We start from the raw sequence: 72089 nt of genomic DNA on the forward strand, positions 1-72089 counted from the left end.
TACCTCGAGATCATAAAAGCCATATATGAACTACTCAACGCTAATATCATCCTCAATGGGGAAAAACTGACAGCTTTCCCCCTAAGGTCAGCAAAAGACAAGGATGTCCACTCTCGCCACTGTTATTCAACAAAGTATTGGAAATCTTAGCCTCTGCAATCAGACAACACAAAGAAATAAAAGGCATCCAAATCAGCCAGGAGGAGATCAAGCTTTCACTCTTCGCAGATGACATGATACTCTATATGGAAAACCCTAAAGATTCCACCAAAAAACTTCTAGGATTGATTCATGAATTCAGCAAAGTTGCAGGATATAAAATCAATGCACAGAAATCGGTTGCATTCCTATACACCAACAATGAAGCAGCAGAAAGAGAAATCAAGGAATCAATCCCATTTACAGTTGCACAAACAACCATAAAATACCTAGGAATAAATCTAAGCAAAGAGGTGAAAAAGCTATACACTGAAAACTATAGAAAGCTTATGAAAGAAATTGAAGACACAAAAAAATGGAAAAATATTACATGCTCCTGGATAGGAAGAACAAATACTGTTAAAATGTTGATACTACCCAAAGCAAGCTACATATTCAATGTAATCCCTATCAAAATAACACCAGCATTCTTCACAGAGCTAGAACACATAATCCTAAAATTTGTATGGAACCAGACAAGACCCCAAATAGCCAAAGCGATCTTGAAAAAGAAAACCAAAGCAGGAGGCATCACAATCCCAGACTTCAAGCTATACTATAAAGCTGTAATCATCAAGACAGTATGGTACTGGCACAACAACAGACACTCAGATCAATGGAACAGAATAGAGAACCCAGAAATGGACCCACAAACATATGGCCAACTAATCTTTGACAATGCAGGAAAGAATATCCAATGGAATAAAGACAGTCTCTTCAGCAAGTGGTGCTGGGAGAACTGGACAGCGACATGCAGAAGAATGAACCTAGACCACTTTCTTACACCATACACAAAAATAAAATGGATGAAAGAACTCAATGTAAGACAGGAAGCCATCAAATCCTCAAGGAGAAAGCAGGCAAAAACCTCTTTGATCTTGGCCGCAGCAACTTCTTACTCAACGTGTCTCCACAGGCAAGGGAAACAAAAGCAAAAATGAACTACTGGGACCTCATCAAAATAAAAAGCTTCTGCACAGCGAAGGAAACAATCAGAAAAACTAAAAGGCAACCAACAGAATGGGAGAAGATATTTGCAAATGACGTATCAGATAAAGGGTTAGTATCCAAAATCTACAAAGAACTTATCAAACTCAACACCCAAAAAACAAATAATCCAGTGAATAAATGGACAAAAGAGATGAATAGACACTTCTCCAAGGAAGACATCCAGATGGCCAACGGACACATGAAAAAATGCTCAACATCACTCATCATCAGGGAAATACAAATCAAAACCACAATGAGATACTACCTCACACCTGTCAGAATGGCTAACATGAACAACTCAGGCAACAACGGATGTTGGTGAGGATGTGGAGAAGGAGGGTCTCTTTTGCTTTGTTGGTGGGAATGCAAGCTGGTGCAGCCACTCTGGAAAACAGTATGAAGGTTCCTCAAAAAACTAAAAATAAAATTACCCTACGATCCAGCAATTGCACTACTAGGCATTCATCCACGGGATACAGGTGTGCTGTTTCAAAGGGACACATGCACCCCCATGTTTATAGCAGCACTATAGACAATAGCCAAAGTATGGAAAGAACCCAATTGTCCATTGACAGGTGAATGGATAAAGAAGATGTAGTGTGTATACATCTATGTATGCACACAATGTATGGTATATATACATAGTATATATGTATACTCAGTTACTCAGCAATCAAAAAGAATGAAATGCTGCCATTTGCAACTACGTGGATGGAACTAGAGGGTATTATGCTAAGTGAAATTAATGAATCAGAGAAAGACAAAAATCATATGACTTCACTCATATGAGGACTTTAAGAGACAAAACAGAGGAACATAAGGGAAGGGAAACAAAAATAATATAAAAACAGGGAGGGGGACAAAACAGAAGAGACTCATAAATATGGAGAACAAACTGAGGGTTACTGGAGGGGTTGTGGGAGGGGGGATGGGCTAAATGGGTACGGGGCACTAAGGAATCTACTCCTGAAATCATTGTTGAACTATATGCTAACTAATTTGGATGTAAATTTTTAAAAATAAAAAATAAAACTCAAAAAAGTATATATATGTTGACAAACTGACCTTATGTCGTAATTCGTAATTTACACCTATTGTTTCAGCATGACAAGTAAAAGCATTCACTTTTGCTCTCAAAGGTGTTTCAATTTGGGTATAAATTATATGGAGACCCCTTATCTATTGAACAGCTGCTATGTGCCAGTTGCACTAAGCAGTAATAAATTAACAAAAAAAAAAAAAAAACTAAAACAATAAAAAAAGGCAGGTTCCTTGCATCAAAGAAGTGAACAACCTCATTACAGAAGCAAGAACAGCATGTCTGAAGCAAAGTGTAAACAATAACAGGTTTTCTAGTTTAAGGTTAGTGTTTAGTACAGCAAAGATAGTACAAAAAAAAAAAAGCAGCAAGGAGAGAGGGTATAATGTACTCAAGGTGTTGACGAAGGTTGATGGACAGGCTGGTCCCTGGAACCCACACCTGAATCACTGTGCCCTAAGTGGAAAAAGGGTGCACACAGACATAACCCACTGACTCCACACAATGACCTTCAGGATGCCTTTCCTGCAGCAAGCAAACTAAGACTACATTCTCAAAGGAGGCTCAATTATTAAACCAGTTTCTTTGGATTAGGTCAGATACTGCTTCTACAGTAAATGCACCCCAACTATAAACAAGGACTTTCTCTTGTCTCCTTCAGACCATGAATATACCAAATTGGGAATTCTATTTATTTCCCCTAAGAACCTTTTAACTTCCAGAAAAGGGCACGTTTTTGATATCCGGAAACCAAACCGTAGGACTGTTTTGCTCTCAGAACCTTTTCCATGTCTGGGGAGCCTCTGGTTCTTGATCTCATCATTTTCCACTATGTCAGCAGTCCCTTGCTGAGTGTCAGCTCCTAAATTAGATCTGCCCCCCATGGCCTTGTGGGTTGAACCATGCCATTTTTCTAAAAAGTACATTTTCATTTTAACAGGTCTTATTTCTGAGTACAGCCACAGAAGAACACAGCCATAGCTCATAAAAAGCAGACTTATATATTCTATGAACTTGGGTGGTTTAGGAAGAAGACACCTGCTGAGCGTGGCACAGAAGTCCACGGTTTTCACAGGGAAAGAAGATGAATGAGGACATGTAATCATCCCCTCTGCGAGCAGCAGACCTGATGAAGAAAAGAGCCCTTTCATGTGGGTGCTTCCTAATGCTTTTTGCTGACTTCACACAGCAACTTCAAAGCCCTCCTCTGCCAAGAGTAATTCTCCAATTTGAAGAGCAACACACAGTCTTTTCACAGATCCACAGTCCCCTTCAGACCTCAGGCCATCTGGATGTGGATGCTGGATAGCACTTCATTTCTAGTAAAGGAAACAAGTTCCTGATTCAGCCAATGCAGGAGGAAGGGGAATATTTTCAATTAAAGATTTCCCAAAGAGTTATGTCCTTGGTGTTGGCCTGCTACTCACAGCGGTCCAAGAGCCCAAGTTAGTACAACTTGAAATTAAAAGAAAGTATTAATTCTTGGATCACTGAAACAGAATCCTAGTGTGTGGGGCAACTCTTATATGAGCAAATCAATCCTAATGCTATATAAGACACAATTAACTAATAAAATGAACAAAATGCTGACTTGTGCAACCTTAATTTAGTCCCTCAATAGTACTATTGTGTGAAAAACCACTTGATTCTTCAAACAATTACTGTCCGTGAAACGAAATATAATTCACATTTTCTTCAAAGGCAGTAAAAATTTCTTCAACATGTGATACTTTTTTACTAATTTTTTTTAATGTTTATTTATTTTTGAGGCGGGGGGGAGGGCAGAGAGAGAGGAAGACACAGAATCTGAAGCAGGCTTCAGGCTCCAACCTGTCATTACAGAGCCCCATACAGGGCTCGAACTCACGAACAGCAAGATCATGACCTGAGCAGAAGTCGGATGCTTAACTAACTGAGCCACCCAGGTGCCCCTCAACATGTGATATTTTTAAAGAACAAATGATAAAATATGAAAGGATTTTGGGATCCCAAATTGTTCTAATGTGCAATCTTTTGCATAGGGATTTTGATCATTTTAGTGCATCTTGCTAAAAGATATGAAAAGTGTGTGAAGGATGTTACCCATTGTGAATTAACTTTCCTAGGATCCCATGCTTTTTTTTTTTTTTTTTTTTAACATTTATTTATTTTTGAGAGAAAGCGAGCAAGTGGGAAGGGGCAGCGGGTCAGGGGAACAGAGTATCTGAAGTGGGCTCTGTGTCAACAGAAGAGAATCCAATACGAGGCTGGAACTCACAAACCATGAGATCGTGACCTGAGCCAAGGTTTGATGTTCAACCGACTGAGCCAACCAGGTATCCCAGATTTCATGTTTTTAATTATTCACTAGTGGTACCTTTACATCTAAATTCTAGAAATTATTGCTAAATTTCTACTAGCATTTCTTTTATGTGGAACTGATTTGAAACCAGCAAGAATCAGCTATGCACAGAACCTTTTCCCAATACATTGTTTTAATTAATTCTAATTTTTAATCAAAGTATTATATTTGAAGCATTTTTTTCTGGTATTGAAATGCCATAATGGTTAGCCTTGAAAAAAGTGTGTCATTATTTCTTGTGCTGGAAATTTAGTGGGCTTTTCCTATCTGGAGTCATAAGTCTTTCAATTCTGGGAAATTTTCTAGTATAGTATCTAATTGAAAATGTATTCATTTCTGTTTATTCTCTCTTGCTGGGACTTATCTCAGTAGGATGTTAAGCCTTCAGAAATAAGGTTATCTTTACTTTCTTATTTTCTTATCTTTTCCCTCCTATTATCTATCTCTTTGTCTTTTTTATTTTTCTAGGGATTTTCTTTTTTTATGTTTATTCGTTTTTGAGAGAAACAGAGAATGTGTGGGGAAGGGGCAGAGAGAGGGAGAGAGAGGGAGACACAGAATCCAAAGCAGGACCCAGGCTCCAAGCTGTCAGCACAGAGCCCAACACGGGGCACAGGGGCACGAACCCACCAACCGTGAGATCATGACCTGAGCCGAAATTAGACGCTTAACTAATTGAGCTACCCAGGTGTCCCTTAGGGATTTTCTTAGATTTATCCATTGATTCTCTTTTGAGTTTGTTTTTATTCAGCTTATCTTAATTTCCTGGAATCCTTCCATATTCTGATTGTACCTTTTTTATTGTATTCTGTTCTTGATTAATGGATGTCATACATTTATTATCTCTCTAAGGATAATGACTTTAGTTCCTTTGATGTTTCCTTCTGCTGTCTGCATCATCTCTGCTTCCTCCAATGATTCATTTTTTAGCTTGATTTATTTTGATGTCTAGTGCTCCTTAACTATCAGGGTCAGCCCTAGGGCTAAACGTATCCCACAGCATGTTTTTGTAAATACACTTGGTTTCACTTTCTCTAAAGACTAAGTCTCTAGTCTTCTGTAGGAATGAAGAGGGTTAGTAACCTAATTAGCCAGTAAGGGGGAGAAGACAGGATCAATCTAACTCCTTCTTTTACAAACTCTTAAATAATCCCCTATCTTGGGGCCCCTTTAATACCACTTATGCCTACATTATGAATTATATTTCCAATTTCTGACATTTCTCAGGGTTCTGCAGGGCAAATTAATTGGCTCATCCAAAGGGAAATTGCTATCCCTTCTGGAAGTAAGACATTCATTCAATACACAAGGTCATCTTCTTGGTCTTTGAAGAGCCTAAGGAAATGTCACCTATAAAACAGAGAGCTGGATTGTGTGCTAAAATTACTATATTGAGGAACCCAACTCAGGATCAATACATTCTGTGATGCAAAGATTTCCTAGAGGCATAATTGTTTACTGCAGACAGAACCCCATAAGGATGAATAGGGGTAAAGAAATAAAAATTGAAACATAACCAGAATGAAACCATCTGGTAGTGATGTTGCCAAATACAATCTAGAGTGTAATTGGACATCTGCTTAATGACCTTTGAGAGCTCCAGGGAATGTCTTTTAGCCACTGAGCCAAGGATGTCACTAACCACATTGCAAGCAGCCCAGAGTATGTCCAGAGGAATGATTTTCTAGTTAAGCAGAGACCTCTTGAGCTTTCACACTAAATTAGACTGACACTAGAGTGGGTATGGTAATGGAAATCTTTGAAAATAGATAGAATACTTAATCCAATTTTGCAAAGACTGATTTGTTCTTAACAAATCCCATGTTCTACTCTTAAAATACTCTTGAGCTCAGAAACGCTGGCTTCACAGCATGTAAAGCATTTTGTCCTAATTTTAATTCCAACTAGCCATGAAACAGAGGAAAGAAATTGAGAGAAGAGGGAGAGGCACAGAGGCAGAGACAGAGAAAAACAGAGTAAGAGAGACAGAATAATAAACTGTAATAAAAGATGACTCCCATGAATAAAACAATCATACACCTCCATTCAAAGATAATTTACATAATAGAAGAATAAGACAAACCCCTTGCTCACATGAAGACTAGATCCTAGTATAAAGACATAAGATGTATATATCAGAAATATGGGATCACAGAAGCTTTTTATCTTCATGAGGTCCCAATAGTTCATTTTTGCTTTTATTTCCCTTGCCTTCAGAGACATGTCAAGTAAGAAGTTGCTGTGGCCAAGGTCAAAGAGATTGTTGCCTGTTTTCTCTCTAGGGTTTTGATGGTTTCCTGTCTCACATTTAGGCCTTTCATCCATTTTGAGTTTATTTTTGTGTATGGTGTAAGAAAGCGGTCCAGTTTCATTCCTACATGTTGCTGTCCAATTCTCCCGACACCATTTGCTAAAGAGACTGTCTTTTTTCCATCAGATACTCTTTCCTGCTTTGTCAAAGATTAGTTGGCCATACATCTGTGGGTCCAATTGTGGGTTCTCTCTTCTATTCCACTGGTCTATGTGTCTGTTTTTGTGCCAATACCATACTGTCTTGATGATTACAGCTTTGGAGTAGAGGCTAAAGTTTGGGATTGTGATGCCTCCCACTTTGGTTTTCTTTTTCAACATTACTTTGCCTTTTCGGAGTCTTTTGTGGTTCCATACAAATTTTAGGATTATTTGTTCTAGTTTTGAGAAGAATGCTGGTGCAATTTTGATTGGGATTGCATTGAATGTGTAGACTGCTTTGGGTAGTATTGACATTTTAACAATATTTGTTCTTCTAATCCATGAGCATGGAATCTTTTTCCATTTCTTTGTGTCTTCTTCAATTTATTTCATAAGACTTCTATAGTTTTCAGCATGCAGATCTTTTACATCTTTGTTAGGTTTATTCCTAGGTATTTTATGGTTCTTGGTGCAATTGTAAATTGGATTTATAATTTTATAAGTTATTTGTTTGTTTGTCCCCTTGTATGTTTAAAATATTATCTCCTAAAATTAATTATCTGAGAAAACGACTAAAAGAAGGAAGAAGGAAAAAGAAAAAAGAAGGAAATTCCTAAAATAATCTCTCTTGACAAGTGTGGATATGCTTCTCTAGAAACAAATTTATTGACAATATAATCTTGCTGAATATGTTTGCTGCAAACTTCAGTGAAATACATCTCATCAGTGGGTTACTTTGTCTGAAGTTTAGGTACTTTTGGTTGGGGATTGCCCTCAACCCTCTATGAGCCAACGGTAGTTTGCTGTTTCTGACACTGTTAATAAAACTCTGGGCACCAGACCAGATGTTCTTGAAGATCTACCAAGGATTAGTAATACAGTAAGTCTTTTTGTAAACAAAGAACCAAGGAAACACATTATCAAAATACCCAGCAACTTTAAAAATATTACCAGTTTGAAAAAGTGAAAAGTCAGAAGAGAGGGGGATTTTGAAGTGTCTTTTGTAATAGCAAAGCAAAAATGTAGTCAAATTTGGTTATAACTGATTTGAGGCATAGAGAGACAAGATATATACTTCTCTCCTACAGATTTTTCCCTAAGATGAGGAGAAAAAATATCACCCAACATCGCCGCATACACAGGCTATGTGGAGATTCAGAAACAAGAGCATGGATTAGCGTGCAGGCAGGAAATGACCTCTGATCTTGGATCCACCATAATTGGCCATGTAACCACTTTCAAGCTCCTTCTCAATACCCTCGAGATAATAACAGTGCTCTTTCAACAATAAGTTCTTGTATATATGTCAGACACTGTGCTAAGCACTTTACAAGCATTCAATCAGTTATGGTTCAAAATAATCCAGAAAAGTAGGTGACATTATCACCCCTGTTTTAGAAATAAGGAAACAGAGAGGAGAATAAGTAATTTGCTGACAGTCCCATGAAAGGTAAAAACAGAATTCAAATTCAGGACATTTGGCTCCAGAGTCCATACTTGCAATCCCATTTTGTATTTGAAAAAAGTATGATGTATTCTAGAGACAGTATGTGATGTATAATATTGAAGTATATTTCGCAGTGTTGCAAAATACGTGGTATTAGAAGTTAAAATGTTAATCTTTTAAGTTAAAATTGTATTTCATAAAAATTATGTTAAAACAATACTTTGCACAATTTTCCCCTTCTCTACTTCTGATAATACGTTTTCTTGAAGACTGGTGAGTGGGGCAGTAGAGGGACATCTAAATATGAATTCAGGAAATATGGCCTCTGGTATCCAGGTGAAAGAATCAAGCTTATTGTTTCAGATTCGTTATCCCTCACCAAAATGGGGATGTTTTTCTAAATGACCTTGCTCCTACCTACCACCAGGTTAGATTCAGCTCAATACAGAGGGTAGGCCCTGGTTTTGTAGGTCTGAGGAGCAAGGAGAAATCAACTAAGAGTTGAGGAAGATTTTTTGTTTTTTGAGAGAGAGTTCAAGAAAGTGCATGAGCAGAGGAAGGGCAGAGGGAGAAAGGGGAGAGAGAATCTTAAGCAGGCTTTATGCCCAGCACAGAGCACTATGTGGGGCTCGATCTCAGGATCATAAGATCATGACCTAAGCCAAAATCAAGAGTTGGATGCTTAACTGACTGAGCCACCAGGCACCCTAGAGTTGAGGAAGACTTTAAGACTCAGTCAACCTTGAATCTGACCTGGAAGTAGGAAGGAAGCAGTGTTGGAGATCATTACCCCAATTTTGGTGAGGGATAACCAATATAAAAACATAATCCCCTTGATTCTGCAACCTGAAGTCCAGATGCCAGGCTAGAGAATACACATGCAGGTTGTAAACTTTTCCAGAATAACCTGAATATATAACACCTTGGATTATCCAAGGAGGATGGATGATCCAAGGATCATCCAAGGGTGAGCCCAATCTAATCATATGAGCTTTTAAAAGTGGAAAATCTTTCCCAGCTGGGTCTGAGAGATGAGCCGGAAAAAGAAGAGATTCAAAGCATGAGAGGCACTGAAACCACTTTTTCTGGCTTTGAAGATGGAGGGAAGGAAGCCCTGTGCCAAGGCATGTGGTGGCCTGTAGAAGCTGGGAACAACCTACAGATGACAGCCAGCAAGAAAACGGGGATCTTATTCCTACTATTACAAGAAGCTGAACAATGAAATGAATTCTCCCCTGGAGCCTCCAGAGAGGAACACAGCTTGGCTGATAATACCTTGATTTTAGTGCAGTGAGACCTGTCAGTCAGACTTCTAAACTTCCTAACTGTAAAACAATAAGTGAGTGTTATTTAAGCTGGTAATTTTGTGGTAATTTGCTATGGTAGTGATATAAAACTAACACAGAAGGGATCTTAGTGATGTTTTAGCTTAGTCCTTAATTTTCACCAGTGAGAAAACTGTGTCCTAGCTATGCTGTAGAATGTTCTTCCAATCCTGTTCATGTGGCTAATACCTACTCTGCTCTCAAGATTCAACTTGGACATCTTTCGTTCCAGGTGTTTTCCCTGGCTTCAGGACTTTGGTTAGACATTCCTGCTGTATGGTGTCATAACACTCCATGCATGATTTAGCACATCTACTTCCCAGAAGTCCCACTAAATTTGTAAGAACTAGGACTTTGTCTTACTTAACGTGGTATCTCCTAAACATATTTCTAGCAGTTATAGCTCAAAAACACTGAATGAAAAAAAGACATTTTGTCTCCTGATTACCAATCCCAGACTCTTTCTCCCATGCTGCCAGAGTATTCTACTAAAAAGGATGAAAGCATGGCAAACAAATTGCTAATCTTGAAGTAGCAATGTGGCTTGTTTGTTAAGAGCATGGCCTTTAGGAATCATACAAACCAGGTTCATGTCCTGGCTCTACCATCTACTAGATGGCCTAGGCAAGTTTTTTTAAAGGTTAGTTTCCCTTAGTGTTAGTTCCTCATTTATAAAAAGAAGACAGCGATAGCATCTGCTCAAATAATTGTATGAGAATTCATTGAAATGATGCTTGTAAAAAGCTTAGTCAAGTACTTAGCACATAGGAAAAGCTAAATGAAAATTGGCCATTACTACTAGATATCTGTGATAGTTAATTTTATAGGTTTATTTGGCTGGGCCACACTGCCCGGATATTTGATCAAACATTATTCTGGATGTTTCTGAGGGTGTTTTGGATGAGATTAAAATTGAAATTGGTGTACTTTCAGTGAAGCAGATTGCTGTCTATAACACGAGTGGCCTCATCCAATCAGTTGAAGGCCAGAATAGAACAAAAGACTGACTTTCTTCAAAAAGAAAGAATTTTTCAGCAGATGGACTTCAGACTTGAACAGAAACACTGACTTTCCCTGCATCTCCATTCTGACAACACACACACACACACACACACACACACACACACACACTCTCACATCCTACTGGTTCTGTTTCTCTTGAGAACTCTAATATAATATCAAGCCTGTAAATACAATATTATTATGTACAACCTGTAAAAATAAAAATATGAAGATAAGTAAGATTCCCATTATCCTTTGTAAATAAATATTTCCTTCATTCCAATATCAGAGGGGGTTATTTCTGTTCAGAAAATCAGTAACAAGATAACAAAAGAGAAAGTAGCCTAACCAAAAAAAAAAAAAGAGGAAAAGAAGGTTAAATGGATGCCAGGCAGTCGCAAACAAAAGGTAGCCACTCTAACTGCTTAACAAAAATCACTCTTTGCAATTTTGGTTATTCTGTCTTTTACAAAGGCTATTTGATTTTTGAGAGCCAAAACCACAAGAGGATATCTGGCACTAAATAATTTTAAATCTTCCATGCTGTAAACTCATCCAATATAGAAAATTTTTAACAATGAATTTCCTTTCTTGGCACCTTCAAAACAAGAGCAACTTCAGGGATGTCTGGGTGGTTCAGCTGGTTAAACGTCCAACTTCGGCTCAGGTCATGATCTCAGAGTTTGTGAGTTCAAGCCTCGCATTGGGCTTTGTGCTGACAGCTCAGAACCTGGAGGCTGCTTCAGACTCTGTATCTCCCTCTCTCCCTGCCCCTCCTCTGTGCTCTCTCTCTCTCTCTGTGTCTCTCTCAATAATACAATAAAACATAAAAAAATTTTAAACAAGAACAACTTCAAACCTTTCCTCAATATTACAGTGAACATTATTGCTATTTGGTGATGATTAAGCTTTTAATCTTGCTTTGTATTTCAAAATACTCTTTTATAATTTGTATTAGCTACCACATATGGGTTAGCCAGATCCTCTGACATTTCTTTCTGCAATATTTAACTAAAAACGAAGAGGAAGGAGGAGGAGGAGGAGGAGGAGGAGGAGGAGGAGGAGGAGAAAGAGGAGGAGAGGGGGAAGGAGAGGGAGAAGAATTCCCCCACACCAGTTGGTTGGAAGCAGCATGTGGCTAAACTAAAATGAAAAAAAAACCTCTCCGCTTCTCCCTCCAACCAGAATAACCAGTCTGTAACTTAATAACAAAGTGTTGTAAATCTAAACTGCAACAAGAGTTGAACCACAGTTTTTATTTGCCATGACTCCACTACAAAACAGTCTATAAAAGAAGTTGAAGGTGTACACACAGAAATTTTACGATGGTTATAACTAAGCCAAGGGATAGCTAACGATGACTGAGGACCTACCACACGTGCTTTACATTTATTATGTCAGGTGATTCTCATAACAACTCTATGAAGCAAACATTGTTATTATCTCCATTTTACTTATAAGGACAGACAGTGATGCTTCAAGCATTTAAATAAGCTGCTCAAAACAAGGTCAAGTAGCTGGTAAACACATGAGCTGGGGTTTTGAACAGTCTGATTTCCACTTTTCATAATGGAAGCCTTTTTTTTTTTTTTTTAATATTTAGTTAGAGAGTGAGTGTGTGTGCACATGCTAGTGGGAGAAGAGCAGAGAGAGAGGGGGACTGAGAATCTGAAGCTGGCTCTGCTCTGGCAGCAGAGAGCCCAATGTGGGTCTCAAACTTGCAAACTGTGAGATTATGACCTGAGCTGAAGCCAGACGCTTAACCAACTGGGAGCCCCTGGAAGCCTATTTTTTTTTTAATTGCCTTTATGGTGTTGGGGAACAAGAATTTCCTGTCCTTTTCAGGGTCCTTTTAGTTGGGCTAAGAGTCAAATTGACATGAGACAGATAAACAGGAGAAAATAAAATTTAATTTCATTCCTATGGGGAATTTACACAGACATGGACATTCCAAAGACAGTCTGGAAAATATATAAAATTATATATATATATGATACATATATATCATATATATCATATATATATATATATCTCATATATATATCTCATATATATATATTATATATATAAATATATATATATGTCTTTCTGAACTAAGGAAAAGGGGTAGGAGTCTGGAACTTTAAAGAGAAAACATGCAATTCACAGGAAGATGTAAAAGAGTAAATGTTTGGCAAACAAATATTTCCTGGACCAAAAGGAAACAATGGGGTATAGAGGGTTTTGGTCAAACAGGCCTTACTAGGTTCTTCCTTGTCTAGCACTCCTAGTTTATAGCAAAATGTAGTTATCTATGGTGATAACTCTTTTCCTAGAGCAGGTCCTCTATCTAAATTGGGGGGAGGGGGTAAAAACCTTTTTCTGAAGCTGCTGAGTTTTGATTGCTTTATTATTTTTATTTATTTTTAATTATTTTCATGTTTATTTATTTTGAGAGAGAGAGAGAGAGAGAGAATGAGCAGCAGAGGGGCAAAGAGAGAGGGAGAGAGAGAGAATCCCAAGCAGGTTCCATGCTGTCAGCACAGAGCCCGATTGGGGGCTCAATCTCATGAACCACGAGACCATGACCTGGGCCGAAATCAAGAGCCAGATGCTTAACCAACCAAGCCACCCGGAAGTTCCTGATTGCTTTTGTTTTTTTAAGATTTTTTAAAAAGTTTATGTATTTATTTTGAGAGAGAAAGAGCAAAGGAGGAGAAGAGACAGAGGAGAGAGAGAATCCTGAGCAAGCTTCGCACTGTCTGTGAGCTCAGAGCCCTCCATCAGGCTCCGACCCATGAACGGTGAGATCATGACCTAAGCCAAAATCAAGAGCCGGATGTTTAACCAACTGAGCCACCCAGGCATGTATCCTTGATTGCTTTTTAACTAAAAAATAATCTTCATGCCAAAGTGGCCCATCTGGAGGTGGCCTATCCCTGGCCTCTGTATCTATAACTCCCTAAACTCTATAGAACAAATCCTTTTGCCAAAAGAGGAAAAAAAAAATACTATGAGAAGGAGAAATTTTATCATATTCCAATAATCACATCACAGCCTCAGTAACTTTTTTAGACTAGCTTGGAGGTTGTCAGATATAGATGGACAAGGAATAACTTAACACTTGCAGTGGATACTCTAATATCCAGTGGATATCCTCTACCATACCAGGGCACCCATCCACCATTCTCCAAAGAACTGCCTTGTGCTGGCTGGAGTCACTTCATCAGGGAAGTTACCCAAACCCTCTTCCACCACCACCACCTTCCCTGTCCCCTCTCCATCCCCAGTTCATAACTAATGACTGAATAATACAGGACTGTAAAAGGCCAGTCCTCTTTCCCCATTTCTGTAGGGCATTTATTTCAGAGACCAACCCTTAAGAAGCAGTCCAAGGCTAGACTTTGCTAGACTCTTATTCAAAATAAAATAAACTGTATGAATCAAATACATGTCTGTCTTAGAGAGTTCCCACCCTATTCTCTTCCCCCACCAGAAACTAGGGTTTTCCTTATAATGACTTGATCACATAATAACAACTTTCACAATTTCAAGAGTGGTTTGCTAATCTGTTTAGGAATTCTCTTATGCTGGACTAAGGAATGGTGTCCTAGAACAATGAAATGAGGTCAGAAGACCAGAGTTCCAGCCCTGGTTCTGCTATGTGATAAGGATCACAAGACCACTCCGAATCTTCCTTTGTTTCTCTGTAGAAAATGGATTATACTTGTACCTTCCAATTTAACAGGGAAGTGTGAGAACAAGTGAGCTAATAAATGAAAACAAAAACCCATGAAACAATCAGGCCTGAGCATTTTTCTAATTGAAGAAATTGAGATATAAGGTTTAGTAAAAATAATGAAGTAAGTAATCTCTAATCCCTAGTACTATATACTATATGTGTTCTGTCAGAGGCATTTTACTCAAAAGATGGGGAATGTTTGCAATTTCGACAGTTCCAGTGGGAACAAATTTATTTATTTATTTTAATTTATATTTTACCATACTTTCTTAAAATTTATTTACTTTGAAAGAGAGACAGTTCGAGTTGGGGAGGGGCAGAGAGAGGGAGAGAGAGAAAGAATCCCAAGTAGGCACCACACTGCCAGGGCAGAGCACAATGCGGGGCTCGAACTCACAAACCTGAGATCATGAGCTGAGCTGAAATCTACTAGAGTCAGACACTTAACCAACTGAGCCACCCAGGCCCCCCCTTGTGGGAAAAAATTTGAATTGACTCTGTGACCAATAAGTCAAAATTGAATCAAAGGTGAATCTTAAAAAAATAATAATACAGCAATCCTTTTCTCAACTCATCTTTAATTTCTAACCCAAAGCAATTATATTTTTCATTATACTTACTTTTTTTTCTAAGTTCGCATTTGGATCATGAAGCAAATGGAATCAGGGTTTCTTTTATTGTGGAGATGGAAATTCTTTTTTTTTCTTGTTTATCTTTGAGTAATTCCTAAGAGAATTTCCCTTATTTTGAATAATACTACTTTTGTAGTATTTCTCTCTCTCTCTCTCTCTTTTTTTTTTTTTTTTTTTTTTTTTTGCTATTGGCCTGAGGGTTTTCTTATAAAGCATTTATGTTGTTTTTCTAAAGTGCATTACAAGCTTTATTTCCTTTGTCCTAAAATTTTCTTTAGGTCCACCTGAGTAATTCAATGACATTATTTTCATTTTATAAAAATACAGGATATTAGATTCCCATTTTTGTTAAAATAAATGTATAGTTCCCAAGTGTTTCCTGGCTTCTCTGTGGAATTCAGGTCATTTAAGTCTACTCTTGTTAAAAAGGATGTCTTGATTTTTAAAAAATATTCCAGATTTCATGGTTACTTTTTATTTACTCCTCACATCTCAGAGCTGGTAGTCTTTGGCACAAAATTCCAAAATCATGGACCACCTTACCAACCTTACCTATAATAGAAATCTCTAAAAAACTAAGAAAACCTGCAAGAACACTGTGAGGAAGGGTAAGTGCCATTTCTTTTGTTATGTAATAGAAAGCAGCCAGAAGCCAGCTATGAATAAGCTCTCAGGTACAAATATATGACTAAACTGAGTCACAAGCGAAAGAAATGAGCTTGTTATACTCTGTAATATTTTCTCTTAAATGTCATCTAGCTGAATGTAATAAACATACTGCTGTATGTCTACTTAAGATAGTACCCACTGGCTTTGGTGTAAGATACTAATTTCATTCAGAATTCCAACAGTGAATATAGTAAACACGAGGGTAGAATGGTATTTTGGATAAAGTACCCTATAAAGCAACTCAGTGAAAACAGTGTTCTGGCAACCTGACTTCAGCTAACCCAACCTGAAGGTGACTGTCTAAGTATTATTTCCTTCTTACAAGGCCAGATGTATTACGAAGGGGGTGGAAGGTGGAGGGTGCAGTGTTTAAATACTAAGTCACTGCCTCTGTGTAAACTATATTAATGGAGAAAGATATGCTTGCAGACAACCAACAGTTGTAGATAAACCTCATAAACCCTAATAAACATAATGGTGACTTCTCAGGCAGTAAGTAAGGAACAGTGCCTAGGACATGTTTGTGATGGTTAATCATGCGTCAACTTGGCTATGCTTATGGTGCCCACTGTTTGGTCAAATACCAGTTTAGATGTTATTGGAAAGATAACTTTTAGATGTGATTAGCATTAAATTAGTAGATTTTGAGTAAAGGAAACCAGTCTCTATGTTGGGGGCCTTCACCCAATCAGTCAAAAGCAAAGCATTTAACATAAAACTAAGCCTCAAGCCTGCAACACAGAAACCCTGTCTGAGACTGCAGATTCTGGACTCAAGACAGCATCAACTCTTAATGAATCTCTAGCTGGACCCACAGATTTCAGACTGGCCAGCCCGAGTAACATTAGCCAATTACTTAAAATTAATCGCTTTCTCTCTCTTTCTTTCTCTGTTCTGTTCCTCTAGAGAACCCTAATACAAGGGTAGTTACTGCTCACGAGAAGCCCTGAGAGACTGAATACACAAATGGACCATGGATAGACCTTATACAAACATGGAACTTTGACCTACAATCTGCAGCAATCTCTGCAGAAAACCAAACCCTTTATCTACAAACAACAAACAACTGAGGAAGCCAGCCAGCTAGAAGTCAGACCTGCTATCCCTAGTGACAATCCAGGAAGCTAAATATTAACTTCTGTAACAATCATCCCCAAATGGCCAGCACTTGATTAGTAAGTGACAAAGTGACAGCTCCCCTAAGTTTGTCTGTTTTCAACTGAAGACCAAACCTAGAAAACCACATATGCACCCCTAACCAATGGCATTGGACATCCCACTTCAAATTAGGTTGCCTGCAGCTTCCCCATGCCAACAGCCCCTAACCACGGCATACTGAAACCTTCACTTTTTCACACTGTAAAGCTTTTCCACTCCTGTCAGCCATAATTTTTCAGCTTTTTTTTTTTTTAACATTTCTGATGGTGGTTTAATGTTTTCCATTTAAAAGTCTTCTGAGTTTTAAAAAAATTTTTTTAATGTCTATTCATTTTTGAGAGAGAGACTGAGTGTGATTGGGTAGGGGCAGAGAGAGACACACAGAATCTGAAACAGGCTCCAGGTTCTGAGCTGTCAGCACAGGGCCCGATGCAGGGCTCGAACTCACGAACCACCAGATCATGACCTGAGCCAAAGTCAGATGCTTAACCGAATGAGCCACCCAGGTGCCCCTGCTTTTTTAAAAATATATTTTAAAAAGAGTAAGTAAGTGGGGGACAGGGGCAGGAGAGAGAGAATCTCAAGCAGACTCCATGCTCAGTGCAGAACCCAACCCCACGACCCTGGGATTACAACTTGAGCCGAAATAGAGTCAGATGCTCAACCGACTGAGTCACCCAGGGGGCCCTTCTGACAGTTTTAAACATGGAAATCTTAGTTTCTCATCCACATCAACAGATACTAAATTTTCTACAATTCTTTTTGTTGTTAAGTAAGCGTCATGCCTAGCACAGAGCCCAACATGGGGTTTAAACCCACAACCCTTAGATCAAGACCTGAGCTGAGACCAAGGGTTGGATACACACTTAACCGACAGAGCGATCCAGGCATCTCTAAAATTCTACAATTCTTTTTTTTTTTTTAAGTTTATTTATTTATTTTGAAAGAGGGAGGCTAAGAGAGAGAGAGAGAGAACATGAACAGGGGAGAGGCAGAGAGAGAGGGAAAGAAAGACAATCCCAAGCTCCGTGCTGGCAGGGCAGTGCCCAGTGAGGGGCTTGAACTCATAAACTGTGAGATCATGATCTAAGCCGAAATCAAGTCAGATGCTTAACCGACTGAGCCACCCAGGTACCCCTTAAATTTCTACAATTCTTTATGCTCTGCTTGCCTTTGAGTCTCTGTCAAAACACAAGTGACAGTACCTGACTCCCTTGTAAGCTTAGTATAAATAGTCCTTGCTTTTCTGATTTGGTTGGTTGTTGTGATTTCCACAGCCCTAAGGTACTAAGATAGGACCTGCCTCAAAATGCTGCTGCCTACAGAGTCAGAATTTCCAGACTCTTATCATGTAATTCAGAATATGCACAATATATAATATGTATTCTTGTGTATTCGCCGCCTACCTGGCATTATTAATCAAGTTCAACGATAGGCTTTTTTTAAGGTGAAACAAATGGCAAGAGCAGACAAATGACTAAAAGCCTTTAATATAAAAGCAATTTAAAACATCTAATTATTTGATTTATGGCTTCTTGACAATAACTTGCTGACAACACACTTAATTCTAGAAGATTCTTTTTTAAGCATTTCTTTAGACTCAGTAAATTTACGATTACAGATAAAAATATAAATAGTATGTCTCTCTATAAAAGTGGCTTTTGACTGCCCCTGCTAGAATCTATAATGAATCTGCAAACACTAAGATTTGGACATGACAGTTACACAATTGAATTTACAAAAATTACTGTAAGTGGCTGAGACCTTTAATGCTGAGGATTAAAAGGGCCCAGGAATCCAAGTTAATGCCACATAATATAGGAATATCACAATAGGATGCATTTGATAATTAGATTTATTTATTTTTTTAACTAGTAAGTACAACGTTAAATCAGCAGAATTTCACAGTAGGCTTCTCAAGTATTTGATTTTTGGCGTATGGTAATTAAGTGTAAACCATTGCTTTAAGTGCTGTTTTCAACAATATGCAAAAATCACACTTGATTTAAGAACATTCATTGAATAATTTAAATTCTTCAGAAAAACATCAAAAATGAATTATCACTATATTGTAAACATGATCAATATAAACCTTAAGCTATGACAAAAAGATCACAATCCCAAAAAGCAGCACAAATCTCACCTCCTTCAGAGGGAAATGCATACCAAAATTATCAAAAAGAGAATAACAGAATTGACCTGTCAATTACAACAAGAGAAAGAGGAAACTGTTTTTAACAAGGATGATCCCTGTAAGGTTACAGCTGTGAAAGGTAATGAGGTGCCTTAAAATTTTCACTTGAAAATCCTGCAAAGGCTCTTTAATTGTCCATTTGATTACGCAGAGTTGACCTTCTCAGGAAGCAACTTCTACTAGCAGTCCTGGAATGCTAGTTATGACCTGCGTTTGGAGGGTGCTGTATTAAAAGTGCACAAGAAAAATGTTATTAGACCCACAGGCAGAGACTTCACTTCTTCTAAGGACTCTTTTCTGAATACTACCATTTTTTTATTTTTTTTATTTTTTAATGTTTATTTTATTTTTGAGAGAGAGAAAGACAGAGCACTAGTGGGGAAGAGACCGAGAGATAGGGAGACACAGAATCCAAAGCAGGCTCCAGGCTCTGAGCTGTCAGTACAGAACCTGATGCGGGACTGGAACCTGTGAACCACGAGATCATGACCTGAGCCAAAGTCGATCGCCTAACCAACTGAGCCACCCAGGCGCTCTGAATACCAGCATTTTTAAAATCTGCCCTTCTACTGAGTTCCCTGTCTATTGTAGGAAGAGAAGAAACCTTTAGAGTTTACAGTGAGGCCACTGTAGAAAACAGTGACCACCCCCTCCAAGATGAGGCACACAAACACCCCAAAATAAACTTACTGCTGCCTTCAAAGCTTGATCTAGATCTTCAAGTATGTCTTTTTTATCCTCTAAGCCCACAGAGAGGCGAATCAGTGTGTCACTAATTCCAAGGGCATCTCTGTCGCTCTTAGGCACTGATGCATGGGTCATGATTGCCCTAAAAGAAAGAATAAGCAAATTTTAGATCATTATATTGTATCTTATTAACAAATTACAATTATCTTCCACTTTTTTCTACTCTAGATGCCAAATTCTTCATATGTCTATAATTTTTCACAGGCAAAAAAAAAAATTTGTGAAAATTATCTTTTCTAGTCATTAAGTGAAAACGAAGATCTTTTATTGTTTTTACACCATCAGTGTTCTCAATCCAGACACTGAAGGTGCCAATCAAGCACTCCCATGCAGGAGGGAAAAACAGCCTCCAGTGTATGCATTTTAACACCTGACTGAATGAGGCTTTGGCCAAGTCATAAATCCCATGACCAAGCAGCTAGACTTATGGAGGGTCCACTGGACTGAGAGCCAGCCAGAATTAATTCCCTCTGAATCAATGGATTAATCCAGAATGGCACCTTATGAGGCTGATCAGGGAAAGTCAACCCAGGAACACCAGCAGTGGCCAGCAGTGAGCATTAGGAATTCCAGCACATATCCTATGAATGTAGAGGCTTGGAAAGATTTTCAAAACTACCTAGCAACCCATCGTCATCAACAAGTGTAAAGGTAAAGCACCTACCTAAAGGTCAGGCACCATAATAAGAATTGGGAAACCAAAAAAGGAGATATTTTCTCCACTCTAGATAACAAAGCAGAAACTAAAGATGATGACAATTCATGGAACAGAACAGTCTGCAGCAAATGCCAAACAAGTATGGACAGTAAGGATTACCAGAATTCAGAGGAGGGAGAAACCTGTGGGCGGAGGCATCATGGAGGAGATTATAGCCTTGCTGAGCCCTACATACATACGCTGTCACCAATACTCATCCTTTCCCTGCAAAAAAATGCCTCTACCCGCAAAATCAATGCCTTAGTTGCTTTGTCCTGTCTCACTTCAAATTCATGGATAGAAAATCTCAGACGCGGTCAACGTAAATGAGTATCTTCTTTTATCACTCTACTGAAGGTCTACATGCAAACACCCTTCTTAAAATGTTGACTTTTCAGGCTTTTAATTCCTTAAAAGAGAGTATACACAAAAAAATAAGAACTTAGGCCTCTGAGACCAACAGACCTATGCATGAATCAGTCCCTCCACACACTGGCTGAGTGGGCTTGTAAAAGTTACTTGTCCTCAGCATCGATGTCCTTATCTAAAATAATAATAGCTATCACTTATTATATGCTTGCCACAAGGCAGGTACTCTATGAGGTCATTTGTGTGCATTAACTCATTTTTAAAAAATGAATACACATTGGATATTTCAAAGTTTGGCACAGTCATTAATAGAAGAAACACATATAAAGCATTTACAAGTGTAAATGTACAAGTATGGAGTGCATTAGATGCCTAATAAAAAATAGTAATTCCTGGTAATAGGTGACATTTACAGGGCACCTGCTATGAATCAAGGCATTGGGTTTGGGATATTTTTTTCCCCATATTTCCATAACAACCCTAAGAGCTGAGTACAGTGCTATCTACATTTCACAACTCAGGACAGGAGAGATTAAGAGAGCATCGGTAACTTTTCTGAGGCCATGGAGTGAATTTGTGTTGTCAGGCTGGCAGACCAAGGCTGTGCACATTGGCTTCGCTTCCTCCCTCCCTTTTTGCAATGCTGTAGTCATTGCAGTGATTGGGAGTCACAGAAGGAGGGGGATAGAACAGACAAGCCCTGACCTAAATTCACTCGTCCACTGGCAGGCATTGAGGTTATGGCGTAGCTGGAATATCTGAGGGCCAAGCAACTTTAAACCAAATCCCCAAATAAATCAAGAGGGCTCTATTTTTAAGAGAGACCTAAAGTAATACACATTTCTTTACTATGAAAAATAACCCAATTTCATATGCGGAGTGTGCCCTCTTGTGCATCCAGACTTACTAGCAGGCATCTTCTTGAAGATTCACAAAAACCTATTTTTGTTATCTTAATTATTTGAACAATTATTTGGGCATCATAGATTTTTTTTTTAACTTTCTGTGAAACTTCCTGACTCTTCCCAGAAACTGTAAACTACCTACTGTGAGAGGGCAGGGCAGCAAATGTGCCTAAATTTTGGCAATCCCTGACACTCCTCAACACAGTGCTTCCAGAACACTGTTATTCCAGAAATGTTTATGAAAACTGAAACACAGAAACATACCAGGGACATTTAGTACACTTGATAACTATTAGGTAATGATGGTGAATTACCACTGCAATAATTACAATCTGTGGGCAGAGTGACACATAATAAAATCAGGACACAGCTCAGGAAGGCTAGGAGGGACAGGTAATCAATAAATGGCAATTATTATTTTAATTATCAATCACATTTTATGGATGAAAAACACTGAAAGCTTAGAGGTGAAGTAATTGGTGGGGCAAGTCTCAAACCCAGATCCAGGCTGCTTTTACCTCCTCTCACTGTTTCCATGGGAAGTTTCAAGAGTGAAGTTGCCAACATTTTCCCATGTTAGGAGTAATCAGCAAAACTTGCTGAATCTTTATTTCCTTGTCTATAAAATAAGTTGTTGGACTGATGGATCTCAGGCTGCATATTCTAACATCCTCTAGTGCTTTGATAAAATTAAGATGAATTGACTGGATCAAGAACACCAAGTTAAATTTGGGGCTATCTTGCAAATAACAGGAAGTCATTCAGGGTGTACCCAGAGGAACAGAAAATAACAGTATCTAGTAGGGCCCTCCTCTGACCATCGAGGGCATGGAGGTACTTTATCAGAGACACAGTCCCCATTTCAATATTTCAAGGAGATTTGAAATCTGCCCTTTTTTTTAAAATATATTCTTTTTTTTAAAGTTTATTTATTTTGAGAGAGAGAGAGGGAGAGAGTGAGGGGCAGAAGGAGAGGGAGAGAGAATCCCAAGCGGGTTCTGTACTGTCAGTGCAGAGTCTGACATGGGGCTTGATCCCATGAACCATGAGATCATGATCCCAGCTGAAAACAAGAGTCAGATGCTTAACTGACTGAGCCACCCAGGCGCCCCTGAAATCAGCCCTTCCAATACAAAGTCTCCAACCTCCCTTCTAGAGTGGAGTGGGATAGAACAGTCAGAGCTCAGAGGTCCTAAGATACAAGTCCCCTGGAATCGCCTTCAGGCTGAAGGGGGAAGGAAGCAACATTGGGCGCGGGCGGGGATACATATAGCTCACTGAGATTTTATCAGGGTCTCCATTCTATTGGGTTAAGAGTCCATTCTGATTAGATACCAAGATGCTGTTCTTATTGTTCAGTATCTTTTTAAAAAAAAAATTTTTTTACTGTTTCTTTATTTTTGAGAAAGAGCACGCACACAAGCAGCAGAGAGGAAGAGAGGGAGACACAGAATCCAAAGCAAGCTGCAGGATCTGAGCTGTCAGCACAGAGACCGACATGGGGCTCGAACCCACGAACTGTGACATCATGACCTGAGCTGAAGTCGGATGCTTAATTAACTGAGCCACCCAGGCACCCTTATTGTTCAATATGTTGAATTATTCCTGATTTTACCACACTCTTTTTCTAAACAATTGTTAAAGCTGACATCAAAGTTAAAACACGGAGAAAACAGAAATATACTCACGGAAGCTCAGCAAGACTTTCGTATCCTCCCAAGCTCTCAGCCAGAGTAAATAACTATGGCAAAGAAAACATTCGTTTAGATCTTTCACTAAAATAAAAATACAAAACTAAATGTTTTTAATAGAATGGCCCTGGACAGACGGTGAAAAATGGGGATTACGAAGAAAACACCAATCGGGCAAGAAACCCAGAGAAAAAAATGAAAATAAAATCCGTGACACTGATTTCACCCATTAGACATATTATGTTCAAACTTATAAAACATCAGAAGTTGAGGAAAGTGAATCTCCCATACCTTCCTAATTTGGTCCTATACGTAAGTATTAACATGAGCCCTAAAACCTCAGAATTATTGCATTTGAGACCTAGTTCTGTGGTTACTCTTAAATAAAACCTCTATATGTCTACCAAGTTACATACATTTACTTGTTAGTATGTATCACTTACTAAATTAATAATACATCCATTTAACTGCCTCCTGGAGTAGACGGGAAAAAAACCTGTTTTTGTATTTAGTGTTATAGTGTCATAGAATTTTACAAATATTTTAAAATTACTCTCATAACCGTATTTAATTAAATATATGCTATCTTTCTGCTTTTAGTACAACTGTTAGTTACCAGTAGGCTTTGACTAATCTGGCAGCAGCCTATTCATTGACTTGCAGTATTTAAAACTCAGTCTGCTGCATGAGCTCTGTAAGCCCAGTGTATGTAGTTACATAGACCTCTCTCCCAGGGCCCCTGAGAGCCCCCTGCTACCAGGAAAATTAGACAAAGGCCTCCCTTCCTTCACCACAGGCAGACGCAGCCGGGAGGCACAGGGTTTAGAAAGCCCTTCGTAGGCTGGATTTCAGAATAGCCTTTGTGCAGTGCCCTGACAGCACATTAATTGGAAGTTTCATGTACTATTTCACTTGAAAGTGAATTTTTAGAAGTGAATTTTTAAAATAAATTTGAAAAACCAATGCATCAGAACATTCTGTCACTCTCGAGTTCATGGCTATGACTCGAGAGTTAAGTAAATAAACATATTCAGATGTCTGCTACTGAGCCAAAGTCATTTTCCAACCCAATGCATTTCATGATAAGGAGGTTTGTGGGTGTGACTTGCAGGTACAAAAACATTAATCCGAGTTGGGTGGAAATGACAGATAATGAACTGCTGTAATTTATCTCTATGACTTATTTACTTTTAAATGTTTATTTATTTTGAGAGAATGAGAGAGCATGCATGTGCAAGCAGGGGAGGAGTAGAGAGAGAGAGACAGAGAGAGAGAGAGAGAGAGAGAGAGAGAGAGACAGAGAGAATCCCAAGCAGGCTCCACACCGCCAGTGCAAAGCCCAATGCGGGGCTTGATACCACTAACCATAAGATCATGACCTGAGCCAAAATCAAGAGTCAGACACTCAACCAACTGAGCCACCCAGGAGCCCCTACCTCTATGATTTAAATACCTCTTTTGAAAGTTTACCTTTAGGTTCTTGAGAAAAGTCTCAGCATGTTGAAGAGTGCCCTTAATATAAAAGGTGATCATCCCTGGACAGCCTGTGCACTGACGCCTTGCCAGCTCATGCTGGGGATGAGAGGGCAGTCCTATAATCATGAGGCATAATAAGTCTTATTTATAGTCAAACATGTAATTTCAGAACAAAAAAAAAATCACTGTTTGCCAAAGCAAACTGCAAATAAGCCTAATAATAATGAACTTTATGCCATGGTCACGTCTGACGACCTGTTCTGGCCCCTGTCTCTATGTCTCTGGCTTCATTTTGACCTATCTTTTCTACCCTCTCCATGCTGGAGCTACATTGGCCTTCTTTACACTGATTACCCCAGCCACTCTGTTACTTATCATTCTTTAATTTCTCGCTTAATATCTGTCTTATCCACCAGACTAGCTCCGTGTGGAGAAATCCATTTCTTTTGTTAATAATTGGATCCCAGTTCCTAGTACAAAGCTTGGCCCGTAGTTGGCAATTGATAAGCATTCACTGAATGAATCTGAATGCCTGTTCATGCCCTTCTAACAAGTGCTACCCATTCTTCAAGACACAGCCCAAAACTTTTCTCCCTCCTTCCATTTAAAATATACACCAGTCGGGGCGCCTGGGTGGCGCAGTCGGTTAAGCGTCCGACTTCAGCCAGGTCACGATCTCACGGTCCGTGAGTTCGAGCCCCGCGTCGGGCTCTGGGCTGATGGCTCGGAGCCTGGAGCCTGTTTCCGATTCTGTGTCTCCCTCTCTCTCTGTCCCTCCCCCGTTCATGCTCTGTCTCTCTCTGTCCCAAAAATAAAAAAATAAACGTTGAAAAAAAAAAAAAAATTAAAAAAAAAAAAAAAAAAAAGAAAAAAAAAAAAAAAATAAAATATACACCAGTCAATAGCTCTTTACCTAGGGTACATATGTAGTTCTGTCTTGGCTTACCTTAGCTCCTTGAGGGCAGGGATCAGGCTTAATTCTCCTGTCCACCCAGACTATATGGCAAATACCTCAAAGGGTTTAAAATAACTATTTACTTAAGACCACCACAATTTAAATAAAATAAATTCAAAGAGTAATACAGAAGTCTGCTAACTCCACATGAGCATTCTAGATATTGCCTGAGGTGAAAAAATTCAAAAAGCAAGAGAGCTTTGGGGGAATTTTGGTACGTAAGTATCAAGTCTGAATTTGACGAATATCAAGTCCCAACCTAAATCAGATAAAAGTTAGAGCTAATGCAAAATAGTTGACTGACAAGACTATAAGCAAATCAACTGGAAAGAAAAATGGTGTAATCTTGGAATAAACACAAACTTCCAAGCTAAAGGCCATCACAGGAACATCTAACACATAAAATCAATTTCCTAACATCCAAGCAGCCACTAGACTATATGCAACACAAGGCCACAGATCAGGTCTATCTTCTTCGCCACCAGACCCACCACAGAGCCTGCCCATGAAACCCTAGGAGTCTCATTAACGTACCAGGATAAATAACCTTTTCTACCCTAGGATTAGATTCCAGAAACCGAGCAACTGCCATCCCATTTTCGAAATGCTTCTCCATTCGGACCTGTAGAGTCTTCAGACCTCGATTGCAGAGGTAACAGTCAACAGGAGATGGAACTGCTCCAAGAGCTGGAAAATGAACATATTCTGGGTTAGTCTGAAAGGTGGGAGGGACCCAGAAGATTCTCTCACTCTTTTTCATCATTGTGACTCTCAGAAGCCAGCTACAAAGGCCAATGTTTGACTTCTCGGGGGGGAATTAATACATCCAATCAGAAGCATGAGAATGAAGGATAAATTATGCTTAAAGAGGAGCGCCAGGGTGGCTCTATTGGTTAAGTGTCCAACATCGGCTCAGATCACGATCTCACCATTTGTGAGCTCAAGCCCCGTGTCAGGCTCTGTGCTGACAGCTCTGAGCCTGGAGCCTGCTTTGGATTCTGTGTCTCCCTGTCTCTCTGCCCCTCCCCTGCTCATGCTCTTTCTTTCAAAAAAAAAATAAACATTAAAAAAAAAATTATGCTCAAAGAAATGGGCTTTTTAAATTTTTTTTTAACATTTATTCACTTTTGAGAGTTGGAGAGAGACAGAGCATGAGTGGGGGAGAGGCAGAGAGAAAGGGAGACACAGAATCTGAAGCAGGCTCCAGGCTCTGAGCTATGAGCACAGAGCCCGACATGGGACTTGAACTCACAGACCGTGAGATCATGACCAGAGCTGAAGTTGGATGTTTAGCTGACTGAGCCACCCAGGTGGCCCAGAAACAGGCTTTAAAATGAGAGGGGAAATGAATATCCTGCAAACTACACATGAATACAATATGAACTTTTCAAATATGAAGTAAATAATCCTATGGTTTTGATTAAATGACACAGTGCACATAGTTTAACCTCACATTTCTTTGAAAAAGTAGAGAAAAATAGCAGTTCAGCTCCTATTGTTACTGAATGTTCTTCTAGCATTCTATTTAGCTTTTGTCTGAAGCAGCCGAGGAGTTAATATGCCTCCAGGGTACATACCTCGCCTCTACTTTATATAAATGAAAGGAATTTATCAAGCAATAAGTTTTGCTTTTCCTCCTTGGTGCTTCCTTGTTTTACTTTAATACTTACTTCCTAGGGAGGCATTTTTATTCCTAATTATGTTTCTCTCTTATCTGTCAAATTGCAATGGTTAACGAAGTGTCCTCAAATAAACCCTTACCTATACTTGAGATAACTAAACTATCTAAACAGGACATGGTGTTTAGACATCTGTTGAAAATATATAAGTTCACATATAAGTTCACCATTCTAGATATAAAAGGTATAGTATAAGAAAGCCATTATTCCAAAGGTTTTATTTAAAAACAAATCTAGTAAGTTTGAAAATGAAAAATTCATGTGGGCTTTACCCAATTACAGTCAAAATTAACATGGATTTGAAAAATAACAAAATTGATCCCTTGAGTCATGTTATAAAGTCCTGCTATGATCTCTCTAACTATATTTTTATATCCCAATTTTTCTACTTTCCTTTAAAACTCAGAATCTTTCTCCCCCACATCTCATTTCTTCCTAATTTAGTAGAAAGCTATCACTTCTCAACATTTAGTGGAAATACAAATTATCAAATGTAGTCCCTCTGAGGGGTTAAGGGGAATTCTGGACTTTTCAGTACTTACAATTCTGTAAGAAGCGGAGCCTATCATGGAGGCTCTCAGAATTAAGAGACACTAAGCCCATTACAACATCACTGTGGCCTAAAACAAAACAAAAACCTTTAAGTTAAAAACAATGCACGTCTATTCTTCATTCTGGAATTTCTAAAATATGACTTTCACTTGAAAAAACTCTTTTGGAAAATGATAGAATAAGTTTAAATAAACTGTATTCAATTTGATAGTACCAAAAGCTATACCTATAATAATAAAATAAAAATCACATAAAAATTAAATGTTTCTTTTTAAGCTGTCAGTAGGATAAAAATGTAACTTTTTTTAGTAAATTTCAATCCTCTGTTTGTAAGTCATGAGCATAGTTTTGTCTGCTATAAAATGGAATCCCATATTTAACCAAAGTATAATTTTTTACTTTCTACATGAGTCACAGAGAAAACCAGAATAATAGAAGAAAAAAATATCAAAATATCAAACCCTATGGTATTATCATGTATCCATGGAAAGGAACACTCAAAGTGTAGACTATGTATGTCTTACCATTCATGTATTTTGTTGCTGAATACATACAAATATCAGCTCCCAGAGCCAAAGGCCGCTGAAAGGAACAAAAGATTTTCATTTTCAATGGTAAAGCACTTGAAAATATGCTTCATTACATGCTTATTTGCTATTGTAAATTTCATTCCTAGTCTAACTTTTCAAAAACACATGCGTCTTAAAATTTTCCAGGATCTCTGATGCTATCTTTTCCCTTTCTCCCTCCCACCAAATAAAAATACAAAGTATTGGACCCAGTATTCAATCCAAAAAGCACAAATTTTCTGGAAATAGCAGATAAACTCAGGTCAACTGGTCTCCTGAACTTGTTTCTTTAGAGCAGTTGCTAGCTGGCCCTAAGTGTATTACTAAATTTACAATGCAGAGATGCTGGCATTTTATGACTCAGTAAACACAAAAGTAGTTGACATAAACATTCAGCAACTGTTTCATCAAGTGAGTATAAAACTAATATGCTTAGATCTTTGATCATTAAAACCTTATAATGTATGCTGTAATTATTCACTTGATGTGCCATGATCTTGACTCTTAATTACTCTTTTATTGTACCAGTTGTGCCAAGTGTAAAGTCACTTAGTAAGAAAGTTGTTTGGATTGTTTTCCCTCACCCAACTTTCCTGCAAATCAATCCTTTAGTCTTAAAATGTCTTTGTTTATAGTGAGAGTTAAAGTAATAATCAACTTATTCACTAAACAATATATTATCAGCATCTTTCCATTTATACATTCTCTCTTTTTTTTTTTTAAAGTAAGCTCTATGCCCACTGTGGGCCTTGAGCTCACAACCCTGACATCAAGAGTCACATGCTCTACTGACTCAGCCAGCCAGAAGCCTATTCACATTTACATTTTCTGTAAAAGAAAGTGTGGGCGTGTGTGGGCATGTATGTGCGTGTGTGTGTGTGTGTGTGTGTGTGTGTATTAATTAACCTCACCAGTTGTTTAGTCTTTGGAAGGTGTTACTATAACGGGGCTATAGGGCTTTTTCATTTGAGGTATTTCAAAAACAGGATATTTTAAATCTGGTATTACTCAAAGCACTCTCTACATAGGTGTTTGCTCATCTTCAAAGTGATGGAGTCAAACTAGATGAGGGTCTCTTCCAATGCTAACATTCTGTAAACTCTGGTCAAAAGAAAAGGAAAAATGAAGACCAATAACTAACACCTGTTGAGCTTAATATGTGCTAAGAACCATGTTAATACTTTACCTATCCCAGGGAAGCACAGTACAAAATATTTTACCCGGCTCAATAAAATCAGTACCTTAAGATTCTAATTGTACAGATGAGGAAAAAGGACTAAGAAAAACAAAATAGATCACTCAGATTAAAAAGCTGGGAGAGCTGGCACTCACACCCCGACTACATGAATCTAGAGGTTCTATCCTGAAACACTGAAACTTTATGCTGGTATGTCCATTTTGCCTTTTGTGACATTTATAGAAGATCCAGAAGACAAAAAGTAGGGAAGAAGGAGAATGCATCCAGTTTTCAGGAAGGTAAAATAATGAGAGGACCTCTTCAGAAGATGTGATTTATGGAATTAATACATGCAGTTCTTTATGGACAACAATGATTCTGATTAACTCAACTGGAATGAATCCAGGTTGAAATGGAGCAAACTGCAGTCCCTGGCATGAGGAAATGTGATGTGGGCTTCAGAAAGGTACAAAGACTGGACCTATTTTAGTGACAGTAATAGCGAAAAAAAGGGCCAGGCGTGATGAGTAATCTGGGCAGGCCCAGGCTAAAACAATTCATGTAGTCTCCATGGGAATATACAGGACTTAATGTGACTCAGCTAGAGCAATGCTATGCTGTGTTAACTGGCCTAGTGTAAGTAGTATATGGGGTAAGAAGTTGGGATAAAGAATCCAAGAGTGAAAATCCCCTGGGACAAATAGAGAACTCCAGGAGCTTTTCACTTGGAAACAGACTGTTTTACCTGATACAAGAAGAAGCTAAAGATATATCGTGAGCCAAATGTAGGTGGCCCATGAAGCTATCCAATCAATGTAGCCAGGAAACATGTTTGAGGAAAAGAAAAGAAAATATGGTAGTGCCTTCTCACTAAAACAGAAGAAGGTGAAGAACAGGTTTATATAAACTCCCAGGAAATCGGCCAGTCACATGAAGGCAGCAGCCTGCGCCAACTTCAGGAACCCAGAAAAAAAGGGGGCAAGTATAAACAATTGGCTATAAACATCTGCCTAATTTAAGAGTAGCAGAAAATGAGCTGGGCTTTCAGAAACTCTGCAGGAAGTGCTTTGAGAATGAGCATAAGGTACAAGCAGGAAGGAAAGAGCAAGGAGAAGGTAAGCTCCTAATAAGGAAAGGAAACAGATTGGGCTACTCCAAGGAAAGAGAGAGAACATGTGGGAAAAGGGCAGACAACTAGTCAATTATAAGGAAATCCCTAGATGATCTACCAAAAGGAGCAAAACAGAAAGAAGAATATGGAAAAAAGTAGGAAGAAAAAGAAAAGGAATGGAGGGTGAATGGGAGGGCTTGAGGGGGGTGGGTTAGGAAAAGAGATAGCTTAAAAGGAGCACTGCTGGGGTGCCTGGCTGGCTCAGTCAGTTAAGTGTCTAACTCTTGATTTTGGCTCAGGTCATGATCTCATAGTTCATGAGATTAAACCCTAAGTCAGGCTCAGTGCTGGGTGTAGGCCCTCCTTGGGGTTCTCTCTCTCTCTCTCTCTCTCTCTCTCTCTCTCTCTGCCCCTCACTTGCTCATGTGTGTACATACACACACTCTCCTTCTCTCCAAAAAAAAAAAAAAAAATTAATTTAAAAAAATAAAGAAATTCATAATATAAATAAGGTAAAGCTATAAAGAGCTGGACACTGAGGCACTGAAAGAAGAGAAACTAGAAAGGAGGAAAGTGGAGAAATAACATGTGTGACATACACTGAGATGTCGTGGAGTATAGCCTGTGTTTTCCATTTATTTGGAAGGTTAGCCAGGTTTAATTATATAATGCATTTTATATATATATATATATATATATATATATATATATATATATATAGTAGTACATTTAAATATACATTAAATTATATAGCTTAAGATTTAATTATATATTTTAATAATAAAAAATAAACACATAATACATACATTAAATATATAACATATCTGTTTCAGTCACACCATATATATAAAAAATAATATAACTGACTTGCCAGCACATAAACATTGAAGTCCCTACTATTTATAAAGCACTGACAGATAAAATCACATAAGGTCAGCTCTTCAGAGTCTACACATCCTAAGAGAACTTAAAAGCTTTTTTTTTTTTTTAATTTTTTTTTAATGTTTATTTATTTTTGAGACAGAGAGAGACAGAGCATGAACAGGGGAGGGGCAGAGAGAGAGGGAGACACAGAATCTGAAGCAGGCTCCAGGCTCTGAGCTGTCAGCACAGAGCCCGACGCGGGGCTCGAACTAACGGACTGTGAGATCATGACCTGAGCCGAAGTTGGACGCTTAACCGACTGAGCCACCCAGGCACCCCGAGAACTTAAAAGCTTTAATTAAGACATTTAAAACACACAAAGTCCCATACCACATATTAACCTCGGGTTCAAAAGATATTAACTAATGGCAGAAGGGTCCCATTAAAAAAAAATTTTTTTTAATCTTCATTTTTGAGAGAGAGACAGAGTGTGAGCAGGGGAGGAGCAGAGAGAGGGAGACACAGAATCCGAAGTAGGCTCCAGGCTCTGAGCTGTCAGCACAGACCCCGACACGGGGCTCAAACTCACGAACCATGAGATCATGACCTGGGACGAAGTCGGACGCTCAACCGACTGAGCCACCCAGGCGCCCCTAGAAGGGTCCAATTTTAATTTTTTGTGTAATCAAGAACTATGATTATATTCCATGAGTTTGATAACGATTTTAATGTAAGCAAGTCTTTCCTTTCCTAGTTACAGGTATCTGTGTGGTCTACTAATAATGCCAAAAAGTTATTTTCATTTACCTGGAAATACGCCGACATGAAAGTGTTATCCACGACCAAAATTATGTCGCCGTGTTTATGGACAGTATGTGCACAGGCTTCAATGTCAATCATCTTCAAGTTAGGGTTTGTGGGGGTTTCAATCCAAACAAGCTAAAACAATTCAATAAATGACAATAGTTTATAACAATCCACTGCACAAACATACATCTCATATATTGTAACCATCTGGCAGACTATAGTGGAAGAGTGTAGGTGATGAAGTTGCAAGGTTTGAATCTGAATCCTAGGCCCCATTAATTTCTGAAAAGTCATAGCTAAGTAACTTACCCTCCATATTCCTCAAATTTTACATCTGTACAATGGGGTTGATAATATTTATCTTATGGAGTTGTTATAAAGATCAAATGAGATGTTACATAGAAGCAGAAAAGTGCTCAAGTTAATTATTGTAATTACTTTCCATGATAAAGAGGATGAATTTCAAAGACATAGTTCAGTGTCTAGGAATTTTGTTCTCAAAGGTAAATAACACAGAACACTAAGATTATTACAGCCTAGAATTTTCATTAAGGAGAACTACCCCTAAGCTATCAAACATATTCTAAATATTAACTTAAAAAGTGCCATATGCATTAGAAACTGTAAAATAAGTATCCAGAACTTGAACAGCATGGGTTTTAAAGTAAAGGAGAGAAGTTACACACAACAGAAAACCTGCTCACAGCTCATTTAAGAGACAGTATCATACCCCAAAACTTAGGGCAATTCAGGCACTGAATAGTAGATGCTTGATAGTGATTGAAAAGACCAAAGAAAAGAATTCTGTTTATTAAACAAGATGCCATTGCATTAAATGACATTACCTATAGCTTTCTTTTTAAAGGGGTTAATGATTCTTTATTACTATGTAAATGAGCAAGATATCTAGTTCAGTATTCTTCTGACTCAAGAGTTTTACCATGGAAAAGATAAGGGAGTTAATGCATATTCTATAAGAATTGAATTATTTTAAAAATAAAAAAATACTTTGGGTAAGAATTTATTACTCCCATTCACAATAAAAAATTAGTTAAAATAAAAATAAGTAAATAAATACCAAGTTGATTTTACAGGGACTTGAAAAATCTACTTCATATGACGAGGCAGATATTTCAGGGGGGAAAATGTATTAATTCAAGTCAGTAAAGAGCCACTACATAAAGTTCTGTTGACAAGAATTAACATACTCACAATTTGCTTTCCTCCCTTAGAAAGACTCAGACCAGCTATTTTAATAAGTATCTTTTCTCCTAAGCAAGATAAAAAACAAGTTCCTTTGAAAACAAACCTTAATCACTCAAAGCTCACCCCTGTGTTAATCTTCAAAGTAATAATTTGTGTGAGAAAAGGTTTTCGTTTTTTAGCATTCACCACAACATAATCTTAGATACAATTGAAACCTTTTAATCATTAGCAAAAAGTTGGAAAAGGCTGACTTATAAAAGACACTGGTCCTTCTTTTACCCATGCAGAATTTGAATGAGGCCCCAAAAAAGAATATCACATATGCCATTCACTCAGGCACAAAACACCTTCCGGTGGCATACAAGATTCCCAGGACGGAGGCTGAAGATTGTTTGTGGCCTATTCTCTACTTGTAACTATTATTTTGCTGAAGTATCACTTAGAATTCTTAAAAAGCCAGTATGCTGAGGGTTTGGGTCTGGCAAGCTTCCTTTTCTGCAATCCAATCTCTGTGATGACTGTTACCAGTACCAGCTTGATAATGCAGTACAGAATTGTATGCTTCTGCTAACAAATCTTTTTAACAGTTTTTATGTGTTAGATACAATCCTAAGCATTTCATAAGCCTTACTTCATCTACTTTACACAACCACCTTTCTATAAAGCAGGTGCAATTATCCCCATTTTGGAAATGAAGAAATTGAGACTTAGGTTAAATAATTTGCCCCTGATAATACACCAACTATGATACAGAGTTAGAACTTGAACCTTGCTATGGAATTCATGTTCCTGAACATCATGAGAAGCCAGACCTATCTTAATCTTGTTGATGGTTTCCAATGGCTTCTAATAAAATTTGTTGTGCATATTTAAATTATGTCCTCTAGTAAACAAAATTATAAAAACACAACATCACACAGAAAACAGACAAAACTGAAAACTAAGTTACCTTGGTTTCGGGTGTAAGGGCTGCCTCTAGCAACTTGGTCTTGGAACAATCAACAAAAGAAATCTTTAATCCAAATTCAGCTGCCACCTGCCTGAAGTACCTGTTTGTACCTGAGGCAGGAGAGAATCAGACAAAATGGAAAAGACACTGTACTGAGAAATATTTATTCCTTATAGGCATAAATACTTTAAAAATATAAGGAAGTGTCAATCACCAATAAAAACAAAATCAACAACAATTCTACTTTGGTCAAATAATTTAGCTATCTTGTATAATAAAGAAGATAAGGCTTGGATTTTAAACTAAGAGTTAAAGGGTCAAATTAAACACACTTGATATCTGCACCAAGAACATGAAGTGAAGCAGAAAATATTTCTGAAAGCATACAATCTCTGTTCTTTAAACATTAAGTGGCATGCATGCATCAGTATCTTTTTAACAATTTTTTCATAGTAATCAAATTTAAAATGACTGAACCACTGCCAGTAAAACGTTCAAAATAAATTTTCAGTCTGATTATGCTTTGATAATAGAAAAAAACAGGTTATTATTCTTTGTACTTTCTCAATCTTTTTGTTATGTGGTTCTAAAAGCTTTAATGATAAATGAGGCAAAAAAATCAAACTACTAGCTTATAGTTTTACAGTGAAAGAGAGAAGTCATTCAACCTAGAATAATTTCTTTCATAAACACTGTTCTGGATTTGATTTTTACATATGCAAATTTAAAGGAAAAATTTCTATTATTGCTAGTCAAGCAAAAAAAAAATACTCTATGACCAAAGATATACTGAACTTTGATGTTATAAAGACCAACCCTAAGTAACGTAAGATTGAAAAAGAACGTAAAGAATTGTTAAAAATCAACAGCAATTTTCAAGATTTTATACCTAAGTGTGCCAAGAGGTTTTTATAATGCATTATAAAAGCAACTAAGGGTTTGCTATTTTTATAATTTCTATTCAACAAACTATCATAGGGAACAACCATAAATACCAAGCAGTTGGCAAATTTCTAGGAGGGTTAAATGATTACTAAAAGTAAGATTTAACTTTTTGTTAATAGGAGATAGATAAAATAATATTCTAGAAGTTTCATTTTAATTATCTGGAAGCATGTGGAATATATATATATATATATATATATATATATATATATATATATTTACAACATTTTTGCTATTGTTTTGAACACAAAATCAGTCTTGCTTACAGGGCAACCTGTCTCCTTTACCTTCTTGTCCACCACTTTAAATAACTTGCATTTATTTATTTATTTTTAAGTTACTCGCAATGAAATTGTTTAAAATTTGAAGTTCTTAAATTTGGATCCATGATGGACTTCAAGAGGTAAGACTTCTTGACCCTAAACTTAAAATGATAAACATTGGGTGTAATCTTAAGTACACTTTTTAGGGGGAAAGGGGCCCATAGTTTTCGATAGATTCTTAAAAGGTTAAGTGTGTGGCAGGGATACAGGGGTGGGTAGAGGTAAACTCTTGAGAGTGACCTGGGTTATAGCTCATTCTCATTACAGGTAAAAATTCTAAATAACACTAGAATACTCTCTCTTTAAACACTATCTTCTCTGTAGTAGAATATATGTAGAAGGTAAATCAGGTCCAACATCCTCATTCTAGCAGTTTAAATAAAATTATTATTAAGCAATCTCTCTAATAAGCAGTTCCAGAGCATGGATCCTAAATGTTTATACTCTTCCTTTACCAGGTCTGGGCCAGCATGGAGGTGTCCCTCACACCTTTAAAAGATAATAAATAATCAATAAGCCTGGTAACATTGTTAATATAATTCTGGACCTACTTTATTGTCTTTAACATATCAGTTGACACAACATGAATGAGAGAGGTCACCTACCTCCATATACATCATCCATACAAATAATTTGGTCTCCTGCTTTTAAGAGATGGGTAATAGTCACAGTGGCTGCTAAACCTGAAGCAAAGGCCAAACCTAAAATAAAAGCCAAGTTAGAGTAAGCCAAAAAGTTAAACCTAAAAGTTGAAAAACACCTAGAGTATTTACTTGCTTTACTTTATGTACCTCTCTCTGCTGTTAAGGACAGCCATTACTACTGAGTCACCAGAAGTCCTCCAGTTAATAAAATTGCCAAATTCCCTTGCTGTTTAGGATAAAGTATCTTTTTTTTTTTTTTTAAGTTTATTTATTTCTTTTGAGAGAGATGGAGAGAGAGAGAAAGAGAGACAGAGAGAAGGGCAGAGAGAGAGAATCCCAAGCAGGTTCCACACTGTCAGCATGGAACCAGAGTCCAACTCAGGGCTCCATCCCATGAACCATGAGATCAGGACCTGAGCCAAAATCAAACACTGGATGCTTAGCCAATTGAACCACTGAGGTGCTCCAAAGATAAAATATCTTTAGCATAAAAATGTATAATTCTGCTTTCATTATAAAATTTAAACATTTCAAAGAAATAATTCTTTACAAAATTCTGAGATTAAAGGCCAATTGCCAATTAAGTTACAATTTAAAAATAACAAACTCTAAAAAAATTTCAAGCCTGAAGAACAGAGCTAAGATAGGATCACTCATTAACTATATGGATATCTCAAAATCAGACTTGAGATGTATCTGGTAAATTCTAAAAATTTGAGTTTTTGAAGATTTTTTAATGTGGAATCTCTTTTAACAAATACGATCCTGAAATCTCATATAGAACAAAAATAATGAAAACAACTTAAAAACAAAACCTGGCATTGTATACATTAAACACTGTAAAAGAAAATATCCTGACAAAATGTCAATACATCACTGTGATGATAAAAATCACTATATGGTAGAAAGGATAATTCAATAACTTGAAAAATGTAATTATTATAAAATCTTCTCAGAAGTGTTTAGGTTGGGATTACAGTTCTCTTCTCAGCAGACCTGTGATCCAACAATGAATTCATATAGAAGGCTAAACTTTAAGCCCAGTTAAAAACAACCATGTTTTCTATATCCCACTTGAAAAACTTGTTGGCAAAACATATATAAATACTCAGCCTTTATACCTCCCACAGGAGGAAATAATGCTCCCCATATAGTACTAAATTATAGTACAAGTTTAGTGTTTAAAAAGAACTCCCCTAATGCAAACTAGTGCAGCCACTCTGGAAAACAGTCTGGAGGTTCCTCAAAAAATCAAAACTAGAAAGAACTACTCTACACCCCAGCAACTGCACTACTAGGTATTTAACCAAAAGATATAGGAGTGTTGTTTCGAAGGGGCACATGCACCTCAATGTTTATAACAGTGTGTCGACAATAGCCAAAGTATGGAAAGAGCCCAAATGTCCATCAACTGATGAATGGATAAAGAAGATGTGGTATATATATACAGAGAGAGAGAGAATAGAATACTACTTGGTGATCAAAAAGAACGAAATCTCGCCATTTGCAACAACATGGATGGAACTAGAGTATACTATGCTAAGCGAAATAAGTCAGAGAAAAACAAATATCATATGACTTCACTCATATGTGGAATTTAAGATACAAAACAGATGAACATAAGGAAGGGAAGCAAAAATACTATAAAAACAGGGAGGGGGACAAACCATAAGACTTTCAAATACAGAGGACAAAACTAAGGGTTGCTGGAGGGTTTGTGGGTGGGGGAGATGGGCTAAATGGGTAAGGGGCATTAAGGAAGAGACTTGGAATGACCACTGGCTGTTATACATTGGGGATTAATCACTGGAATCTACTCCTGAAATTATTGCACTATACGCTAGCTAACCTGGATGTAAATTTAAAAAATTAATAATAAAAAAAACCTCCCCTCATCCAAAACAAAAGGAAACCCCCCCAAAAAATCCCAACAGCTCATATTAAGATTTCTAACCCCTACACTCTTGCAATGAGAAAACTCAGAAGACTCTTATTTTCTATTCACTATTCTGCCCTCATTTAGTAACATTTATATAAAAAGTACAAAGATGATTTAATGGTAATCCACTCCTCTCATGAAAAAAAGAAGATTCAAGGAGTTAATCCCTCATCTCTGAGGTCACATTATCAAGGGTACCTGGGTATTGCAAATGTTCCCCGATGTTATTCTCAAGCATTATCAGGTGACTGAACCAGAGTATAAGAAAGTTTATATTCTCAGAGGCAGTGTTATAAAACTCAGTTAATATTTATCTATTTACACTGACAGCTCCAGATGGAGAGTGTATTTACACGAATACTAGATGGCAAATTCTGCCATTTTGCCTCTAATCATATTTATTTTTACCTAATAATTACACATACGCATATCACGCCATCTGTGGGAACTTAGACAAAAAAATTCAATGTCTTAGTAAAATAAAAGTTTTTAAGTAGCTAATCCTTACTTCTTTCCAATTTAAAATTCTGTGTCTCTATGATTTTGTCTACACAGAGAAGACTGGGTTCTAGGCTTCACAAACTTTGAAATGGAAATCACTTACTGTACTTGGCCCCATCTAATGCTGCCACTGCTTTTTCCAAGCAATTCCTGGTGGGGTTTCCAGAACGACTATATTCAAAACCCTGAAGAAAAGAAATGAGAGTTAATCCTAAGAGATTTAAGTTTAGTTATCAGTGTCCTAACACAGCCACCTCCACAACTACAGGTTCATCCTACCATAATGAATTTCTATTATTTAGTTATGACATGTCTTGCCATTAAACAGGAACAATACTGTGGCTGCAGCCAGTGTGACTAGAATTAGGTATCTGCCGCTTATGAGCTGTATGCCAAATAGGTAAGTTACTTAATGTTTCCTAGAGTGAACTCAGTAGCTATGAAATGGGAATAAAACACAGAAAAATAATTCGTAAAACTGTTGTGATGATAAAACTATGTAATGTATAATACATTTGCTCCATGGTGACTGGCACATGCTAACTACTAGAAAAGTGGTTGTTTTTATTAGTAGTAGTATTACTATGTTAGACTCACCTTTACCCGTTCACCTGGGGGCATCAGGTAAAGGGAATCACCAGAGCAAACAGACTAAACTTACTTCTACCCTATATTTCATTTTCTAAGAAATCAGTGGTACAAGTCCTGTTTAGCAACCTACAAGAAACTATCAACAGATCCTACAAATGCTCAAAGTTCAGATCTTGGCTCTCCAGAGCAACTTGAAAATATGGAGAGTAATTCTTGGCAAAGTGGCTACACACAATTTTTTTAATTCGGTCCTTTTACATGCACCGTACTAGCTACGTTCATCTAGTCATTTCATTTAATCCTCGTGCTCTGCTTTTACAAAAGTGAAGCCAAAGACCATGGAGAACATCAGAGCCAGTATTCAAACCCAGGATGTAAACATTGACTAAAAATATAATTTTCTCCCCATGCCTCATATACCACATAACAAAACACATTGTTTCTGATTTGGGAGCCCAGGTATTAATAATATATACACATATATATTTTTTTTTAAGTTCTGTTGCTTTGTCTGTTTCCTTGTTTTTGACAAACTGAGTTGACCTATTTTATAGGGTTCCAAGATATCCTCCACCCTCCCTCCCATCACCTCCTTGATGTCACCTGCAGCTGTACTCCCCAGACAAAAAAATGTTTGGATTCATGTGGCCACTGCCACAGAAAGGCACCCCATGTTTCCATAATTATTCACTGCAGAGATTTAACTTTTTTTGCGGGGGGGGGGGAGGGAAGGAGAAGTATATCTCAGTGGCAAATTCCCACCCTCATGGAACAGGAGAAATAGATGCTTCTCATTCAGCTCCTCAGATTGTCTTTAGCGCTCTCAACTGAGTTTTTAAAGGTATTAACAGGATTTTACCTGGATTTTACCATCCCTGCTGGCTCTCTGAAAATACTTAATTATTAATATCTAGTTAAATGGTTAATTTTCCACCAAGAGCTCAAAATTGGGCAGCCACACATTCACAAAATTCTACATCAGCAACAGACTGCATGCTTGGAAAACAGATTGTATAACACGTTTTGATTCCAAAATACAGTAGCTAGAAGTATCCTAAACCAACTGTAGAAATGCTCTTTGAATTCTATCTCACAGGGGCTCAGTAGGTTAAGTGTCCAACTTCGCCTCAGTGGCTCAGTCTCTCAGTGGCTCAGTAGGTTAAGTGTCCAACTTCGCCTCAGATCATGATCTCACGGTTCCTGGGTTTGAGCCCTCCTTTGGGCTCTGTGCTGACAGCTCCGGGCCTAGAGCCTCCTTCTCACACTCTTCACTCTCTCTCAAAAATAAATAAACTTTAAAAAAAAAAAAAGGTTTTTTTGAAAAGAATTCTACCTCACAAAACAAAGAGTTAAGTTTAAAATAATTTTTCTAGATTTATATAACATAACACAATAAAGAGGTTTTTGAAATATAATCAAGGCTTTGGACCTAACAAGTTTATTTAATCAATTTCCTTAAAAGCTCAGCAATTTTAAATACTTCAAGATCCCGTCAATGTGTTATCAAAAGGGAGTAACAAAAAGAATCCTCCTTCAGAGCCTTGTAAGTCATTTATCTCTAACTCTGGGTCAGTTCCTTCTGTATAAAACTTGTATAATACCTGTCCTGCCCTCTGACCTGGGGGAAGTGTGAATGTGAACACCGTGAAATACCCACCTACTGAACAATTATAATGTACGATAAAGCTTAACATATGTATCAACAATTCATGTGGTAAATACTATTATTAACCCATTTACTCAGGATCAACCTGAGGCTTGGATAGGTTAAGCAACTTGCTCAAGGTCACCCAGATCAGAAGAAGTGGTGTTAGAATTCAAACCTAGCTCCTCTGACCAGGTGATTTGTGCTCTTAATCACTAAGCCTCACTGCATAAATGATGCAATGGGTTAGATTATTACTAGTATTATTGGAGTAGAGCAGAGTGTAGCCTAATGTCTAAAAGCAGGGTTCTAGAGCAGAGTTGGAATCCTAGCTCCACCACTTACTAGCCATGTGGCCTTGGGCAATAGTTACTTAACACTTTTAAATGTTTCTTCCTGAGAAAAATGAATACCTAGTTCACACTAGGGCTGTTGTGAGAATTATCCCAGAGCATACCTGAAATACATATGATATACTATGTGTAAGTCTGTATCTAGCCCATAGCAAGTACTCAATAACTATTAATAACAATACAGCCATTGGGCATGATCTTGATTCTAGGTGAGTTATCAGATCCCGAGTTTTTTGGGGTTTTTTTTTGGTTGACTCCCTAGTATGTCTTTATAATTTCTGCTGCTGAAAGTAATTCAACAAAGTTATGACCCTCAGTTTTGAAGTGCAAATTTCCCAAAATTACATGAATTTCAGTTTAAATCTACATGGCAAGTTGGACATACTGTTCCTTCCAGTCCTGCTTTATCAAAAGAAATGTGATCACTTGACCATCAAATACAAAGATTTAATGCAAGGAAGATTACAGGTGTAGTAAACATCTTTTGGGGATGCAAAGTGGCTACACACAATATTTTTTTTAATTTGTATAAGCCATCTTATAAATTATTTACATGCCTTTTTATGTATAAGCCATCTCTCATTTCCCGCCCAACCCTTGACCCCATCCACCCACCTCCCCAGCCAGACCCAGCTCACCGAGTGATGGCCGGGAGCCTCTTGCTTGAACGTGGTGGACAGTGAAATGGGGGGCACCACAGCATGGGAGGTCCATTGCTCGGGTTCCTGGCCCACATGGATGGCCTGCGTGGCGAAATGTTGGAAGCGAGGCTGGAAACCGTACAGGGAGGCGTCTTTTTCCTGCATCCTGAGCTGCGCGGGAGGGAAAGAGAAAGAAGGCGAGGAAGATATAACTAGACAACTGGTACGACGGGCCTGAAAGAGACACAAGACTAGACGAACGAGAGCCAAAGAAACGGCGGGTGAGCCACCGCGAGCGCACAAAAACCGGGCTCCCCGATTCAGTGCCTGACACTTTAGTAGCCGGCCGGGAGCTTTGCGTTCACCGCAGGCGGAACCAGAGAGACCCAATGAGCTAAGGCCCCGACGCGACCCCTGTTCCTCATTGGCCGGAAGCGGAGGCGTTGCCTGGAGCGTCGTTGGGACCGCCCTTCCCCGTGCTGAAAGTGGAGTGAAGCGGGAGTCAGTGTGTCCACGTGGTGTTAGTCCCTGCGGGCGAAATTCCTGAGTCCGGCCCTGCGGGAGGCTGACATACTGGCTCCAGAGAGCCACTGAGGCGTCTGTGTGACCTCAGGGCAGAGGTTCGCCGGAGACCGGGAGAAAGGCTGGCTCAGTTTGAAACCGAGTAACCTGTAAACAGGCCACACAAATAGCTTCCCCTTACTGTGTAGCCAGTGTCCCTGACCCCATCCCCAACCCCCTTTGCCCTAGGGCGATCTGACCTGACGCTAGCAACCAAATGGAGATTCCAACGAAAACCGCCGCGCAATCTGCCATATCTGCAGCTTGGATTCTCATTAACTTCGGCAGCCTGCCTTTTAAAGTACACTGAACTTCGTAATGACCCAGTACTTGCAATGATGGAAACATGAGTGAGGGTCATATTTTTCTTAAGGGCAAAGCTGCTGTAGTGAGGATCTCTAATCAGAACTTTGGCAGCTTAATTTGAACTTAAAATTAAAAGCTTAAAAGCCGAATTTGAGTTTTTTTCGAGCATCATTTTCTTCTTTTCAAGACCCGGAGAAACTCTCCCTGATGAAAAAGAGTGTGTGGCTTCAAAAAACTTATTGGAGCCTGAAATCCTTACACAAAATGACTTCACTGTTGCACAACTGACAGCCACATCCTGGTAGGAAAAAGGAAGCAATCCCCTGTGGCGATTTACTACTCACCTGCACCCAGAGTCCTATTCTCAAGGATCACTTATTTAAAAGAAACAACAAAAATCTCCTTGTTCCCTAAACAATACAGATTTGACCTACTTACTATTGTGACTGTTTTCTAGGATTGGGGAATTTTGGAATATTTCTGTTCCCACAAAATATTAGCTAAAGATCTGAAAACTTTATTAAGCCATCAAGAAAGAAGAGATTACAGAATAAACAGTTCTTAAAATTTTACTGGAAAGACCAAGGCAATTTGCTTTTCAAATTAGCTTCAGGGACACTCAGCCATTAAACACTAGAGGAGCAGTGTGAGAGGGTCTGAAAACTTTTAGAGGCCTACCAAAATGTGTATGCCTGGGAGAAAAAAAATGGATGGACTCCAAAACACTAATAGATATTAATATCTATTTAATTAATATTTTCTATTTAAAATATAGCATGTCAACTCAAGAGGTATATGTAACTATACATGGGTATGTTTTTATGTGATATGCTTAGGGACCGGGAGGTTCTAAATAGTCCTCATTAGTTTACCTCCTAATATTTATGAGCAAAACCTGAATTGTATAAATATGGATTTTTTTTTTTAATTTTTTTTTTTAACGTTTATTTATTTTTGAGACAGAGAGAGACAGAGCATGAATGGGGGAGGGTCAGAGAGAGGGAGACACAGAATCTGAAACAGGCTCCGGGCTCTGAGCTGTCAGCACAGGGGCCCGATGCGGGGCTCGAACTCACGGACCGCGAGATCGTGACCTGAGCCGAAGTCGGCGCTCAACCGACTGAGCCACCCAGGCGCCCCTGGATTTTTTTTTTTTTTAGTGTTACTGTAAGAAAAGATTCTTTAAAAGATAGCACCAATATAAATGTTCTATGTTATGCCTTCTTTTACTCTTATAAACTGAGGAGATTGGGGATGCCTGGAGCGGCTCAGTCAGTTAAGCGTCCAACTTTGGTTCAAGTCATGATCTTTCAGGTTCGAGCCCCACAAGTTGGAGTCCCGCGTCTGGCACTGTGCTGACAGCTCAGAGCCTGGAGCCCGCTTTGGATTCTGTGTCTCCCTCTCTCTGCCCCTCTCCTACTCAAGCTCTGTCTCTCTCTCTCAAAAATAAGTAAACGTTAAAAAAAAATTTTTTAAACATTAAAAAAATAAAATTAAAAAATTGTTTAATAAATAAATTGAGGAGACTTTCTTCGATGATCGCTTAGTATTCTGTATCAGGGATTCTTATGACTCATGAATTGTAGGAATTTATCTTTCATATGTATTCCTACATGTGTGTGAAGATGAGCCAGGACGTTCTATATACCTGTTTTTTGCCATTTTTAATATCAAAAGAATAGAAAACAGCTTAGCTTCCAACCATAGGAGACTGGTCAGTCAGTTATGGCATAGTTCTGTGATAGGTACAGTTTGGCAGAGAAACAGGAGGAGATGAGATGAGGTGGTATGATGTGATCTCTAATTTCTGAGACAGCAAAGCAAAGTATATGTTATGCTTCCACTTTTGTCAAAAGAGTATATAACGTGCTGCATTATTTTTAGACAGATATATATGATTTAATGTGTATAAAAATCGTTCTGGTAGTAGAGACCATGGATCTGTAGTAGAAAGAGAACGTTCTTTACGTTTTATTTGCTTTGGTGTTCAAGTTTTATGCCATGGGCATATTTTACCTTTTCAACAATAGTAATACCAAAAGTCCTAAGTTTGAAATTGTAGTTAAGCAAGTTATTTAGCAAAAAAGTTTTTAAATAAATATAAAAGGTAGCCGCTTTATAGTAAATGCTACATAGTTTGGGGTGTATGCTAATTTTTCATGTAAATTAGCTTGTAAACAGCAAAATAGCATCAGCATACCTACTGAAATACTATTAATTCCTCCTGAGACTGAGATTCAGCATGGGCATATATTTTAGAGGAAATGGGAGACTTCTCATTGTTTATATGTTTTCACTCTTTAATCGTTTTATGTAACACAAAGTTCATTATTACTTTTATATATATACTTTGTAAAAACTATGAAAATGTCACTGTGCTTCTTGCATATATACACAGAGACCTCAACTACTCTCATTAAAGGCAGGCTGTAAATAAAATACTGTGACTGAATAGCAAAAACAGCACAGTAAGGACCCTGGAGGGATGTTCACATACTACGTTATTATTGTCAGTTTACATATGGGAAATGATTAGATCTATTTTGTTTTACCTCAAAGGAAGAAAAGTTTTGCTCTTCCTTAGGCTTTTGCCAATGAAATTATTAGAAGGGAATTTAGGGCATGGGGAGAAATCCTGAGGAACAGTGCACAAGTCCTTAATTTGTGGGTTTGTAGATCACTGCAGCCGGCCAAAGCCCTCCAGGTGACACCCACTTTCACTTGCTGGTGAGAACAGCTTTTAAAAATAACATCAAAAAGAAGCAGTCTGGTTTTGACATGACATAACTGAAAGTGACGTATCTTGAGAATGAAAGATTTAATACTGTTGATGGGATTACTAAATGTAATATCAAGAGAGACATTGGACAGTGAGTTTCTAACACAGTTGCTTTGTTTGAATGATGAGATGCAGAAAACAGAAGTGACATGCTCATGCTAACATATACAGTGAATATCTAATCTGAGAATAGAACAGAACTTCATTGGGATAAGAAGAAAAAAAAAACACAGAAATCATTAGATTTCTCCTCAGTTTCCTCCTCTGTAAAATGAGGAAAATATTAATACTTGACAGTTCTCAAAAAAAAAAAAAAAAAAAAGTCCTTAGAAGCTCACGGCAGGGCAGAGATAGGGTAAGGGCAAATAGACTGAGTGAATAGCACATAGGTCAGAAAGCCACTTTTTTATATTTTTAATATTTCAATATCTTTGCAAAAGAATACTATTCTTAGGCCATGTGGTCCGACAGAGAAAGTGGGCGAGGTCTTTTTGCACAGCTCATAAGCCATCACAGAGATAAAATATAAGACATAAGATAAGGTGACTTGAACTATCCAGACATGCAGAAGTCTTATTCAACTGGTGACACAATTGAAAAGCTCTTGACTTTCTTGCTGACAATTTTATATCACAGAGAAAACATTTTAAAGGAAGAGAGAAAGGGAAAACATTTAAATTCTCCATGTTTCAGGAATGTCTGGCTTACCGCAGAGCAGTTAACCTTCCTGGTGGCCAGTGGCACACCCCCACGTTATTTCACCAACCCCAGCTGAGAACCATGGCGCTTGGAACTAAAAGACTGCTCTGAAGTTAGTCTTTCCAACAAACAAAATGGATTGGTAATGGATAAAATGGAGAACCGTGCCTCTAGGAATATCTGTACAAAACAAACGGTTCTGTGGCCAAACGCATTTGGAAAACACCACGTAATCAGCCATGTTTAGATTCCTAATGCCTGCTATTGGCATGACAAAAGGTCAGAGAAGTGTAAGAGCAGGAAACCAAGTAAGAAATATTTAAAAAGGGAAAACTCTTTTTTTCCATATGCCTCTTAAGATGTACTCTTCCTATGGCCCCTTTCCCATTTCTGCTGTAACTGTGTTCGGTTAGCAATTTAAAATGAGCTTCTCTGCAGTTTTTAAAATATTTAAGAAAAAGTATAAAATAATTCTAGTGTAAAAGAAGACAGATCAAGGGGCACCTCTGTGGCTCAGTTTGTTAAGCATCCGACTTCAGCTCAGGTCATGATCTAACAGTTTGTGGGTTTGAGCCCCGTGTCAGGCTCTGTGCTGACAGCTCAGTAGGCTGGAGCCTACTTCAGATTCTGTGTCTCCCTCTCTCTGCCTCTCCCCCACTCAATCTCCATCTTTCTCTCTCTCTCTCTCTCTCTCTCTCTCTCTCTCTCTCTCTTTCTCCCTCAAAAATAAAAACATTAAAAATAATTTTTCTTTAAGAGAAAAGAAGTCAAGAAAGTAGTAGAGGAACTCCAACTCTTCCACTATTTTTTTTTAATGCAAAAAGGAATGTAGTATTTTAAGATTCTTTCCTCTGATCCTTTAAACCAATCACAAATCCCTGGGATGTCCACAATTGGTTAGTTTATTTTCTGAATGGCCACTACAGCTACAGTAGGCTTTCGCCACTCTTTTTCAAACCCCTACCCCAGGACTCTCTTCCTTCTTCTCTTCTTCATACCTTCACAGAAAAGTTAAGTGTGAGCTCACTTAAATTTCCTTTCTGTGCCCCCGCTTTTATCACCCCTTTATTGTACTTGTCTTATCTGAAAGTCACACTCTTATAATAATAATAGTTATAATAACTACCTTTTGTTGAATGCCTTGCTTATTCTAAGGGCTCTGCATAATTACAGTTGAACTTTGAGCAATGCAAATTTTAGGGTGGCTGATACTCCCCACTCCATGCTGTCAGAAATCTGCATATAACTTTTGACTCCCCCAAAACTGAACTACTAATAGCCTACTGTTGACTAGAACCCTTGCTGATAAGATAAAGTCGATTAACACGTATTTTGTACATTATATGGACTATATATTGTATTCCTACAATAAAGTAAGCTAGAGAAAAGAAAATGTTATCAAGAAAATCATAGAAAAGAAGATGCATTTACATTACAAAACCACATATAGGGGCACATTACAAAAACCACATGTAGGGGCACCTGGGTGTCTCCGTTGGTTAAGCGAACCACTTTGGCTCAGGTCATGATTGGCTCAGGTTGGTGAGTTAGGGCACCACATGGGGCTCTATGCTGGCATTGGAGAGCCTGCTTGGGATTCTCTCTCTCTCTCCCTTTCTTTCTGCCCCTTCCCTATGCATACTCTCTCTCCCTCTCAAAAATAAGTAAACTTAAAAAAAGAAAGCCACATGTATGTGGACCCATGCAGTTCAAACACATGTTCAAGGACCAGCTATAATTTCTAATCCTTAGAACAGTTTCAGAGGGTGGAAATTACCTCAATTTTATAAATGAGTAAACTGAAGTTCAAAGAGGTTATATAACTAGCTCCAGTCATAGAGTCAGTGGATGAAGATTCTAAGACTCCGGATCCTATCCTTACCTTCTTCTCCTACATTTTATTATATTCTTCCATCCAACTCCTTACCCTCAGGGTGCAACCATGCTCAAACTCCTCCTGTTTAAAAAAAAAAAAAATCCTGAATCTCTTCATCCTTCTCTAGCAACAACCCTAATTCCCTTAATCTTTTCATAATCAATGCATCTTTTAAATGTTTTTGTGTTTTAAATGCTTTTTGTGCCCATTGCAGCATTCTTGATCAGGTTCTACTGTGTACTTCACTCTGTTCCCTTTTCAGTTGACATTGCACATTATGGGCAGAATCATTTTTCTAAAGTACAGTTTTGACCATGTCAGCACTCTCGAGTCCCTCCTCCTAAGAAAGGACTTTGTGGGGCGCCTGGGTGACTCAGTCAGTTAAGAGTTTGACTCTCGATTTTTGCTTTGGTCATGATCTCACAGTTTGTGAGATCAAGACCCTTATTGGGCTACACGCTGATGGCAGGGAGCCTACCTGGGATTCTCTGTCTCTCCTTCTCCCTCTCTCTCTCTCTCTCTCTCTCTCTCTCTCTCGCTCTCACTCTCTCTCTGCTCCTCCCCTGCCCATGCTCTCTAAATAAATAAATAAATAAATAAATAAATAAACTTAAAAAAAAAATGACTTTATCCCTAGAGCTATATATGCATGTTTGGCAACTACCAACATTAACCTATATTCATTCTTCATTAATTTATTCATTCAATAAACAACTATTCAATGCCAATTATGTGCAATCACAATGCTTTGTCTTGTCTTACATCTTTTACCTGTCACCTGGACTATTTGTAATGCTTCCATTCAACCAGAAAGAACATTAAAAGTTAAGGCACAAAACTTCATGGTCTTTCCTGCCTAGAAAAAGTTTAAATTCCTTTATCTGGTGTCCCAGAACCTTGGTTATCTTGCCCATCTTGTTGGGGAATGTCATTGAAAAGACATGACTGCCAGTTGAGTTGTGAGTTGGATCCCAGCACTTGCAGGCTCCCTACTCCTTGCCCTGTTCTTGGAATGTGGGTTCTGCTTCTCCTTCCCACTCCCAGAGCCTGCTCCAAGAACACAGCCTTGAGCTAGAGATGTGGTGTTGAGAACACCTACACAGTATATGTGACTAAACCCAGTTAAGGCCTCTATAAACTTTTAAAGATTTGGTGGGTGGGTCCAGGGATCTATTTGTCTTGTCGCCTCCCGAGACAAGCCTCATATGTAAGTTCTCTCTGCTTATTAAAATTGCCACTACCAACCTCTAGTGGCCTGCCTCTTTCTTCTGGTCTTTCCCTGTCCTCTGAATATAGGGTCCAGTTTCAGATTACAACAGAGAAGTTTCTTAGAAGGTTGCAAACCAACACATCCCTACTCTTCTCCAGCCACACCAAGCTATACCTATTTGAATATGCCAATGTCCTTTCATGATTATGGGTCTATATTGTTATCCTGGGATTTTCTTCCCCCTTCTTCACCAGGTGAACTAACTCATATATATCTCAGGTCAAGCTTTTCCTCTTCTGGCAAAATTTATCTGAAGCTGCTATCCCTAGAGTTAATTCCTTCCCACAGACGTGGGTTCCATAACAGTTCTTAGTGTTTTTAATTGAAATTTCTTGTCTAAATGTCTTTTGCTAAATTATATATTCCTGGAAGGAAGGGAGCAATATTTTGTCTTAGTATCACCAGCACCTACATCTGTTTCTGGCATAAAAAAATGTTCAGTAAACTTTTATTAAATGACAGAATAAACACTAGGCAATCAAGGGAATACCAGCACGTAGTCTTTGTCCACAAAAAGTCTAAAAAGTAAATAGTGGAAGCACACCAGTATTGCCACACTATTTACTGTGTTTTTTACTTGTTTTAAATAAAACTAACTTCTTTATAAAGGAACTTTGTTCCCAAGTGAATTATAAAGAGCTGATTATAAGACAGCTGTAGATATATCCATAGATCTTTGGTTGTCTGTACGAGTGATTTTTCTGAAGTACAAATCTGACCATAGAAAGAAATTAATGTGAAAATATAGGGAGAGTTGTTAAGAAGCAGTGGAAAATGGGAGAATAGGAAAAAAGTAAGCTAGCAGATTAAACTGTTCTTCCAATGGTTGTAGTTCAAGAAAAAGGAGGAGAAAAGATAAGCATAATATTTGCTGTTGCTCTTAGGTCTTCTGTCATCAAGTTATCACTCATATACTTTGTCTTCTACATGACTTTTATCTAATCATCAACAAAACAAATTATTCAACCTGAAAGACCATTGGGTAATTTTATGCAATAACATTGGAGCACTGTTGAATTCCTCATACCGTAGTGTTTATTCTAAATGGGCAGAAAGTCATGTTCCTTCATTTATAAATCCATGGTTATTTATTAAAAAATTCCTTTAACCTTTGCAGAAAATTTTTCATGACAAGATATATTCCTTGAGATACCATAAACAGAAATTCTAAGTCCATTTATTTGTGCTAAATGTTCACTTATTAACAGAAACTTAAGCAAAAGATTGAGTCACAACTATTAGGGTTGATAATATCACCATCCAGTCATTCAATGAACATTATTTATTGAATTCAAACTATGTGCCAAGTACTGTGCAAGATGCTGGGTACATATAGATACAGTGATAAGCAGAATACACGTAGTCCCCAACCTCAAAGACCAAACAAATAATCTTAACATGTTTCTTAACACAGAAAGTCATTTTTAAAAGACATTCTTACTTGTTATGTCATCACCCAACTGATATTATGAACGATCCTTCCATTTTAACCATTAAAGACACAAGTATTTCCACTGGCTTTCACCACTGTGTTTCTGATGGATTACTGTCTTGGCCTCCCTTTTCCAGCTTACACTCCATACAACACAGCAGCCTGAGTGATCATTTCAATATATAAGCCAAAACACGTCCTTCCTCCTTAATACTTTTACTCTTAACACTCAGGGTAAAAGCCAAAGTTCTTAAATTGTCCTACAAGACCTTAAATTGCTCTCATCTCCTACTCTTCTGCCCTCCATTCACAGTGGTCTTCTTGTTGTTCTTTGAACAAGCCAGACATGCTCCTGCCTTAGGGCCTCTGCACCAACTGTTCCCTCATTCGGTGTACCTAAAGGACCCTTCCTCCAAATAGTCCATGGATGATAACTTTACCATCTTCAGGTCTTTGCTCAAATGCCACCTTATCCTCAGTAAGATTACCCTGACCACACTATTTATTTAGTGTTTAAAAATTTTTTTAATGTTTATTTATTTTTGAAAGACAGAGCATGATTGGGGGAAGAGCAGACAGAGAGGAAGACAGAATCCAAAGCAGGCTCCAGGCTCTGAGCTGTCAGCACAGAGCCTGATGCAGGGCTTGAACCCATGAACCGTGAGATCATGACCTGAGCCAAAGCCAGACGCTTAATCTACTGAGCCACCCAGGTGCCCCTGACTATACTATTTAAAATCTCAACCATTTTCTCCCCCAACTCTGATCTCCCTTATTTTGCCCTAAATTTACCATAGCATTTGTTGGCTTTTAGCAGACTACATAAATTCCTTATTTATTATGTTTATTAGATATTATCTTTCTCCTCACTAGAATTAAAATCTTTGGGACAATACTTTTTATCTTGTTTACTCACATATATCAGCAGCTAGTACAGTGTCTGGTAGATACTAGGTATGCTATAACTATTTATTGAATAAATAAACATAGAAAAACTACTGCATTCCAGTTACATAAAAGGCAGACTACTTTTTACTTGTGTATTGATTCAGACAAATTTATTAAGCATAAGTCATGACTTAGACACTCAAAGTAGAAGGTGAAGATGAATAGAACCAGGTTCTTTCCATGCAAGTATTCATATACACACTAGTGGGAGAAACACATAATTTCATTTTGTCAGGTTAAGTATCACAATAGAGGATACCATATGAGCACAGAAGTCAGAGTAGCTAAGTTTTGGAGATGCTCATAGGATGCAGAGAGATAATTTCAGTTTATAATAATTGCACTCATTGTATGGTTGTTTGTGGGGGGTGGTAGGAATCTTGCCCTAAGGAGGCTGGATGTATAAAATCCAGTTACTGGAGGTCTGGAATTAACATGCTTGAATTAAAATTCTAGTTCTACTCCGTGAGAGTTCTGTGATGTTGGGAATAACATCAAATATATCTTACAAACACTATTATTACTTATCTTGACACAAGAGGTGCTATAACAAACACTCTTACATATCGATTTAAAATAAAGAACTCATCAAAGCAATAGATTTGCTTCACCTTTATGGACAAAAGGAAAAGAATAAATTCTAAGGCCCTTCTGTCTAAAAGACCAAGCTGATCAATTTTTATACCTTTAGAAATCAGAGGTGTTCATCTGAGTACTATTGCTGGAGACAACCAGTTAACAAGTGAAACAGGCAATACAACAAGCAAAGCTCTTTAGAGAATAAAGGATGCATTTCATATGCATTTCATATAATCTTTGAAGCTTATGTATATTAAATAACTTATTTTCCTGCTAATATCCAAAGGGTATTTTTAAAGTAACAGAAAAGTGAACAGGATGATTATAAGTATAAATTCTCTATTGTGTCTATATATTAGGCAAAGACAGGTATTCTTGAGATGTTCTCAAGTTGATGCCTTTATAAGCAGCTTAAACTAGATTCACTGTTCAGAATTCTGTCTACACTCTGCAGCCTCAGAAAGAACAATTTCCTTTTCTTTACCTCTATAAATTCCTTTCACTTATGGTTGTTCACTAGGATGCCTTGCATTTTTAAAGGCCAAATACAGGGATTACTTTTGTTGGCACTGAGTAAAAAGTATAAAGAAAATGAAAACTTATTTAAAATTGCAAAATGTATGCATTTTTAACAACTGGAATATGTGACATGGAACACTCTGCTTCTTCGTCTAGTTTTGGAGGATATTAAGTGAATTAATGCAGTAACATTTTTCTTTTTTAATTTTTGTTTATTTATTTTATTTGAGAGAGAGAGAGAAAGTGCAAGTGGAGGAGGTGGAGAGAGAGAGAGAGAGAGAGAGAGAGAGAGAATCTTAAGCAGGCTCCGTGCTCAGAGCTGAGCATCACATGGGACTTGAGCCTATGACCCGGGATCATGACCTGAGCCAAAATCAAGAGTTGGATGCTCAACTGACTGAGCCACCCAGACACCCCACAAGTAAAGTTTCTAGAACAGTAACTGGCACACAGTAAATGCTCAATAAATGTTATCTATTATAATCATGCATAATCTGTTTGCCAAAAAATGTACTCCCAAAGAGGTAGAAAAATGCTAACAAGTCCAGTAAAAGTGTTGTGAAGAAATCTCATGTGTTGATTCACTCTGATTTTTAAAACTAAATCAGGACAAAAATATTTATTGAGTACCTACTATATACAGAGCACTATACTTTGCCCTATGTTTATAAGTTATTATCAGTTTCATATTTGGCTTCTAATTTCGCCACAGATCCTTAGGGAGAGGTCCTAGAAATCTTAACATGCTAGAACAGCAGTTTAACAATGACAAAACAAAAACTACAATAATAAGTACATGCATGTTTAAAAAAAAAATTAGTTTCCAAATACTTATTTCACCTCCCCTCCTCCCATATATCTTTTGCCCTTCTCTTTTGAATTTCAGTGAACTTCTATAAGAAATTTTGATAATCGAATTAAAAGATACAATTTCATTAAAATATCTGAAATCTGGAAATTTTTGATTATTTGTATTAAAAGGATTTTAAAAATTAAAAGAATAGGGGCACCTGGCAGACCCAATCAGTAAATAGAGCATGCAGCTCTTGATTTTGGGGTTGTGAGTTCAAGCTCCACGTTGGTAATAGAGTTTACTTTAAGAAAATAAAATAAAGTAATAAAATAAAATAAAATAAAATAAAATAAAATAAAATAAAATAAAACAAAACAGTAAGATCTTGGAGAGGCGCCTGGGTGGCTCAGTCAGTTAAATGTCTGACTTCGGCTCAGGTCATGATCTCCTCACAGTTTTTTTGTTTTTTGTTTTTTGTTTTTTTAGTTTTTAATGTTTATTTAGTTTTTGAGAGAGAAAGAGAGAGAGAGAGAGAGAGAGAGAGAGACAGAGTGTGAGTGGGGGAGGGGCAGAGAGAGAGAGGGAGACACAGAATCTGAAGCAGGGTCCAGACTCTGAGCTGTCAGCACAGAGCCCGACGTGGGGCTCAAACCCACAAGCTGTGAGATCATGACCTGAGCCGAAGTCAGATGCCTAACTGACTGAGCCACCCAGACGCCTCTCCTCACAGTTTTTGAGTTCAAACCTCATGTCAGGCTCTGTGCTGACTGCTCGGAGCACGGAGCCTGGTTCAGATTTTGTGTCTCCCTCTTTCTGCCCTTCCCCTGCTCACACTCTGTCTCTCTGTCTCTTTCAAAAATAAATAAATATTAAAAAAAATTTTTTAGGGGCGCCTGGGTGGCTTGGTCGGTTAAGTGTCCAACTTCGGCTCAGGTCATGATCTCACGGTCTGTGAGTTCGAGCCCCGCGTCGGGCTCTGTGCTGACAGCTCAGAGCCTGGAGCCTGTTTCGGATTCTGTGTCTCCCCCTCTCTCTGCCCCTCCCCTGTTCATGCTCTGTCTCTCTCTGTCTCAAAAATAAATAAACGTTAAAAAAAATTTTTTTTAAATTTTTTAAATAAATAAGTGAATAAATAAATAAATAAATAAATAAATAGATAAATAAAAGAGTAGGATGTTGGAAATCTGCTGCCCTGAATGAGGTTTCTTGACCTCTACACGTAATTTCCATCCTTATGCTTCTTCCTTGCCAAATGATGACATAGGGCCTATAGGAAGCTTGAAGCAGACAGGAATCAACATCAGTGCCCTAGTAGGAGTGGGAGTGCCTGGTCCTCATGACCTTCCTGTGGCTGGGAGAGTATGGGGAGATAAGGGCACATAGAGGCAGCAAAGCCTCATGAGGGACTGGCAGATAACCACCAGCCCATGCAGGGAAGGATAGAATTGCCTTCGTCCACCTGCAGTACTATCATATCTCAGCTACCATTACAACCAGACTTAAAACTCAAAGCTGACAAAGGAAAATACAGTTCATTCAAGGGACCATGGTATACCAGTTTCCCCTAGAAACGGTTTCTGCAACTCTAAGATTTATGTGTTGGGGTGGGGGGAGGGGTAGCGAAGATTCCAGGTAGCAACAGCTGTGATGTAAGAGAAAACTGTGCAGAAGGAAAAGTTGAACGGCTGTGCCATTGCAACAGAGGCTCCAGTAGTAACTATTGGGCACTCAGCACCTGGAATAGCCCTTCAACGTTGTCCTGCCTTGAGGCAAGATGGATGGACTTGCCCCCTCATGTACTAGTGGCTAGATATAGACTGTCCCCAGGGAGGGGGTACATTGTTGGGTGAGGTGACTCTCTTCAGCTGTGGGCAATTCCTTGAGGGAGATTCAGTAGTGACTCATTGGTCACCAACATTCAAAGCAGCTGGGAGAATGAGTGTGTTCTGTAGGGAGATCTGAGTGGCACACCATGGCATCCACCCAACTTTAGCCTGGGAGCTAAAGAGAGTGAGATCAATCTGGTCAAAGAGGATAAACATGCAGTGAAAGAGAACTGATGCCATCTTTAGTTCTCTCTTAGCTGTCAAATGTACTTAGTCTCGGTAGTCGTCCAAATGCTAACTCTCTTGTGGGGACCTTTCATGACCACCTCTAACACACATCATTAAGGATTATCCCTTATAGGTCCCTGATACAGACTTGTAACTTGTAACTTCTGAGTCTAATGGTTTCTGGTGATACACCTGGCACATAGACTCTCTCTCATCCCTCCAGATAGATTTCTTGGGTAGTTTTCTTATTATAGTTTTTTCTGTGAGGACCACATCATGCTCTGAGAGATAATTACCTTTGCCCATCTATGGCAGGATTGCAATACTTCTACAATGGGAAGTAGCAAGTGAAAGGGAAACAAGTGCAGGACCCAGAGGAACAATGGTAAAGACCAACCATGCTGCCTCTCTACCTTCTCAGTTCCAAGCTTGAGTTAGGCATAAGCTTGGGATAAGCAAGGTTATTTATCAATATTTGAATGAAAATGACAAAATAATCTGGCTCTATTGCATCTGGCTGAGATTTCATGGACATGGAGGTGAGAGGCAGAAAAACCATTTGACATAATGGGTTTAAAGGTACAGAGATGATGCAACTACGTGAATGGAACTAGAGGGTATTATGCTAAGCGGAATTAGTCAGTCAGAGAAAGACAAATATCATATGACTTCACTCATATGAGGACTTTAAGAGACAAAACAGATGAACATAAGGGAAGGGAAGCAAAAATAATATAAACACAGGGAGGGGGGCAAAACAGAAGAGACTCTTAAATATAGAGAACAAACAGAGGGTTGCTGGAGGGGTTGTGGGAGGCGGGATGGGCTAAATGGGTAAGGGCATTAAGGAATCTACTCCTGAAATCATTGTTGCACTATATGCTAACTAAATTGGACGTAGATTAAAAAAATAAATTAAATAAAAATACCATAAAATAAAAATAAAAAAATAAATGTACAGAAATGAGAATAATGTTGCTTCTGCTTGTACCCTATTAATTCTAGTTCTTTCAATTAACTGCTTTCATGATTTCATAGACATGGTACTAGAATAGGAGTAAAAGAAACAGTGAGCAGAAGTGAGAAAAAAAAATTAGATCCATGGTAAAACGGTGGATCACTTAGTAAATTTTGCTGGAGAATAATCTAGGAAACTGCAAGGACAGGCTTGGAGTTAGCTCGCCACTGATAACCTTGAAACTCAGAAACAAAAACCATGTTTGATTCTATAAAAAATAAAAGATTTTGGTATGACCAAAGAAACCCTGGGGTGCCTGGGTGACTCAGTAGATTAAGTGTCTGACATTGTCTCAGGTCATGATCTCACAGTACGTGGGTTCAAGCTCCGCATGGGGCTCTGTGCTGATAGCTCAGAGCCTGGAGCTTGCTTAGCATTCTGTGTCTCCCTCTGTCTCTACCCCTCCTCCGCTCATGCTCTGTCTCTCTCTGTCTCAAAAATAAATAAACATTAAAAAAAATTTTTTTTAAAAACTGACAAGAGATAACTGCTGTGGATATTGACTACTTATTTTATTTAGGCCCTACTCTATATAATTTGTATGAATTGGCTCATGTAATCCTACAACCCTATGATGAAAGTATTAGTATTATCCTGAAGAATAAGACAACCTAGCCGCAGAGAATTGGAAGAAATTGACATTGTTTATCCGGGTAGTAAATAGCAGAGGAAAGACTCACACTTTAGCAGCTAACCCCAGTATGAACCCGGCTTCCCACTACACTATTTTATCTCTCTGGAGTGTGGGAAAGTGTACCCCACACATTACTGATGATATGATGACAGCCTTTTGGAAAACCATCTGACAACATCCATTAAAAGTATATATATGTATATGTGTGTGTGTGTGTGTGTGTGTGTGTGTGTGTGTATGGCTATTGAACCTATAATTCCAAACCTGGGAATCTAGCCCATATAAGTAAAACAACCAGCACATAAAAATAAATGTATAAGAAATGGGGAATGATGAATTAAATGATGAGATATCCAGAGAATGGAATACTATGATCACAACAAAAAAGAATGAAGTAAACTAAATTGACTAAAAATTTTCTTTAAGGTATTACTGAATGAAAAAAGCAAGATGAAAATAATTGTACATATAATCCCACACTTATAAAATTGACCAAAAAATTGTGTGTGTGTGTGTGTGTGTGTGTGTGTGTGTGTGTGTGTATGATAGAATTACAGAAGCCTGGAGAAAAATAAAGAACTAAAGAAAACTATAAACAGTCATAAAATAATGGTTAGGAGCTTCAGTTTAGAGTCAAACTTTACAGGTTCAGACGTGAGATGCACCACTTAATGACTATGTTACTTTAGACAAGTCACTCACTTAACTTCTTAGTTCCTAAGTTTCTTTATCTACAAAATGGAGATGATTCCAGTATAGGCATCATACAATTGTTAGGATGAATAAACCAGTTAATGCACATAAAGTAAATAGATAGTGCCCAACACATAGTGAGTTCTCACTAGAGGTTATTTATTATTATTATTATTATTATTATTGAGAAATGGGAGGAGTCAAGTAAAAAGGAATTTTTAGATGACCTGATGAAAGTATTTTACAATTGCATTTACATAAAATTATGTTCATATATGCCTACATATTTTTAATAGACTTTATTTTTTAGAGCGGTTTTAGGTTTACAGCAAAACTGAGTTGAAGTTCTAGAGATTTCCACATAGCCCTTGCCCTCGCTTATGCATTGCCTCACCCATTATCAACATCCCTCACCAGAATGTCACATTTTTACATTTGAGGAATCTGCACTGACACATCAAAATCAACCAAAGTTCACAGTTTAAGTTTCACTCCTGCTATTGTACGTATTTTGGGCTTGAACAAATGTATAATGATGTGTACTCACGGTAGTATCCTAGAGTAGCTTTGCTTCCCTGAAGATTCTCTGTGCTTCACCTATTCATCTGTCCCTTCCCCTAACTCCTGGCAACCACTGATCTTTTTACCGTCTCCATGGCTTTTGCCTTTTCCAGAATGTCATATAGTTTGAATTATACAGAGTTTATCCTTTTCCAATTGATTTCTTTTACTTAGTAATATGCATTTTAAGTTTCTATCATGTCTTTTCATGGCTTGGTAGCTCATTTCTTTTTAACACTGAATAATATATTGCATTGTCTGCATGTCCACAGTTTATCCAGTCACCTACTGAAGGACATCATGGTTGCTTACAGGTTTTGGGATTATTGATAAAACTGCTGTAAATATCCACATACAGGTTTTTATGTGAACATAAGATTACAACTCCTTTGGATAAATATCAAGGACAGAGATTGCAGGCTTTCATAGTATGTTTCTTTTTATTATTTTTTTAATGTTTATTTATTTTTAAGAGAGAGACAGAGCATGAGCAGTGGAGGGGCAGACAGAGAGGGAGACACAGAACTGGAAGTGGGTCCCAGGGTCCAGGCTGTCAGCACAGAGCTCGACACGGGGCTTGAACTCACAAACTGTGAGATCATAACCTGAGCCGAAGTCAGAGGCTTAACTGACTGAACCACCCAGGCGCCCGGAGTATGTTTCTTTTTGTAAGACACTGTCAAACTGTTTTCCAAAGTGACTGCGCCGTTTTACATTCCCACAAGCAATGATTGAAAATCCCTGTTACTCCGAATTTTTATCATCATTTGGTGTTGTCAATGTTCTGGATTTTGGCCATTCTAATAGATATGTAAGTGTATCTCATTGTTTTATTTTGCAATTTTCTGGTAACATATGATGTGCAGCATCTTTTTTTATTCTTATTTGTCATCTGTATATCTCCTTTGTGAAATGTCTGTTGAGATCTTGGCCTATTTTTAAATTAGATTGTATTCTTGGTTTGAGTTTTAAGAGTTCTTTGTATATTTTGGATAATAGTCCCTTATCAAATGTGTTGTTTGCAAATGTTTTCTTTCAGTCTGTGGTTTGTCTTCTGATTGATATTGTCTTTCACAGAACAAAAGTTTTAAATTTTAGTAAAGTCCAGCTTATCAATAATTTATTTCATGGATTCTGCCTTTGGTGTAGCAACTAAATAGTCATTGTCATATGCGGGATCATCTAGGTTTTCCCATATGTTATTTCCTAGGAGTTTTGTAATTTTTGTGTTTTATGTTTAGGTCTATGATTTATTTTCAGTTAGTTTTTGTAAAGGGTATAAGATCTGTGTCTAGATTTTTTTTTTTTCTTTTTTGCATGTGGATGTTGGGTTGCTCCCGTACTATTTGTTGGAAAGATAATCTTTGCTTCATTGTATTGCCTTTGCTCTTTTGTCAAAGATCAGTTGGCTAATTAACAACTCAGGCAACAGCAGATGTTGGCGAGGATGCTGAGAAAGAGGATCTCTTTCACATTGTTGGTGGGAATGCAAGCTGGTGCAGCCACTCTGGAAAACAGTATGGAGGTTCCTCAAAAAACTAAAAATAGAACTACCCTACAACCCAGCAATTGCACTACTAGGCATTTATCCACGGAATACAGGTGTGCTGTTTCGAAGGGACACATGCACCCCCATGTTTATAGCAGCACTATCAATAGTAGCCAGAGTATGGAAACAGCCCAAATGTCCATCGATGGATAAATGGGTAAAGAAGAAGTGGTATATATATACAATGGAGTATTATTCGGCAATCAAAAAAGAATGAAATGTTGCCATTTGCAACTATGTGGATGGAACTAGAGGGTATTATGCTAAGTGAAATTAGTCAGTCAGAGAAAGACAAATATCATATGACATCACTCATATGAGGACTTTAAGAGACAAAACAGATGAACATAATGGAAGGGAAGCAAAAGTAATATAAACACAGGGAGAGGGACAAAACAGAAGAGACTCATAAATATGGAGAACAAACAGAGGGTTACTGGAGGGGTTGTAGGAGGGGGGATGGGCTAAATGGGTAAGGGACACTAAGGAATCTATTTCTGAAATCATTATTGCACTATATGTTAACTAATTTGAATGTAAATTTAAAAAATAAAATAAAATTTGAATAAACAAAGAAACAAACAAAGTCTCCTCTGGTTTACCTCCTGCCTTGTTTTTATCTTATTTTTCCTTTCCTTCCCCTATGTTCATCTGTTTTGTTTCTTAAATTCTTCCACATATGACTCAAATCATGTGATATTTTTCTTTCTCTATAATAATCCCTTTAAGGAGGATTCAACAATGTGTTCCACAATAATAAAATAAACAACTATCTCAAATATAAAAATTAAATGAAAACTTGATCCCTCTTTCTTTTTTTAAGTTAATTTATTTATTTTGAGAGAGAGAAAGACAGAGCACAAGCAGGGGAAGGGGAGAGAGGGTAAGAGGGAACCCCAAGTAGGCTCCGTGCTGTCAGCACAGAGCCTGACTCGGGGCTGAATCTTGTGAACTGTAAGATCATGACCAAGAGTCAGATGCTTAACCTACTGAGCCACCCAAGTGCCCCTGATCCCTCATCTTCTGATAAATAAGACCTTTAGAAGTACTTTAGATGACGCTACTCAGTGAATTATAAATAAGATTCTGATATGACTTACAAAGTAACCAATATTTGTATTAGACCAGATCCAGTAATATCACATGACGTCATCTCAAAAAGTAGGGTGGTTTATTGATTATGAACCGGAACACTGAAGCCAGTCTGCGTGGGCTCACGATAATGCACTTTAGGCAAGTTATTTGATCCCTTTCTATGCTTCAATTTCCTTATTTATAAAATAAGGGTTATAATAGTTTATATCTCAATGGTTATTATGAGTATTAAGGAGTGAATGCATGTGAAACACTTAGAACAGTGCCTTGCAAATAATTATTCAGTAGGTGTTAATTATAATTTCTGAAGGGGAAAACCCATTTTGCAAAAAACTCAAATCTGTATGAAAGATGCATATGTGCAAGTTCCATTAAGGTGACACATGAAACTTTGTTTTTTAAAAGAGCTTCAGCCTAATAATCAGGCTTTGGGCATGAGTTCCCTTGAATTATACAATGAAATTCCATCTCCTGACCAAGAATCCATTCATTAACAACCTAAATCATGTGACTCCCAACTGGTGATTTTTGAGGAAGGAGATTTTGGCAGTGTCGGGAGGAAGGAGGAATGTGGTATGGTTATTGCAACCCTGCATAGTATTTGGTTAAAAAAAAAATACAACGCCTTATCCAACAAATTCCAGTTCTGACTCAGTGGATAACAAACTGCCACCCCTAATTCCAATACTAATGGTCAACTGAGTATAAGTGTAATTTTTAAAGCCTTTGGTATGCCCTTCAAAGGTTTCCCTGTTAGGAGGTTTTTCTCCATCTTGGAGAAACAGCAATCTTGTTAAATCAAAGCAATTCTTCATTTACATTGTCTTCACACCAGCATTTTTACTCTATTGCTTTTTGGCATATTTATTATTCCCTAAAGTAGCCTCCAAACACATTGGGCTGCCTGACTGGGTTGTTCAAAGTTTCTTCTGAAGCACCAACTATTTTCTTGATACCATTCTGGCCATAGGGTTGCATAGGTTTTGAGTGGTCTGCTTCAACCCAATGTTGTTATTTTTATTGCATAATATTGCAGATTGTGAGGGTCGTAGTGGCATATATATGATACATAAGGTATGGCATAACCCCAACATCTTGAATTAATCATCATCCCAAACTTATTGTTATCATTCCAAGTTTAGCATTTTCATCATCATAAACATTTGTATGGTCACAGCACTAGACTAGTAGTTTCAAATAAAGATGATACAAAAGTTATACAAAAAATAATTCCTGCCAATAAGATATCTGAAATCAATAAGGGAGAGAGAATATATACATTAAAAAGACAAATAGCAAAGTATACTTAAGTATAAATTTAACAAAATATGTACAAGATCTATAAAAGGAAAACTAAAACTCTGATGAAAGATATCAAAGAACAATGAGATAAAAGCAGAGATTCCATGTTAAAGGCTAGGAAGACTAAATATTGTTAAGATAGAAGTTCCTCCCAACTTGATCTATACATTTAATACAATCCCAACCTAAGCATTTCATTTTTGGGTATGCTTCCATAAATGATGTTGTGTTTTCTTTCTTTCTTTCTTTCTTTCTTTCTTTCTTTCTTTCTTTCTTTCTTTCTCTTGCTTGCTTTTAAATTCTATTTATTTATTTATTCATTTAATTAATTAATTAATTAATTTAAAGAACGAGCGAATAGGGGAGGAGCAGAGAGAGAAGGAGAGAGAATCTTTTTTTTTTTTTTAAATCCAAGTTAGTTAACATATAGTGTAATAATGGTTTCAGGAATAGAATTTAGTGATTTATCACTTACATATAACACCCAGTGCTCATCCCAACAAGTGCCCTCTTAATGACCATCACCCATTTAACCCATCCCCCCACCCAACACCCTTTCAGTAACCCTCAGTTTGTTCTCTGTATTTAATCTTATCTTATTTTTTATCTTATTTTTTATTTTATTTTTCCTTCCTTTCTCCTGTGTTCATCTGTCTTATTTCTTAAATTCCACATGTAAGTGAAATCATGTGACATTTATCTTTCTCTGGCTGACTTATTTCACTTAGCATAATACATTGTAGTTACATCCACATTGTTGCAAATGGCAAGATTTCATTCTTTTTGATTGCCAATATTTCATCATGTATATACCCTATCTTCTCTATCCATTCATCAGCTGGTGGACATTTGGAGTCTTTTGGTAATTTGGCTATTGTTGATAGTGCTGTTATAAACACTGGGATCCATGTGCCCCTTCAAATAAGCATTTTTGTATCCTTTGGATAAACACCCAGTAGTGTAACTGCTGGGTCATAAGGTAGTTCTATTTTTAATTTTTTGAGGAAATGGTGTTATGTTTTCAATTTCCAGTTCCATTTGTTAATTACTGGTGTATTAAAAAGTGATTAACTTTTATATGTGTACATATAAATTTAAGAATGTCAGACACAGTGTTTAAGGACAAAAGAGCCACGCTAAAGGGATTCCCAGCCACCAGGGATTCTGGACCCAGGTCCAGAATTGTGATGCCTCCAGCTTTGGTCTTCTTTCTCAACATTACTTTGGCTATTTGGGAGTCTTTTTCTGGATTCCATACAAATTTTAGAATTGCTTGTTCTAGCTCTGTGAAGAATGCTGGTGTTATTTTGATAGGGGTTGCATTAAATGTGTAGATTGCTTTGAATGGTATAGACATTTTAACAATATTTGTTCTTCCTAACCATGAGCATGGAGTGCTTTTCCATTTCTTTGTGTCATCTTCAATTTCTTTCATCAGTGTATTATAGTTTTTAGAGTACAAGTCTTTCACCTGTTTGGTTGGGTTTCTTCCTAGGTATTTTATGGGTTTTGATGCAATTATAAATGGGATTGATTTCTCTTTCTGCTGCTTCATTATTTGTGTATAAAAGGCAACAGATTTCTGTATGTTGATTTTGTATCTTGAGACTTTAGGGAATCTGTGTATTAGTTCTAGCAGTTTTGTTTTGTTTTGTTTTGTTTTGTTTTGTTGTGGAGTCTTGGATTCTCTACATAAAGTATCATGTCATCAGCAAATAGTGACAGTTCATTTCTTCAATGCTGATTTGAATGCCCATTATTTCTTTTTGTTGTTTGATTGCTGAGGCTAAGGCTTCTAGTACTATGTTAAATAACAGTGGTGAGAGTGGACTTCTCTGTCCTGTTCTTGACCATAGAGAAAGAGGTCTCAGTTTTTCCCATTAAAGAGGGTTTTTATCAAGAATGGATATTCCACTTTGCCAAATGCTTTTTCTACATATATTGAGAGGATCATATGGTTCTTATCTTTTCTTTTATTAATGTGGTGTATCACATTGATTGATTTGTGAATATTGAACTACCCTTGCAACCCCAGAATAAATCCCACTTGATCATGGTGAATGAATTTTTAATGTATTTTTGCACTTGGTTTGCTGGTATTGTATTGAGAATTTTTGCATCCATGTTCATCATAGATATTGGCCTGTTGTTCTGTTTTTCAGTGGAGTCTTTATCCAGTTTTAGTATCAGGATAATGCTGGCCTCATAGAATGAATTAGGAATTTTTCTTCCTGTTTCTGTTTCGGAATAGTTTGAGAAGAATACGTATATATTTTAATTTTTTTAACATACTGTATACCGTGTATACGGAATGCTTTAATTACTAATTAGCAAATGTGTTATAATAACAATAAAAAATTATTATAATTGTATGAATGAAATATACCCAATCAACAGGTTTTAATTACAAAGGGGTCATTCAGAGAATATATGTGCTTGATAAGATCTGTGAGTAAAGGATCTTGGGGAAAAAAGAAAGAAATGCTGAAGTAACATATCTTGGATATGAAAAAAATACAGGTATAGCAAAACAACATGTATGATGAACAGCCATGGCATCAAACAAACTGAAATTATATTCAAAATTCAAGGGGTACCTGGGTAGCTTAGTCAGTTGAGCGTCCTGAGTCGGTTTGGCTCAGGTCATGACCTCGTTGTCTGTGAGTTCAAGCCCCGCATAGGGCTCTGTGTGGACAGCTCAGAGCCTGGAGCCTGTTTCAGATTCTGTGTCTTCCTCTCTCTGCTCCTCCCCCACTCATGCTCTGTCTCTGTCTCTTTCTCTCTGTCAAAAATAAACATTAAAAATTTTTTTAAAAAATTCAAAATGAATTAATTTTGTATAATGAATAGTAGAACATTGAAAGGAACAAAAGCATATATGTAGGACTTGTTGAAAATTCAGGAAAGAGAATGATAGGAAATGCCTGCATTATGAAAGGGCACTTGGTGGGGCGCCTGGGTGGCTCAGTCGGTTAAGCGTCTGACTTCGGCTCAGGTCACGATCTCGCGGTCTGTGAGTTCGAGCCCCGCGTCGGGCTCTGTGCTGACCGCTCAGAGCCTGGAGCCTGTTTCAGAGTCTGTGTCTCCCTCTCTCTCTGACCCTCCCCCATTCATGCTCTGTCTCTCTCTGTCTCAAAAATAAATAAACGTTAAAAAAAAAAATTAAAAAAAAAAAAAAAAAAAAGAAAGGGCACTTGGATGTTTAAAAATTAGAGATTGACTTATCAAAATGAAGCTGTACATATGTCCTAATATGTTTTGTTTAAAATTAATCTGAATATGTTTCTTCTTTTTTTCCTTCCACTTCCCTTCCCCCCTACCCCCTTCCTCTTTATATTATTCATGGTTATTTAAGAACTAATTAGAAAAGCTTTGAGAAATAAGAATAATTGTCCTGTATTTTGTGTGTGTGTGTGTGTGTGTGTGTGTGTGTGTGTGTGTGTGTTTTGCACACAGGTACCCGTGTACATGTAAAAGGGTTGTTTAAAAAGTTTAACAAATATTTCAATTAGTACATCACATTTGTTAGTAATTTTCCTAATTCCTACTTCCTGAGATGAAATATTAAAAATATTTTTGCTTTTTATTTTATGTGTTAACAGTATATGGGCACAACATTGAAAAGCCTCCCCAAAACATAAAAATAAGGGAATAAATAGTTACTTGAATTAAAACTTGAAATGATCACAGCATAATATATAGACCTGCTGAATCACTATGTTGTATGCTGAAACTAGAGTAACATTGTGTCTCAACTACGCTTCAATAAAAATAAATACCTTATTAAAAGATACAATTAAATATAATTATCTAAAGTAAAAAAAAAATGGAATCATCACATAATACATATGAGTAGAGATGTGCAAAGTCATCTATAGAAATATAACGGCTTTCTGGATTGGACTGGACAATAATCACAGGGAATGTTTGTTTGTTTTTGTGTTTGTTTCTCTATTGAAGTATAGTTGACACAGAATGTTATATTAGTTTCAGGTGTACAACACAGTGATTTGAAAACTCTCTTGTTTTTTATTTTAGAGAGAGAGAGAAGGAGCATGCAACTAGGGGAGAGGGGCAGAGGGGTGGAAGGAGAGAATGGCAGAATCTTAAGCAGGCTCCACTCTCAGCACAGAGACCAACACAGGGCTCAATTCCACAACCATTGGATCATGACCTGAACCAAAATCAACACTGATGCTCAACCAAATGAGCCACCCAGGTGTCCCGATTTGACAACTCTAAACCTTGTGCTATCCTCACCCCAAGCGTAGCTACCATCTATAACTGTACAATGTTATTACACTATCATTTACTATATTTTCTGTGCTGTTCCTTTCTTTCTGGTGATTTAGTCATTCCATACTTGAAAGCCTGTATCTCCCACTCCTTTTCACCCATTTTGCCTATACCCCTACTTACTCCATCCCCTCTAGCAACCACCAGGGTGTTCTCTGTAATTATGGGTCTGTTTCTGCTTTTTTTGTTTGTTTGTTCATTTGTTTTGTTTTTTAGATTCCACATGTAAGTGAAATCATAATGTATTTGTCTTTCTCTAAGATATTACACTTAGCACAATACCCTCTAGGTCCATCCATGTTATTGCAAATGGCAAGACCTCACTCTTTTATATGGCTGAGTAATATTCCAATGTGTGTGTGTGTGTGTGTGTGTGTGTGTGTGTGTGTGCACCACATTTTTATACATTCATTTATTGATGGGCACAGGTTGCTTCTATATCTTAGCTATTATAATAATACTACAATAAATGTAGAGGTGCATATATCTTTTAAAATTAGTGTTTTTGTTTTCTTTGAACACCCAGCAGTGGAATTACTGGATAGTATGGTATTTCCATTTTTAATATTTTGAGACACCTCCATCCTATTTTCCACAGTGGCTGCACTAATTTATATTCCCACCAATAGTATACATAGATTCCCTCACATCCTCTCCAAAGACTTGTTATTTATTGTCTTTTTGATACTAGCTATCCTGACAGGTGTGAGATGGCATCTCATTGTGGTTTTGATTTGCATTTTCCTGATGATTAGTAATGTTGTGCATCTTTTCATATCCCTGTTTGGCCATCTGTATGTCTTCTTTAGAAACATGTCTAATCAGGTTCTCTGCTCATTTTTTTAAAATCAAATTGTTTTGTTTTGTTTTGTTTTGGTTTGGTTTTGAGTTGTATAAATTCTTTGTATATTTTGGACATTAACCTCTCATTGAATATATCATTTGCAAATACCTTCTCCAATTCAGTAGGTTGCCTTCTGTTTTGTTAGCGGTTTCTTTTTGCTGTACAAAAGCTTTTTATTTTGGTGTAGTCCCAATAGTTTAATTTTGCTTCTGTTTTCCTTGCCTTAGGAACCATATCAAGAAATATGTTGCTAAGGCCCATGTCAAAGAGATTACTGCCTATGTTTTCTTCTAGGAGTTTTATGGTTTGAGGTCTCATGGAATGTTTTAATATATCTAAAGAAAAAAGAAGCAACATGTAGATGCATATGACATTGGGGGATGGAAGTGTTAGTAAGAAAAATGAGTCACAGAGGCACAAGTTGGCCCTGGCCATCAAAGCATGTTATGCTGGTGAGGAGTGGATTATTTCTTCTTAGGTCTTGTGAGTGTCCATATGCCTCACAGACTGAATTTCATTCTTGTGGAAGTGTGCACATCAGGCTTTCAGAATGCAATGCCATGAAAAATTAGAATCAAATACCTGACCCCTCTTATTCTGATTCCATGCTCACTAAGCAGCCTTCTGCTTATTTGGCTTTGTATGCAGTTTGTCTACAGGGGGGTGTGCTGATGGATAATTCTAGTGTACTCAATGATTAATTTTAGATTAGAATTCTGATACATTAGTCTGTTATCCTTGGTGATCTCAATTCCATCCCTAGAAAATGGACTCACTCTCAGAGAGCTGACAAAATTAAATTTCTTTACTTGTCACCCTGAAGACAAGCTCACAGACTGTGGTGAATCCAACATAGTAAGTGCAACTAAAGAATGCTCTTGACTCTTAGCCAATATTCTGCAAACAATAGCTCTTTGCATTCCCTGGGCCAAACGTTTCTAACAGTCAAGGAATCACAGTAGGTTTAAATTTTAGCAACAGGGGTCCTCAGTAATTATATGATTGCTTAGTTTATTTTTCTTATTTTTTTCTACTCTTGATTTTGTCCCCAAATGACCCAGGAAATATTATTTTGGAAGCCACAAAGGTAGAATATGAGGATAGGAGTTACCTGAATGCTGGAATTAGAAAGCCTGAGAAATGGAAATAAACAGGGTGCCATTGGAGTAAAGATGGCATCCTTATGATACTGTACTTATGACACCAGTTTTGCATATTGTTTTATCCTGTTCAGCATGTTCCAGACTCTTCACCGGTATCTGTCTTTTCTTCCGTTAATGAGAATGAGGGAATGTTAAGGAGCAAGGATTCTAAGAAGCATCTTAAGGTCAGGTAAAGTTCCTCTGCTATTTGAAGGAAGTGTTGTAAAGTTAATAATGGTGTCTAGAAAACTGATGAACAAGAAGGAGAAAGCTCGAGGAAGCAAACCCAAGGAAGTAAAGTTTTATTCTTTTAGTAAGGTAGCAATGCATTGATGTTTACACATGGGATTAGGAGCTGTTAGTACATCACAATATTTAGGTAGCACATGGACTTTAAGGGAAATGAAGGGAATTTAAGGGAAAAGAGCAGACTGAGAAGAAAATACAGGTAACAATGAAATTTTCAATAGAGTCCATAAATGCAAGTGGAAAGTATCAATGCATAATACCTATTGTATAATGTAATAATACCTACTATATTGACCAAATTTGGATTTATAGATACACAAAGCACTTTTCAGAAACTTAATATGTAAGTCTAAGTGTGGTTTGTATAACCCGAGGAACACTTGCTATGGGTTTATTCTAAACAACAAAAGCAAGACCTAGTTTAGGTGACAGGTGCTATTGAAACCAAACTTTGCAATATAAATGACAGAAGAGAACTTTATTCCAGGTAATGACTTCGAACCCGCATACTGTGAGGTGGCAACCTTTATGTTTACATCTAGATACTGATTATAAAATGGGGTTCATATTAAAGTAAAATTATAACACACCTCAAGAATGTTAAATAAACCTGCCATGAATGTTAACTAACTAATTCATTCCTAAAGAAAATATTTATTGATGATCCATTAGTGCCAGGCACTGGGTGGGGGCCATAGATGTTAGGATGAGTTCAACAGTCACTGTATTTTTAGAGTTTATATTCTAATGGGAGATACAGAGAAATAAGTCAGCATTTACACTTGGTGAAAATAAATGGGAAGTGGTGGTAAGAGTGCTGGTTTCCCTGGAAGAACATAGAAGTACCTAAGCCAGATAGAGATGAGGTGCCAGTGAAGTACTAATAACTAACTTAAGATTTGGGGACAAGAGCAAGAAGGGTGGGGCTAAGTTCTTGAAAGAGGGAATAGAGTGGATGATCTTTCGAGGAAAATTGTTCAGGACAAACAGACTGTTGTGTAAAGAACTGGAAGTGCCAAGATTAGAGAGGTAAATAGAGTCAGTGAAACCATGGTGATGTTTGTAAACCATGTTCAGTTCTTTGGACTTCATCTAGAGGGCTGCTAAAGATTTTTAAAATGTATTTTATATATTTGACACACACAAAAAGCATAGTAATATAAAAAATCTGTGTATACACTACTAAGCTTAAGAAATGAATCATAAATACTCTTTAAAAAAGGAATAAAACCCCCAAAACAAAAATTAGATATACATGCTTAACACAAATACACTTATGATGGAATTTCCATATGGAAATGGCACATTTTCCCTTCATGCTCCACAGAAACCACTATCTTGAATTTGGTGTTGTTATTCCTACACTTTTGGATTTGTATTTTAACTACATATGTAACTCTAAATAGCACAAATGGTTGAGAGGTGGGTAAGTTTGCCAGATAAAATACAAGATTAGTTAAATGTGAGTTTCAGATAAACAATAAATAATCTTTGAGTATAAGTATGTTTCAAATATTGAATGAATATTTTCAATACTTGCAATGTTGTCCAATGCAATATGTGGGACATACTTATACCAAAAATAGTTTACCTGAAATTCAAATTTAACTGGACGTCTTGTAATTTTACTTGGTAAATCTGGCACTCCAAGGGGTAAATGGATGTAGGCTTCTGCATATGCATGTACAAGTGGGAAATGGAAGCTGGAGACACAGCAATTTGGAGGCAGTTTCAAGTGGTAGCTGCCTGAACCCAAGGATGGCCACTGTAAAATCAAGAGAAATGGTTCAACTTTAGAGCTATATGAAAAGTATAAAGGTCAAGATTTGGTAACTGCTTGAATGTGGGGCTGAGAGACAGGGAGGAATTTAGGATAGTGGAAATTATACACAATTTTGGCCAGTGGGATTGCTGATGGAAATCAGCTCTACTTTGAACATGTTGGAGTTGGTTGTTCTCTTGAGGAACATTTAGGTTAATTAATACAGCATGTAGTCGAATGTACTTTAGGCAATAAAACACAACCAGGAAGCCATGGACACAAATAACTGACCCTTATCCATCAATTCCACTTAATCTCTTACATATCTACTTACTGTATCTTAACCTCTTTCACTGAAAAATCCACTCATATCCCTATTCTATCTCTTGTTCCAAGTCTTTGTTGGTAATCTAAAAATAATTTCACTTATAAATGTTGCAATGTATCTTTTCATATTCATCTCATATTGGCTTGTTTTCTCATTATGCTCCTGGCATCTTTCCTCTCTCTCCCCTGCATAAATCTGTGTGTTTTATCTGTCTCAGAGGAATTCCTTCCCTCGTTCTGGAACTTCCACAGCTATTGGCTCTGGTTTCCTTGGCAACCTCTGCCTCTCTGATTTTTT

General features: G+C 37.6%; 1 protein-coding gene across 1 annotated transcript; it reads right to left on the reverse strand.

Moving 5' to 3' along the window:
* Positions 1-18810: 18810 nt before the first annotated feature.
* Positions 18811-42886, reverse strand: CTH (cystathionine gamma-lyase). The gene is made up of 12 exons (XM_060626318.2): positions 42501-42886; positions 39377-39458; positions 36795-36890; positions 34922-35031; positions 32767-32898; positions 28763-28820; positions 28229-28306; positions 26542-26694; positions 25047-25168; positions 23574-23626; positions 19858-19996; positions 18811-19390 (listed from the first exon to the last, which is right to left on the reverse strand). The coding sequence occupies exons 1-12, from the start codon at positions 42666-42668 to the stop codon at positions 19364-19366; spliced, it is 1218 nt and encodes a 405-aa protein (XP_060482301.1). The 5' UTR covers positions 42669-42886; the 3' UTR covers positions 18811-19363.
* Positions 42887-72089: the final 29203 nt, after the last annotated feature.

Source organism: Panthera onca, chromosome C1 (assembly GCF_046562875.1).
Source record: "Panthera onca isolate mPanOnc1 chromosome C1, mPanOnc1 haplotype 2, whole genome shotgun sequence".
In the NCBI taxonomy this organism is placed as follows: domain Eukaryota; kingdom Metazoa; phylum Chordata; class Mammalia; order Carnivora; family Felidae; genus Panthera; species Panthera onca.

Coding starts and splice junctions, on each gene's coding strand:
- CTH (XM_060626318.2), bottom strand. CDS start 42,668: ATGCAGGAAAAAGACGCCTCCCTGTACGGTTTCCAGCCTCGCTTCCAA. Junction 36,891..39,376: donor ATTAGATGGGGCCAAGTACA/GTAAGTGATTTC, acceptor CTTTTATTTTAG/GTTTGGCCTTTGCTTCAGGT. Junction 19,391..19,857: donor ATCAAGCTTTGAAGGCAGCA/GTAAGTTTATTT, acceptor CTTTTAATACAG/CACCCTCCAAACGCAGGTCA.